The following is a 72,089-nucleotide window of genomic DNA, read 5'->3' on the forward strand; positions in this document are numbered from 1 at the left end:
AAATGATTAGAAGGGCTTTTATGTAATTTTATTAAAACAAAAGTTGAATTCAGTTGTATCCAATGTTCAACCGGATATCGAACACTATCACATATCAAACTTGCTCCTATCTTTAAATGTCTGAAAGAACATATAAGTAATTACAGCAAACCAAATTAGCTGTAGTGACTTGTACCTAATGCTCTAATTGTATTTCAAATACTCTCGCATTCCCAAAGTAGCTCCACACTTACGGTTGAATTCAAAGCCAAGTTTTGACCAAAACTCCTTCTTATATAATAGAAGGATAAGGATTCTTAGGCAAAATCTCATTAATTTTTAGCCTTTGCACTTTAATTGGATGCAATAATTCTCTCAGTTTGCAACAAACTTACACCTTTAGTTTCAATATCCCTTCTCTCTCTCTGTTATTTTGTTTTCAACTTGGAGATATTTTTTGGTTTTTCATGTTAATACTAAATAAACTTGTTCAATCCACCTAACACAAACGAAATCTACCAAGTTGTTATTTTTATTTGGACGAGCAAAATAACATTTTTAAGTAAATAAAGTAAGTCTTAAATGTTAGCTTTCTGGAAAAATAACAGTAAATTAGGAAAGTTATTTACATGTATGGATAATATTTTTAAACTATTTACAGTTAGACAATAAATGTGACTATGTGCATATCAATCATAAATTGAGTGCAGTTAAATTGCATTAACAAGTGTTTATGGAGCACCTGTTCGAAAATTCCTGTGGTCAACTATATAAATTGACAAACTTATTACTTAAAGGGAAATTTGCCAAATTGGTCCCTAACATTTTCATAAAAAATTTTTTAGTTGCAAACATTTAAAATCATCAAGAATAGTTCCTTGCATACAAATTATATGCCAGTGTAGTCCTAATGCTCATCTTTGTTCATTTCTCCAACTACAATTCGCATGCCTCTCTCACGTAGGTATAATTTCAATGGCAAAATTGGAAACACCTCTTGTTTCCAGTTGAGTTTTTCCCTCTTTCCTTTATACTTCTTGAATCAAATCCTAATTTCCTTACATCAAAACCTCAATCGAAGATGAAAAACTCAGCTGCAGCTAGATGACTATGTAATGGACGAAGAATAGCAAGAAAAAGTGCAGAAGAAGCTGACCTGTTGAAGAGTACAATGGATCCGAACAATGAGCAATGTCATTGTGGCAAGGAAACCAACTGGCACAGTCATCACCCCCAGATTTGCAAGTTTCCAAGAAGTTACAATGACAGGTTTCTTGGCACAATAATATCGCCCATTGTTCGGATTCATTGTACTCTTCAATAGGCCAACTTCTTCAGTGCTTTTTTCTTACTATTCTTCCTCCATTGCACGGTCATCTAGCTGCAGCTAAGTTATTTTTTGCTTCGATTGTGGTTTTGATGTGAGGCAATTAGGTTTTGATTTTAAAAAATATGAAGGAAAGAGGGTAAAATTCAAATGGAAACAAAAGGTGTTTTTGGTTTTGCCCTTGAAATTATGCCTACGTTAGAGAAGCATGCGATTTTTAGTCAAATAAATGAGTACAGATGAGCATTAGGACCAAACTGACACATAATTTGTATGCGAGAGACTATTCTGGATGATTTTAAATGTTAGGGACTAAAAAAGTTTTTTTAAAAATGTTAGGGACTAATGTGGCAAATTTTCCTTACTTAAACACCAAAAATGAAGCAATTTCAAATTAATTAATCAGGGAAAATAGATTAGTGGTGTGGCTCTGATTATCATTTTGGCGATCAAGTTCAGATAATTTTTCCTTCCCAGAAATACTCCAGTTATTGTTGACATTATCGATCTAGAACAGCTTTACCTTGGGAATCGATACATCACCTTCACCCCGGGAATTGATACCTCACCTTCTATGAAGGAATGGGCATGCCAGTATGGATGAGACATCTAAGTTTGACGGAAAAAATTCAAGCAGAAATAAGGCAAGTTTTGCTAGGAAAGAAGATAATTAAGGATACTGATATCCGGAAGGTGAACTACTCAAAAGGAAAATCCTAGGCTTCACCATCTAATCCAATTTCTGCCAAGCGCAAGCAGGGAAATCGTGAGATTAACGGGTACATGATACCCAAAAAGAGACTCTTAGCCATAGTTATTAAACCTAACCCGGATTAGAAAACAAATGGGTTACTAAAATAATACTTATAAATATAAAATGGCAACTTTAATATCCTTAAAATGCACAATAAAATGGTTGTAGATATTAATTATTATACTTAGAAATATGTATAAATGAACATATAAACATTAATTGAAGATTTACTTTCATTTTATCATACTTTTACAAAAGTAAGTTATGTAGTCAAATGTAAAACAAAATAAATGATCTCATTTAGTTTGAAGGAAATAGCATCATTTTTTAGTATTTTACTTTTGTTTAACAACAAATTAATTTTCTGACTGCTCAACTATTGTCACATGATGCATTTTTAGTTTGGAAGTTAAAAGGATTAATAGTATAACAAAAAGGTAGACAAGTTTATATAAAGGAACATTTAGTTATCGAATATAAACTTAACAACTCTGACTGAGGACATTATTGAATTACAGAGAATGTTTCGTATGTGCTCTTTTGAGCTAGCCAGGGGAAGTATTATATCTAAATGTAAAAGTTTAAGTTCTTATGCCTTAGGCATTACTGTGGATGAGGAATGGTATTTTCCTCAGTGCAATTGAGCACTAGTTGTAAAGTCTCTCGAGCCGTTGCTCGCTTTGTACAGTTTCCTTTAGTCAATGAAAATCTTATCGTTTCGTCAAAAAAAAAAAAAAGAATATAAACTTAACAAGTGGTAAAATCTTTTGTACATTTTAAAGGAGATCCAATTTTCAGACTTTGTTAAAACTACATCTATTTTGGCCCAAAAACAAATATCCGCATTTGTAGCAAAGAGAATAGAAAAGGTCAATCAAGTACCCTGTGGGTTCTTGGTTTGACCCAGAGGGTGAAACAAGTTTGATGAGTCCAATTCCATATATGGTCAAATTACGGCCAGACTTAGGAATGAGAGTGGATCGGGTATCTCGAATTCTCTTTTACCAAACCTTAGCCAGTATATTTAAGATTATTTACCAAATTCTATCAGATAATACTACAGATTTTAACTTCCATTCCATTATAAACCCACTCACTTTCAAGTTCAAATTATTTATCAGGTATCCTCAACTCATTAATTTGAATAATTCAAGAAAAGGTAATTAACTATTATCAAACTAAAATTAATACATATATAATGTTAAATCAACACATTATGTTAAATTTTAAATTTTGGTAGAGTAATACAACCTTCATGAGAGAAATTCATGTATGTATGTATGTACACATGTCGGGTTTCGAATTTTAGATTTTTAGAGTTCTCTTATCAAATTTTATCGGATTATCTATTGATTACCACTCATCAATATCAAAACCTAATAGATCACTCATCGGTCATCTAACTGGATTAATCATCAAGTTGAGTATTCGCAAGTATTGGATTTTATCCTATCCATTACTATCCCTAGCCTAACTTAGGTCATTGACCTGTTTGCCTCGGGCAAATGAATCATCTGTTTGGTAGGGCAGAATTTAATAACTATGCTCTACGGATGTACATAGATTAATGCACGTATATGTATGTGTGTGTGTGTGAATTTCTCCTTTCATAATTTGTGGATTAGTTTGTAATGTTACGGTTTGTAATTTTCATTATCGATGAGTTAGTTTGAATTGTAATTTATTTGTGTTCCTCCCACTATAGGAGGTCCGATAATCTTATTTTTTAAAAAATCACAAGTTTGCCGATTTACCTTGTTGACCATGTTATTGCTCTTCCAATGTAGCATTATAATGCATTGTATTATCATGCCTCAAATTTACTTGTTCTATTACTTATTTTACGATCTCATGTACTGCAATAACTTATAAATGAGGTTTTTTTTTTTAATTGTTTCTCCAAGGATTTATGTTTGCTAATACTTAAGTAGACCTAATTTAGTGATCCAATTATAAAAAATCTCATATTGTTAATGGCCCCATGAATTTTCTTCTTAGATTAACATACCTCACAAACACACTATTACTGTTATTGCATCATCAAACACTACTGTACCCATGTGGGTATTAAATACACTAAATGTTCGTCTTCAAATGATTTTGCAAACTCATGTCTTTCTAATTATTTTCATTCCATCCAACTGATTTGATTGGTTTAACCTCTAGAGTGTTCAAGAAGGGGAAAAAACAAAAAACAAAAAAAAAAATTTAAGAGCGTTTCTAGTGGTCCACGAGCCCTTTTTTATTTGGGTCCAGCCACTTGTATAAAGTAGTAAAATGCTATTCAAACCGCTAGTTCACAATGATGTGGATGATTTAAAAGAAAACAACAAATAAATGGTGTGGCCGAGGGAGATAGAATGGCCTTAACTAGAAAGAATTGTTTCATCAGCCAAGTATGGCTACCAAGAACCTTGTCCCCATATCATCACTAAGGCCACCAGACTTTTCCACCACCACCACTGGAAAACACCCAAAATTCAGCACATTTTCTCCAAGAAGAAAACCCTCCTCCATTTCTTTAGCCACCAGTTCACCGGAATCATCCCCAGAAATTCTTGAAAAGCCCGAAATCGAGCTAGAATTCATTGGGGTAACTACTAACTGCTGACTACACATAATTAAACCTTTTAGCCTTATTTTAATTTAACTTTTGTTAAATATGGTAGGTAGTTCTAGTATTTTTCTAATAAATAGTTGGTGTTATCTTTTGATGGGATTGTACTTTTGTAATTTGGTATCAGCCTAAAGCAGGTGCAGATGGGAAGTTCCCAGTGGAGAAAGCCAAAGCTATAAGTGGAGAGCAGCTGCTGAGGAATATCATGTTGGATAACAAGATTGAGCTCTATGCCACTTATGTAAGTTTTACTATATTTGATGGGAATTCTTCTGCAGGGTCTGTTGGTCCTTTCGTATATGTTGCTATTTCTTTGAAAAAAAAAATAGGTGAAAACCCATGACACAAAGAAGTTGAAGCCAACCACATATATATTTTGCAAAGGTTCATTATGAAAATTGATTATAGAGAAAAATTAGGAACAACCAAAGCTACTGTTTGGTATATTCTACGTTTTAATTTTTTCTTGATTATTAAAAATTCTGGGAATTTACAAGCACAAGTATATGAGAACATTACAAGAAAAGAAGAAATTAATTGTCCAAAATCGAAATCTAAAATTAGGTAAAATGATCAAATGAGAAGTGAAGCATAATCAAACGGATAGAAACAGCAAAAGAGTTTTCTGGACTCCATGCATTGTCAGTGTTGGACAGGTCTGTCATCCTGTTTAGACAAGAAAAGAAGATTGACTTTTTAAAAGCCAAAAGTGTTAATGGCGAATTTTTGGTATTGGTCAAAAGGCAGATATTTAGTAAACTCTTCAACACTTGAATAACATAGTGTAAATTTAAACAAGAAATAATAATAATAACATAGGGTAGCTTTTTTGTAATATGGTGTCACCTCTAAAAGGATTAGTGCATTTTTTTTTTCTTGATGTTATTTTGCCCTTGTACTACAAAAAGTAAATGAAATTTAGACAATCATCTGAATTTGGAAAACATAGTCATGGAAGTTGGGACTTCTAAATTTTGACTACTGATCCATGGACTTAAGTGAAATAAATGTTTGTATTAAGAAAAAACTAATAGGCGTAAGGAAATATGTAAGGTTTTTAATAGAAAGAGGAAATACTAAACTAACTGCTAGAGAAGAATTATTCTTGAATATGGGAGCTTAATCAAAATTAAGGCCCACATAACGTTACTAGCATTTTTCTCCAAAACACTATCTGAGGAAGGTTTTTGTTGAATTCAAAGCCTCAATTGATGACTTTTCCAAGCCAAAATTGTTGACTTTGAAATCTTTGGCCTAAGTTTCTAAATCCCACAGGTTAGTTTAACATTTGAGAGGTAGCTCTCAAACAAACCAATTCAATTACACCAAGCAAGAGCTAATAACTTGTTTCCTTCTCTCTCTTTCTAGTATTTCTTCTAGTGAAATATTAAGTTGTCGGTAGTGTCCGAGGATGTACGAAAATTAGCCGAATCTCGTTAAATTCTGGTGTTCTATCTTATTGTCTATTTAGTAGCTATATTTGTAGGTATATTTGTAGTGAATTATTGTGCAATTAATTGCATATATAGGTGATTCTGTCTACGAAATTGGTACTTAAGCAGGCCAGTGTGCCTCACCAAATATTTCCTGGGAATTACCATTTTGCAATTTTAGCTACAATAATTTACTCGTTATACCTTAATTTGGTAGAGCTTCCGCAACAATTAGTATCAAAGCTCGAGGTTTCTTAGTATGCTCTGTGGTTGCAGCATAGTCTGATCTTCCACATCAGAAAAGATTTCTTGGGCTATTGTTACACTACATTTAGGAGCTACTAAATATAATTTGTAGAGATGGCCGAAAGTAGATCTTTATCTACAATGCAAGCATCAACAAGCTCTTCATCGTCTATTATGGCAAGAAATGCTATGATGAATGGAAAATTAAATGTGGAGACATTTGATGGTACCGGTCATTTCGGTATGTGGCAAAGTGAGATTCTAGACGCGCTCTTTAATCAAGGTCTAGACATTGCCATCGAAAAATAGAACACCAGAATTTAACAAGGTTTGGCTAATTTGCCTACGTCCTCGGATACTACCGACAACTTAATATTTCACTAGAAGAAATATTACAAAGAGAGAGAAGGAAGCAAGTTATTAGCTCTTGCTTGGTGTAATTGAATTGGTTTGTTTGAGAGCTATTTATAGCTCTCAAACAACCTCTCAAATGTTAAACTAACCGATGTGGGATTTAGAAACTTAGGCCAAAGATTTCAAAGTCAACAATTTTGGCTTGGAAAAGTCATCAATTGAGGTTTTGAATTCAACAAATCTCCACCTTGGCATAATTTCTAATTCCACCAAAATACAAATCTTCGCCCTCAAAATTTGGTGGTGTCTTCAAATGCGTTGTCAAGCGCCAATCTTCAAGTTGTGCACAACATTTATCAAGTTCAAGCAATGTTAGAATTTGATAGTTGTCACAACCTTCGTAAGTATATCAGCAGGATTCTTCTTGGTTTGAATCTTTTGAAGTAGTATCGTACTATTTTCCAAAATCTTCCTCACAAAATGATACCGTACGTCGATATGCTTCATCATTGCATAATAAACCTGGTTCTTTGCTAAATGAATAGCACTCTGACTATCACAATGAACTTTGATAGACTTCTGTCTGAGGGGCAGGCTGTGAAATGGATTTTACGGTACATTTTGAACACCGTAGATGTTGAATTAGTATTTGAGCGGGATGAGAAGATTGGTCAAGGCGCAGTTGGATATTGTGATTCCGACTACGCAGGTGATCAAGATACACGTCGATCAACGATTGGGTATGTGTTTACACTTGCTAAGGCACCAGTCAGTTGGAGGTCTACCTTACAGTCAACGGTTGGTTTGTCTACTACAGAGGTGGAGTATATGGCAGTTACGGAGGCTGTTAAGGAAGCAATTTGGCTTCATGGGTTGCTTGATGAATTGGGAATCGGACAGAAGTCTATCAAAATTCATTGTGATAGTCAGAGTGCTATTCATTTAGCAAAGAACCAGGTTTATCATGCAAGGACGAAGCATATCGACGTACGGTATCATTTTGTGAGGAAGATTTTAGAAGATAGTACAATACTACTTCAAAAGATTCAACCAAGGAGAATCCTACTGATATGCTTACGAAGGTTGTGACAACTATCAAATTCCAACATTGCTTGAATTTAATAAAGATTGGTGCTTGACAACGCATTGAAGACACCACCGAATTTTGAGGGCAAAGATTTGTATTTTGGTGGAATTAGAAATTATGCCAAGATGGAGATTTGTTGAATTCAAAGCCTCAATTGATGACTTTTCCAAATCAAAATTGTTAACTTTGAAATCTTTGGCTTAAGTTTCTAAATCCCACATCGGTTAGTTTAACATTTGAGAGGTTGTTTGAGAGCTATAAATAGATCTCAAACAAACCAATTCAATTACACCAAACAAGAGCTAATAACTTGCTTCCTTCTCTCTCTTTGTAATATTTCTTCTAGTGAAATATTAAGTTGTCGGTAGTATCCGAGGACGTAGGCAAATTAGCCGAACCTCGTTAAATTCTGGTGTTCTATCTTATTGTCTATTTAGTAACTATATTTGTAGGTATATTTGTAGTGAGTTATTGTGCAATTAATTGCATATATAGGTGATTCTGTCTAGGAAATTGGTACTTAAGTAGGCCAGTGTGACTCACCAACTATTTCCTGGGAATTACCATTTTGCAATTTTAGGTACAATAATTTACTCGTTATACTTTAATTTGGTAGAGCTTCCGCAACAGTTTTGCATTCGGATAGACTACTCAAGAATAAAAATTTTCAAGTTCATGATGTTTAATATCAGGAATTGTGCTTTCTGGAAATACTTTCATCTGCAGAGCAGCTTATGGTCGATTAATAGATGTTGCAAGGACTCTAAAAGGGTTGTTATAGGGAAAGAAAAATGATCTCAAGAGAATTGGTTTTCAGTTCGACATTTCACTGAAGTTCTATATGGAAATTGTATGCAAATTAAGTCAGAATTATCTATATTTTAACTTGCTGCTGGAAATGAAATTAAGCAAGAAAATTAGACCTTACTAGTAGTATATTATTGAGGATATGAACCTCACAACTCTATATCAATTTCAATTACCTTTCCCTTCTTCAGCCTTTTTGTTCAGATTTCTTTTTGTTGTCCCTTTAACAACCTTTGCTTTTTCGTTAGGGAAAGCTGATGAATTGTGGGGGAGGTGGAAGTTGTGGAACCTGCATTGTTGAGGTATTGTTTATACTTTACCCTGTAACACCCTCAACTAGCTAGGATTCATACCTAGCTACTTCTTTCCTCTCTTCCAAGTTGAACCAGGCGTCAAAACTCAAGTTTCATAAATGCTACACAAATAGCTTGTTCATCTGTTGTCAATTGTCTGTCCTTACTTTTACATCTGGTTCTGTTGTTCATTAATCCTTTCTGAAAGATGTCGACAATGGAATCACTCGTTCTAATTGGAGATGAAAATTCTCTCTGTATTCTCTTGAAAGCTTGATTCTTCTCTCTCTTCATTTACCAATCACCTGTGTGGTAGAAGCTGCTCTTGTGTGGTTTCTAAAACAAATCTGACACATTAGGCATTCAACAAAATGCAGATTTTGGTTTCTATATCCAAGCTTATCCTTTGTTTTATGTTGCAGATAGTTGATGGAAAGGATCTATTGAGTGAGAGGACGAATACAGAATTTCGATATCTTAAAAAGGTCTGATTTATTGCTCTCCTGTCCAATGATTCGTCAAGTAATTTCTGTAGTAACATGTGTGTTAAAGTTATACAGGGTCATACATTTTATGTCGTCTAACCTAGCTTCAACTTCAACTTCTGTGTAGAGTAGTACACTTAATCAGTGGCTGTTATTCAGCATAGTTATACTATGACTTGTTTTGCTATAGAGTTCACAAGTCTAAATGGATTTGCTCATACTAATTCTTTGCCTGATAATTCATGTACGATCAGTCTTGCGTCTTTTGGCTATTACATACCACAGTAGCCGGAATACACTTCATTGCTGATTTCAAAATTTTGACTCTGGACTTGCCTGTTTTATCATCTCTTTAAAACCTTTATGCAATCTAATTGTACAGAAGCCAGAGTCTTGGAGGTTGGCTTGCCAAACAATTGTTGGAAATAAAGAGAACTCTGGAAAGGTATGAGAATTCTGTAAAGCCATTAGAATTTCCTTCTCTCACTTGTCATCTGCAGAATAAAACACAAAGGTTGAGGAGAAGCTTTCAGATTATTAGCACAGGGAAGCTTCAATAGGGCTCCTGTTTCTTGCACTCAAAGCAGTTCTCTAAAATGGACTTCACCCACAAAAATTTTTTTGTTGCAGGTAGTGGTCCAGAGATTGCCTCAGTGGAGAAAGTGATACAAGAAAATTAGACCACTAAGCACAGACAGCAGGGAATTCACCAAGAGGAGAAGAAAGAGGAGTGTCTTGTTTAGTGACTTGCAATCAGAACAATTTTGGAGATGCTTTGGTGGAAAACAACGGTAAAGGAATTAGTTAATTGTTCAACAGTGACCAATATTAGCAGGTTTCTATTGACAAGATGAAGTGCTTAAATTTGCTTTAATTGACTAATGAGGACTAAATAGAAAACAGAAGACCAGCCCTTCAATGTTTTACTAATAGAACAGCATTTTAGCAGATTCTTAAATGATACTACTAGTTTTTTTATAAAAAGAAAAAAAAAAAAACTTTTTACATGCTATCTAACCATTTTTTGAATCCCGTGTTCACTGTTTCTAATAAAATGCTAAGTAAAACTTTAAAAAACATTTGCCTGAATAGGCTGAATGGAGCCTTAGTTTTTTTTTTTTTAATTATATTATTTTTAATTATATTATTTTTAAAGTACCGACATGGTTTGCACTCAAAGAAAGAATTTGATGTCCAAAATTAGTTCTAAGAGTCAAATAGGTCAGCAAGTACTCGTTATCACAGCATTGTCTATGAAGCCTTGTTTGGATTGTGATTTTTCGTAGAAATTTTTTTTCATTTTTCGTGAATACGTTTCTCAATCATCTGTTAATCTCATATACATCAAATTATTACAGTTCATTTTTCTACAAAAGCTACTAAAATTGGCAATCCAAACGGGAAATTAATATCAATCCAAAAATAATAAAAAAATAACTCAAAAACTCTCAAATACAATTCACCATATATCTACAAAAAAAATAAAAATGAAATATCATTCCCAACTCTTTCTCTACCATCACTTCCTACCTCTTATCAGTTATCACCACCACTCCCCACCTTCCACCACAACTAACCATCCCTTGCCAAACCCGTTCCTCTACCACAAGTACTAAATTCAACAGCAGCCTAACCATCTTACCAAAAAAATAAGGGGATTATATGGAAAACACAAAAATTATAGGTACATAGAGTGGATATTTGTTTAAGCTATAAGGGGGATTAAGTGGATATTCTGATTCAATCACACATATTTTTTGAGCTTCTTTGGTTCAATTGCCAAAAGCGATGTTGCTTTTCAACAATTTTTTACTTTACATAAAATTAGAGAGGGTTATATGACTCTCTTGAAATCTGAAGAGGGTCTTGTGACATTATGCAAAACTATAAGGGTTTTATATGTAACTTACCCAATTATTTATGTGTCTCTTTCCGTCATTGTTGTGGAAAGCAACCATCAAATTAATGCATGTCCTCGTCCAGTCGTCCTATTACTTTTTTCTTTGGGTCTGAGTCAAGGGGATGTTTTCCCGTGTTAAGTAACATAATATATGTAAAATTGTTAAATGAACCAAATTGTTAATTAAATCGACCCGTTTGTGTTTGATAATAGTTCGTTCAAAATTTTATATGAGTCGAGTTCAAACAAATATTTTGACTCCATAAGTAATTGAATGAACATGAGCTCGTTCACAAATTCAAATGATTGTTATGAGTCTAATTGTCATTTCATAAAATTTATAGTCAATATCATATTCATAATTTCTAATTCCAGACTTGATTGTTCGTGAACATGGGCTAATTGTTCGCGAACGACTCGTTTATATTAAATGAGTCGAGTTCGAGCTCGAACTCAAACTAGGATATTGTTTAACAAATCAAACACGAACACAGATTTGGATCTAGAATATTATTGTTTAACGAATATAATTCAAACATGAGATATTTGTTTTGACTCAACTCTTTTGCAACTCTAAATAAATGTATATAGAGTATAGACCTGATTTTGATCCGCTATGAGAACCCTCTTAACTGCCAGATTTTCCATTGGCGGTAAGCATGGCAAGATCCATCTAATGTCAGTAAATCCATGCGTAGTTAGACCTGAGTTGTTGTCTAATTCGAATCGACTGGTACAATATTTGTGTAAAATTTGAATTTATAATTGTATAAAAATTATGATTATATCAAAACTATGTCCTTTGTACCAAATATTGTTAAGACTCATACAACCAGTTTAAAGTGGAGCTTGTGAGGGCCCAAGTCGTCTATAATGCAATGTAACGTACAGAGGACTTGAATTATTGTTGATACTTTCAGATGGAAGACATGTGTAAATAGTTATCGTGGCCTAGAAAAACAATTATCGTGAAGCAAAAAGTGTTTTAAAGTGACCAAGAAAAAGAATTTCTCAAAAAATTCTAAATAATAAAAAGATCTGAATTCTAATCAAGATCCAAATAGTATCAATACACACACCATAATAGTAAATACACGCATTATATTCGTATGTATAATTTTTAAAAATTTTGCATTTCGTACATTCAAAATATACTTCACAAAATGCTCATCTTTTTCAAACGATTGTGTGAAACACGTAATAAACTTTTAAAGTATCATACTTCATGAATCATACTCCAATTTTTGAAAACATTAAAGTTTTGTATAAGGATAATGACATCTTCAAGTTGTAAACAAAAGAGCAACGATGTAGATAATAATTTCTAAGAAAATTACATATAAAAAATACAACGATAATATTTTAGCTAATTCAATATTTCATACATAAGGATAAGAGTTAAAATTTCTATTAGTATAATGTAATTTACAAAAATCATAATCAATTTATCGAATTCCCCTACCATTTGCATATGAATTCAGTGTTGCCAAAATCATATTTTTACGTCGAACTTTTAATCATACTCTTTAAAATAAATTCGTATATTATGCACATATATAATATTTTGTATTATACTTGTTCCGCAAGTGACTAACTATGTACAAATTACAAATTACTATGTTCGTTGCCTCCAAAGTAAATCCAAGCCAAGCCACTTTCTATTTGGAATCTTTTAGGTCGATAGGATCTCGACTTCGATCATTGTCCCTTGTGAAATTTTTGATGGGGAGTAATTTGGCTGTTAAATCAATTCCTTTCACACGTTTCTCATCATAAAACGTGTGAAGCTTCGCACGACAAGTGGGATCCCACTTTAAGTCGCACTCCATCACAAAAAGGGATTGAAGAATAGAGACGCTGAACCATAAGTTTTTTTTTCTTTTCTTTTTTTCCGGACAACAATTGTTTTACTTAAAGTAAAAAAAGAAAGCTAAGAAAATGACAGAGAATTCACGAGGCGATTATGATACAATTTCCAAGTTTCTACGTTTAATGGTCGGCCATGTTAAGTCTAGGCCTTAAAGAACAAATTTAAAGATAAAATGAACATGCAAACATTATATCAGTAAATACATTAATAGTGGTGTTAACACATGGTAATGTGTTAATGTCTACATCTATTATATTTTATCCATGTATTGTACGACATAACTGCTACTTGAAACTAACACCCGAATCGAGCAATATTTATTTTTTATCTAAAAATGTGAGATTGATTGAATTTATATTTATTTTTTGTCATTAAAAAAAGTAAGATTTGACCTTTTTATGCATAAAAAATGATAATATACGAGTTACGTGGTGATTTCAAGTTAAAAAAATGATCAGAAACTTAAGGGAATCAAATTTGCTAATTTGAATTTATAAAAAACGTAAATTTAATATTTTAAAAGTAAAGGACAAAAAAATTCGTTAGACGAAATATGAGGACGGTGTAAACTATTTTATTTTAAATCAATTCCTTTCACAATTTTCTCATCATGAACCATGAGCGATGAATCCTGCATCCTCGCACAACGATTGGGACCCACTTTAAGTCGTACTCCACCATCACATTCAAGGATTGGAGAATAGAGACGCTGAACCATAAGTTTGTGTCCCTCCCATTTTCGACGAAAATTGTTTAACTAAAAGGAAAAAAAGCAAAAAAGAAGAAAATGACGGATGATTCACGAGGCAATTGTGATATCATTTCCAGGTTCTCCATTTAAAGGTCGGTCGTGTTGGGACTAGGTTGTCGATTGAACTAATACAACAGATGTAGGCCTTAAATAACAAATTTAAACATTAAACATTAAAAATTTATTTACTTACATTATCGATATATTTTTGAAGGTAGGTAGATATGTAAATACCTCGGTTTTTATCCAAAATCAACTCGAATCCAGAATGTTTTTTGTGATTTTTGGCCTAACCTCTGAAACAAGGCAAAAACTTTTCTGATTTACTTTCTTCCTCTTTTCTCCCAAAATTTTCTGCCCCAAGTTCTTGTTTATTACCTTTTTTTGGTTGTCTCCTTTCTCATGTGATTTTAAGAATGAATTTCAACTTCGAATGGCTTAGCTCTTTTTCCCCCTTATATAAACCTGATTCGTAAGGCAAAGTTGGTTGATGTTATAAAGACAGAAAAAGAGGGGGAAAAAAAAGGGGGTAGTCGGATCGTTGTATATTGAGTACATGAACACTATTCAGTTGGGATGTTTGCCATCAAGAATAAGAATGGAAGGCACAAAAGGGATACCAAAAGCCTTGAGAGAAGAGCTTCTTGATTCAATCAGCGTCGTGATGGATCGGGATGGCTGGTAGAGAGGCAGGGAAACATTTTGATTTCTAAGTATTAAATTCGCATTGACGATGCGATATTCTGGACCACTCGTTCTACGAATGGGATGTGATTATCGGCCGAGTCTACCCAAGTATTTGTCGTGAAACAAAAGCCTGCCGGTGGCTTGGGTGATGAAACCGATTTATCAAAAGTAGTTTTATAGTTGGTTCAATGGCTGCTCACCCTTAATCCAACAACTTAAATTCGTTTGTCGACATTTTTCCAATATATCATACCAACAAAAATTTCGTAATACCAAATGTAAACTATAGTCTAGTGATTTTGGTGAGGTTGGAGCGGTGGCAAAAACCATTACTCTCCTAGTTAGTTTTTGTTAGAATAATTAAACTAAACTATTTAGAAGTTTAATAGCTTTAGAATTGAATTTGTTGTCTAGTAATTTCGATTGGATTGTCTTAGGTGTGCAAAACCAGACATAAGGATTCATTTATTTCAATAAAATTTAGTTTTGCTACAGAGATGCTTATTCTCGATCCTCTCTTCCTTGTTCAAGCCTGGAATATTTAACAGCTTTGGGTTCGATTCCTGTTGCCTTCTTGCTTATTGATTTAGAGATTTTTGAGATGTCTTCCACCGCGTGTTGTTGTTTTCTGCTGCATACTTTTTTGTGCTAACAATTTTCTCTGACAAAATGTAAAAAGTTGCAATTATTGGTTGCTTCCCGGGATGAATTTAATTTCCAGGGACCACCTGCTTTCGACAAAAATAAATTATTGAGCCCTATCTGATGGTACCACATATTTTTTCTCGATTTTAAGATCGAGTGGTGCAAAATTCACTTGTCCAATGATCCCACGTACCTCTTCAGTTATTTTAATGTTTCTAAGCTTCTCAGAAGATTCCCAGTGTTCCAACTCAAAAACATTTTGCCTATCAAGTTTTTCACTTTTTAAGTTCCAAAGTTCCACTCCTCTGCTGCAACCTGCACTAATGGACCCTTTCAGGAGAAGATTAAATTCAAGGAAAGCAATCTTCCCTCAAGTCCTTCCTTACTTTATTCTCATTTTCATCATTTTGGTTTTAGCCATCATCAAAGATGGATTACACAACGAAAAATTCAATTCCCATTTATCCAAATTGGAGAATCAGTCTTCATCTGGTTCTAGCCACCTGACCAAAGCAGTTCATTACTACAACACAGTTTTCCAGCGTTTGATGGATGAAGGTTTCTTGTTACCAAGCTCTAAAGCTTTATGCATTGAAAGTATAAGTGGTCATGATGTAATGGCTCTAAGGAACATTGGAGTCATTGATGCATTTGGGATTTCTGAGGCAGCACTCAGAGCCTCAGAACATGGCTTAAACCATGATCCCTTTCATAACAATACCTTTGATTTCGAGTTTTTTGGCCATAGCAGTTGGTTTGATTGGTCGGTCCATCCTTCAGAAACAATTGCTCAGATTTGCAGGACACTGAAAGCAGGAGGATATTTGGTTGTTCACATTGCTGTTAATGATGAGTATACTTACAACTCTTTCATTAACTTGTTTACCTGTTTCACGTTAAAGGCTTCGCGCGACATCAAATTCAAGGAGTTTGCACTCCCTTCTTTGCATGAATTTGTTCTGAAGAAAGCAAACAAGCATTCTAGCCCTAGCCAGTTGGAATCATCAGATAAGTGCAAGGTCCCAAAGTACAAAAGAGACCTGATCAACGATCTTGAGCCATTGGTGATGGAAGAGCCACAAGACTCTTGGTCTTGGGATGGTCTGGGGAAAAACGCAGACGGTATCCAGTACCTTTCTTCCATGGTTGATTTAAGATATAAGGAGAGGCACATCTATGTGGATCTTGGAGCCAGAAACTACGATTCAAGTATCGGGAGTTGGTTCGAAAAGCAATATCCAAAGCAGAACAAGACTTTTGAAGTCTATGCATTTGAGGCTGATAAGTCTTTTTATGGAGAGTACGAAGGAAAGAAAGGGGTGAAGCTGATGCCTTATGCTGCATGGGTGAGGAATGAGACCTTGTCGTTTGAAATCGACCGAGAACCCGATAATGTAGGGCTGCAATGGGCAGAGATGGGCAGGATTCAACCGAAGCAGTTATCAACTGAGGACAGGGAGAACATAGACAAGGTGTATAGGGTTGAGGCTTTGGATCTTGCTGATTGGCTGATAAGAACTTTTTCAAAGAGGGATTTTGTGGTAATGAAAATGGATATTGAGGGTTCCGAATTTGATTTGATGAATAGATTGGTAGAAAGTGGTGCTTTTTGTTTGATTGATGAGTTGTTCTTGGAATGCCATTATGATCGTTGGATCAAATGCTGTTCCGGTGAGAAGACCAATAGGCACAAGAGGTCATATGCTCAATGCATGAATTTGTATGCCAAACTCAGAAAAGATGGATGCTTCGTGCACCAATGGTGGTAAACATGATTAGGCAACTCTCTGCTTAGGTATTTTTAGTTCCAAATCTCCCTCTTGCTTTTCCATCGGAAGGAAAAAAGCTTGTTTAGGATGTGTCAAATTTTATTTACCATAATAGTGGTGGTGATGTACCACGTTGTCTGCATGTCCACAAGTCATGTGGCATGATATTGAAGATGTACCAATTTACAACGTTCGTATAAATGTGGTGTGCCCCCCCCATATTTCCTATGGAGCTAGGTTTGGTCCCAGCCTTTGATTGGATTACATATTCTTCTCTTATAATTGGTTCACTCATTTACTTACTTATTTATTTATTTTTAGCTTTTTCTTTCCACACGGTCGTGTTATTTTTTTCTCGAGTTTTTATCAATTCAATACTCTTGAATTATTATACCTTGAGTCTCACTTTGGTCCTTAAAATTTTAGTTTGAAATGCTTTTACTCCTCGAAATTTTAAACTCATCCTACTTTAGTCCAATTTTTAGTAGGCTAGTTGCTACTCTTGATTACCTTACTGCTCAAATTAGAATATTAATTTCATTAACTGAGAGTGCCAGCAATTCCTTTTGGTTTTGTACATTTGGTTAACAACTGGACTAAAGTAGAAAGAATTTAAAACTTTAGGAGCAAAGTTTCCTAAATTTAGTTAGGAACTAAATTGAGAATTACAATATAATTCAAGAGAGCAAAGTGAAATTAAACTTTTTTTTTAACATAGCTTGGACAGAAAATCTAATTAGGACCCATGAATGAAATTTTTTATAGATTTTTTTGATAAAAAGTGAATTTCAATAACAAAATATCTAGAAATTGTCTAGCACAATGTGATTTACATCATATAAATCTGCACTAATGGTAGAATAAACATACAGTAGAAATAACAAATATGCAATTTAATAAATACAAAGATTTGAAAAATTATAAACAGATCTAAAAAATTATAAGAATTTTCAAAAAGCCTTCTAAGAAGATAAATCGCTGTGGCTCTCTTCTGTGCATATTATAATCGTTGGATCTGTTAATCAACTGTTTTAAACTCTAATAATGATGATGAGACCTGTCGAAATAGATCCAAGATCTAAAAAATTTTCATATATAAAACTAAATTTGAAATAAATTCAGATCTAACAACAAAATGAGAAAAGACTACACAAAAATCTCACTAGAAATTCCTAGAGTAATAGAAAATTCTCACTAGGAATCTTTAGGAGAAACAAAAAACTCTTGCTAAAAAATTTTAGGAGAGATTTTATTTAAAAAACAAAATAAAAAAGAAATCTATGGGATTGAGACTAGGTGGTTTCCTTTCCAAACAGGAAGTATCTTTTGAGAGCAGAAAAAGAAGTAGGAAGAAGTTAGAGAAGAGGAAGGATAGAGAGAAAAGGAGAGCAATTGTAAATTTCTCATAGAAAAAGATACACCAATTAAGTTAAATCTTCCAAGTGCAAGCTTAATTAATTGGCTTCTGAATTTCATTACCTCAAATAGAATTGTGAAGACCCACTAAAATTCCATCACAACAGCATTCTTGGAAAATTGCTTTAAAGAACAAAACATTGTGTGGACCAGGAAGACTTTTTTACATCAAAAGATGGAAGATGGAAACTCTTGTCGTTTCTATAATTCGTACTTAATTTTGGAAGCTTATCTTCACTTGAATACAAAAATTTGGATGGGAAATAATTAGGCAATAGCAAAACTTCTTCACCCGAAAAACCGCAATGAATAAAATGATGACACTTGACTACTTTCTATATAAACAGAAAGCCTTTGAATAATTGACTTTGTAGCCGAAAAACCACGTCAACACATTATTTGTCAAAATTTATTTGCTTATATTATCAACATATTTTTCAATCACTTTTTTTTTAATTTCAAATACATCATATCAAAAGTACTATATTATTTTTTTCAAAAAATTATCCTAAATAATCTGCTATCCAAACACATTATATCCTTTTCCTCCTTGCAGTAGGGCTTTGTGCACCAACCAATGGGAGTAAATATGATCAGGCAACTCTTTGCTTATAAATTTGAAGTTTCAAATCATGCAAGGAAAATGATGTTTTGTTCGTTATTAAGTAGCATCTTCCTCTTGCTTTTCCCCCAAAGGAAAAAGCTTGTCTAGGATGTGTTAAACTCATTTTGCAAAATATCGGTGATGTTGTCTGCATGCTTACTACTCATGTGGCTGTAGCTGATATGGAAGACGTTGTAGGTTGTCAACATAAACACAAATCAGTGTTTTAAAAGGCGAAAACATTGGATAGGGTGCTCTGCGTCCGCTCAGACGGGGCAAAAACCCCAGGGCGTGGGATGCAAACCCCACAAATTTTTATTTTTAACTATTTAAAAAATATAAAAATACAAAAATTATATATATATAAATATATATGTATGCATGTGTGTATATAATATTAAAGATACCAAAAAAATGATTAGATAAGATAAAGAAAAATTATAACCTTATGTTTGCATAAGAAAAGTAAAACTTGTTTGTGTACCTAAAGTAAAACCTGCTTGTATGATTAATGCCATACCATGAGTAGAAGTCCAACAAATCACTGTAAACTTTGATGATTATTTGTATAAAAGATTTGATATCATCTCGCAAATTAATGATCCAAGTTGCAAAAAAAAATTTTCAAGGCACTAGCTAATGATATATTGTAAGTTTTGACAATCAAAGCGAGTGCTTTCCCCTATTTCTTTAGAATATCCTCAATGTGGGGCACAAAGTTTTGAAATTTTACCTCCTTTGCATCATTAAATTCCAAACTAACATTCATGTTCGCCAACTTAAATTTGCAGGCTAACATAATTTGGTCCAAAATAAGCTCCAAATGTGACAAACACTACAGGCTCCTAACTCCCGTGCAGGGTTTTCCTCCTTAGTGTTAGTAATTAGGATTAGACCTTACATTTTCAATGACTTAGACCGACTCGTCATGTTCTGAAGAGGTTATGAAATGATTCATCCTTCGTAGATTTCAATGGAATCAGCACCTGTCTTGACTACAAAGCCACAAAAAAAATGTGAGACTTGCTTTCTATACTGTCGCAGTGGACAATGCTGAACATTGTTGTGAGAAAATGTCCCAAAAGTCTAAGTCTTTGGTCTTCTTTCTCATTTCCTATTAATGACCCTAAATTAGTTCAAATGAGTTTTGTGGAGTGGTTGAAGTATGGCTTTACAAAACTCCAAACTGTTCCCTTCCGCCAAATTACGTGGAGCTCCCTCTTTCCTTTCAACTGCTGGGGTCTTTGTACTGATAGGAACAAATCCTTATTCGACCCCCTTAATATGCCAAAAGACTTGGCCAACTTTTGTATTGGTGGAGCTGCAGAATTCCTTTTCCTGGGACCTAATGTTCTTAATTCAGTTAAGAGACACGAGCAGTGACGGAGCCAGGATTTTTTCCTTGGGGGGGCCAAAATTTTTTCGATCAAAATTATCTTAATATGTTATGTTCAAACTAATTTTCATTTATTTAAATATATGACATCTTAAAATATCAAATTTTAATTTAAATTATAAAGGCATGTCTATTTCATAAATATGTAGCATAGTCAGAACTAAAATTAAGATAAGAAATAACATTTGATTAAATATCTTATAACATCACAAACCACTTAAGTTGTACATTATGAGAAGATGCTCTTTCGATCAAAATTATCTTAATATGTTATGTTCAAACTAATTTTCATTTATTTAAATATATGACATCTTAAAATATCAAATTTTAATTTTAATTATAAAGGCATGTCTATTTCATAAATATGTAGCATAGTCAGAACTAAAATTAAGATAAGAAATAACATTTGATTAAATATCTTATAACATCACAAACCACTTAAGTTGTACATTATGAGAAGATGCTCCAATATGTCACCTGTGCAAAAACAAAAATATAACTATGTAATATAAATATAATTATTTTCAATTAAAAAAAAGATAAAAGTTATGTTAATATACCTTGAAATTTCATCCTTTTTTATTAAAAGTAAATTGAGATTTACGTTCTTTCATAGAACTAAATTCATCTATAATTGAATCGGTGCTAAATTTTGATCATCCTTTTTTTTTTATGTACATTGTTAGACAATCATTCAAGAAATTATCTTTTATCTTGTTTTGATTATATTCACAATTGAAAATGTACGTTCTACAGTTGCAGTTAATACAGAAAGAGTGAGAACAAATATAATCAATCTGCCAATAACAAGATGTATCACTCAATTTCTTGTCTTCACCAAGCTTTCAAGTAATTATTTGTATATTTGTATATGAGTCAACAAGAGGATAGATCGCTAATTTTAAATTTTTTATCAATTAGGCTAAGGTGTATATTTGTATATGGATCAATAAAGTAATTATTTTTATTTTAGCCCATTGATAATTATGAATTGAGTCTTTCATTATAATACATCAAATTGGGTCAATTTACTATGGATTATCAAATTATATGTTTAATTTTTTGAATGTTAAATAATTAGTACAATAAAAAATAAATAACTTTTTTTGAAGAAAAAATTAAATCAAAAGGTGGCTAATTCATATACACACACAGATATATATATATATATATATATATATATATATATATATATATATATATATATATATAAACTCTCATAATATAAACTAAAATTATAAAAAATTAGGGGGGCCAACTTTAACTTATACATATATTTACATATTATGAATTAAAATTTTCAAAACTCATGGCCCCCTCTGCCCCCCTTGGCTCCATCATTTCACAGGAGGAACTTATTGGTTGGGAACCACCTATGACACCCTTTGTCAAGTTAAACACAGATGGTTCTTCAACAGGAAGCCCTGGACCAGCAGGTGCAGGTGGGCTTTTTCCGCAACCACACAGGAGAGTGGGTAGTTGGATAGAGCAGATTTATTGGAATTGCAACCAACAAGATAGCTGACGCATGTGCCATCAGAGATTGCAGATTGTAGTCCAACAAAATTATTTGGATATCATCACTGAATCAGAATCAAAGGTTATTATTGATCAAATTACAGGCACTAATTCTGATAAGCATCACACTCTCCTTGAATTTGTGATTGCAGAGCTCTTGTCCAACAACTCACTCAAGTCCAGTTTAGACATACTCCGAGAGAAGCAAACCGGTGCGCTGACTGGATGGCAAAGCAAGGTCGATGGAAACATGAAGATTTTTTTTTGCATTTACAGCCACCATCTTTTGTTGGAAATTTATGTATTGAACACTTTTTTTTTGTTTTTTTTTTAAATGTAAATGGGAGATTTCAAATCCAAGACTTCTCACTTTTACTTCCTCTTTGATACCATCCGACACATTCCTTTCCAATGAACACATTAAATGAGAGATCTCGAATCTAAGACCTCTGATTAACACTTCCTCTTCCATAATATCCGATACATCCCACCTCCAAAACACATTATATATATATATATATGTGTGTATGTATAACGGGCTCACGGCTATAGTACTACCTCTCAGCTTGTAGTGAAAATGACGTTCACCCAACCTCAAATTATCAATTATATAGACGGTCGAACGAGTGGTGGAGCTACCATAAGGTACAGGCGCGCCAAAATGTCCAATTTTATAGACGAGATTTTGGAAATAGAAGAGGTTAAAAGCTAAAATACACATGAACAGCAATAAAGTTTCAGCCAGCCTTACTCCACTTCTGTGCAATCCTGAACTAATGAACCCTTTGACACAAAGAATGAATATAAAGAAAAGATCCTTCCCTCAAATGCTTCCTTACTGCATTCTCATTTTCCTCCTTTTATTAGTTTCGCCTATCATCAGAGATGGATTCTATAATGCAAAATCGGATCTCAACTTATCCAGATTGGAAAATCAGGCTCCTCCTTATTATGGACAGCCGACAAAATCTGTTGATTACTATTACATGATGTTCTAGAATTTGATGGCTGAAGGATACTTAATTTCCAGCCTCAAAAGCTTGATGCATCAACAGTATAGGTGGACTTAATGTAATTGCGCCAAGGAAAATAGGTGTCACTGATGCAATTGGAATTTCTGAGTCAGCAATTAGCTTTTCAGACAAAGAAACTCTTAACCATCCCGTGAAAAATAATGCATTTGATTTCGAGTTCTTTGATTACGACAGCTGGTTTGATTGGTCAATCCATCCTTTTGAAACAGCAGCACAGAATTGTAGGACCCTTAAAGTAGGAGGTTATTTGGTTGTCCGCATGGTGTCTAAAGACGAGTACAGTTTGAACTCTTTTATTAATTTGTTCACTTGTTGTGAATTAGTAGCTTCGTGTGACATCAGAGCCCTGGAATCCAAATCGCCTTCTCTGCGTGAAATGGTTCTGAAGAGAGAGAACAAGTTTTCTAGCCATACAGGATCATATAAGTGCATGATGCCACAGTACGGAAGAAAACTGATCAACAAGCTTGAGCCATTGGTAAATGGTAATGGAAAAACCACAGGACTCGTGGAATGCACTAGGTGGAAATGAGAACCGTATTCAGTACCTCTCTGCCATGGTTGATTTGAGCTTTAAGGATATGTACATCTATGTGGATCTTGGATCCCGAGACTATGGTTCAAATATAGAGAGTTGGTTCAGAAAGAAATAATCAGAAGCAGAACAAAACATTTGAGATCTACGCAGTTGAGGCTCATGAGTCTTTCCATGATGAGTAGAGCCAAAAAAAGGGGGTGACTTTTTCGCCTTATGCTGCATGGATAAGCAATGAGACATTGTTCTATGAAATTGATTGGGAACCCACAGATGTAGAGCAATGATGGGAACAGATGGATGGGATTCAACCAGAGCAATTGTCAAGTAAAACAGAAGGATTATGCTGACAAGCTGTACAAGGTTGACGCATTGGACCTTTCGGATTGCTTGATAAGTACAGTTTCAAAGAGGGATTTTGTGGTAACGAAAATGGATGTCGAGGGTACTTAGGTAGATTCGATGAAGAGCTTGGTTGAAACTGGTGCAGTGTGTTTGATTGAGAGAAATTTCTAATTTTGTGATGAATTTTAAAAAAATTCTACGAATGGATTCCGTCCGGGGGTCAGTAGAGCTCGCATTTCACGAATGCGAGGTTAGAATAGAGCTCGCATTCGCGGAATGCGAGCTCTACTTATTGAGCTTGCATTCCGCAAATGCGAGCTCTAATATACACTTGGCATAGTTGTATGCACGTCTATTTTTTTTTTTTTGGTATTTTACTTCCTTGCCTTAAGTTGCCTGCAGATGTTTGTATTACAAATATATGGTATACTAAATATATAGTATGCACATTAATTTCTTTGGATTGCTTAAGGGTATATTGTTAATAATAGGGGGTTTAACCATAAATTATAACAATTATGAAGTAATATATATTAGAAAATTAACACAATTATGAATTTTTTTTTTTGTAAAATTCAAATTTAATTAATAAGAAATGAAATAGGCAGTAAGCATTTACAAACAGAAAACAAAATCCTACAACAACTCTAGGACTCTACACCTTATTAAAAAAAAAAACTAGTTCTCTATACCTCAGAGAAGCTAAACAATCCTACAAATAAACTGCAAAATAAATCACAATAACGCAAATTATGTTAAGCTAATAAATACTACTGTGCAACAAAATTTTTGTCTTTGTCCCGCGTGAAACTACAAAGTCAAGAAATCTGCCTAAACATTTTGTTAGCATTTTTCCAAAAGCAGAAGATGGAAAATTGCCCATTTGTACTGGGGAGTTCGTGATCTTTTCCTCATTCTAGTCTACTTCGAAAAAGGAATACTCACATCTCAAACAACAGCCTGTTCATCTGCAGCGTCCCGCAGAATTCTAGAAAGTAGGTGGCAATATTAATTACATTTCAAAATTGACTGCTGCGATAACTAATTCGATGGCGCTCCTTAGTGGGAGCTCAGGTTACTTGAGCTGAGCTCGCATTCCGCGAATGCGAGCTCACTTGAGCTGACCTCGCATTCGCGAAATGCGAGCTCAGTCAACTCGCATTCCACGAATGCGAAGACCCCTTTTTGTAGAACAAGCTCCAAAAACCGCCCCTGTTGTAGAATTCTTTTTTTTTTCCATCATAAACTAAGAATTCACCCGTTTGATTGATGAGTTGCTTTTTGGAATGTCATTATGATATTTTCATAAAATGCTGCTCTGGTCAGAGGATTAACAGATACAAGATGACATATGCTCAGTGCTTAAACTTGTTTGTCAAACTTAGAAAAGATGGGTATATTGTGCATCAATGGTGGTGAGTGCAAATAGGCAATTAGTATTGTTGATGTTTATATTATTTTGTTTAGACAATTGAAGTTTCACAGAATAGGATGTCTTCATTTGTTATAGTTCCTTCCTAGTGCAATAACAGACTCCAATTCCTACATTTAAGGTTTCTAACAAAGCTGTTTGATTAATGCTAAAGAGAGTCGAAAAATTTTGGTAATAGATCAAGGCTTCTCAATGTCAAGTTCAAAAGCAATGTAATAGCCCTCAGGTGCAATGGAGTCTTTAGGTTATGAATATTGGTCCTATTGCTAAGTTCATCATTCTGAAATTGCAATTGAAATTTGCAGGACCCTAGTAAATTCATGATTACCGGACATCGGCTTGCCTACTCCTAGAGTTTGAACTTACTAGAATTATACTTGAATTTGTCCTTGCCAACAGCAATGAAGGATCATATGAACGCACGTTTCCTCAATACAGATAGAAAATTGACATAAAAACTTGAGCTTGTGGTGATGAATTTACGAACCAATAGTGCACTAAGGAAAAGGCGAATGATACCTCTCTGGAATGGTTGATTTATCCTTCAATTAGAGGTTTGTATTTGTCGATCTCAGTCTGTTAGAGCAAGACACTTGTACTCTCTGTATTCGATGCTGATGAGGAATTTCCATGAAAAGTGCAGAAGAAAGAAGGGGTGACTCATGATCTGTTGCCTTGTACTGCTTGGCTTTAGGATTAAGACCTTATGATTGTGATTTCGTGTATTCTCATATAAACTTGAAAATACACGACCATAGGATGATTTGAAACTGAATGAAAACTTAGAGCCTTCACATCCCATCTTTTTCAGCCCTTTAGTCAAGAAATGTTACAACCAGAAAACACACGACCATCAATATACATTGCTTTGCAATTTTTTTTTTGACAACCTGCACTATAGTACTACACTATATCAAACAAACACACATCAAGGAGTAGAACTTCCACTGTAAAAACTGGTACTGTAAATCAGTGCACCTTTCGAACATCATTGACCTTTATCATTTAAAAGAAAATAAAATCATTTAAAACGTTGCTGATATTTCGTCAAATGAATTGTTTTGTTCTTCACTTTTAAAATAGTAACTGTACGTTCCTTATAAAATTAAGTCAGTAAAATTTGGTTTCAACCTATGATTTCGATCACTTTTTAGCTTGAAATCAGTACGTGATGCACATTTAGTTATTTTATATAATGATACGAAGGATGAGCTTGTATGGTGTCCTGTTGCTTCAGGTCTTTTTTCAATTTCATCCGCTTTCAGCATTATGCGACAAAATAAACCAATAATGATTTCCAGGAGATACATTTGGAGCTCTTGAACTCCTCCAACAATTTCGGTTTTTATATGGAGGCTTCTAAATAATGTCATACCATTACCTGATGTTCTTGCAGGCTTGGGCTTTAATATGCCTTCAATATGTTCTTTTTGTATAAATTGTGAAATGCCACTGGCCATTTGGTCCAGTGGTCATCCCCTTCTTTGGGGATGCTGGAGGTCAGGGGTTCAACTCCTGCCTCTCACAATTTATCACTCTACGTGGCTGGTCTTTGCCCCCGTGGGGTAGCATGAGCGGTCCGCTCCCCCTCTTTAGGGTATGTCGACCTTCCTGACTTGTCCAGGGTTCGAGTCCCGCTGTTAACGTGTTTGGTGTGGAGTGGGGTCTCCTTTCCCGGGCCACAAGAGATTAGTCTGGTGAAATGGTGGATCATCTATATTTTCAACATGTTCTCTAGTAGAGGAAATCTGATCTTTTTTTGAGCATCTATTGGATATTCCGAGCACGTGTTATGCTGATATTCTTGTCCAAATGCAGGGTCTATGGATTAATGCTTCTAATTCTTTTACGATTGGTTGTCTTCTGCAGATTTTTCCATCGATCGTGTGTTGGGAAATTTGGAAAGCATGGAATCTCCAATTTGTTTGAAGGTGTTGTTATCCTAGCTAGTCTGCTTTGTCGTCAAATTATTGTTAAAGTTCAAACTATCTTGAAAGCTTGGCCTTTGGCTTATAAGAAGGAATACGGGATGTGAAGCTTCTTGCTACGGGTATGGTTCCTTTTCTTATCCCACAAATTCCTTGGCTAGCACCACTATTCTCTTTTTTCAAATTAAATGTGGATGGTTCTTCGCTTGGAAATCCTGGACATTCAGGTAGGGGTGGTATGCTCTGTGATCATTTTGGTTATGTGATCGCTGCTGCGTTTTCTACATTCTATGGTCATTGAACCAATTTGGAGGTGGAGGCAAGAGCCTTACTGGAAGGTCATGTTGTTTGCAATTTCGCTTGGTCACTCTAAAGTTTTGGTTGAAATGGACTCCAAGATTTTGTCTGATGTGGTTCAGAGGAAAGCTAAAGTGTCCATAGAGCATTGATAAAGTTATTTGCCAAATTTGAGTTACTTCTCAGAATGGACAATTTCATCTTGTTCATGGTTATAGAGAAGTCAATTCTGCTGCAGATGCATTTGCACGACTTGCCAGTACCAGCCAAGTGTCCACTTTTCATCATCCTCATGATTTGCCACGGATTGTAAAAGGAATAGTTAATCTTGATAGGATGCATTTTCCTTGTTTAAGAATTTCATGAGCTATGTATTCTTCTTTTAAAAAAAAAAAAAAAAGTATATGAACAAAATCCCTCTTTTAGATTGAGAAAAAAAAATTTTCATTTTTTTAATCTCAAAGGTACATTCAAATAAGCATTGAATTATCACAATTTGTGTAAATATGGTATATTTTGCGATCAATTGATTACTGATAACGAAGAATGAAAAATATTGCATCACAATTGAAAGAATGAGAATACGAATATGAAAAGCCAAGTGCATGAAAAATAAAGAAGAAAAGGGAAAAGAAGAAGCAAAAGTAAGAAACAGAAAGGAAAAAAGGGGAGAAAAACATACATAAAAGAGTGTAATAATAAGGGCATAAGTCTATAATAAAACTCAAAATTCAAGTAAGTGAGACTCAAATGCAGATCAATGAATTGAAAAAGCAACGTGAAATAAGACATACAAAGGCATAAGTGTAATGTATCCCAACATATTTTTTGCCTAAAATGTGCATCTCAATAATTTGGGACCATAAAGCATAATATTGTTGGTTTCATCCAATTTAATGTCGAATTTCATCATGGACAAATCATTCATTTAGTCAAGTCCTCTAGGATAGTGTCAATTTTACTTCAGATGATTCGTTCTGTGATACCATGAAAAAACAAGAAGGAAGAGATTAGGAGAAATATTTCTCAAAGGTTTACAATGATACACTAAACTATATTTATAGCCTTAAAATAAAATAATCTAATTAGTTATATTAAATCTAAATACTATTTAAATTTTGGAAACTAGTCCTATTCTAATTGATCTTTTCTTTGAAATTCAAATACAAATCAAATAACATCTACATACATCTCATTCCAACACATAAAGATCAAAACACTTGCTCTATCTTTTTTTTCTTTTTTCTTTTTTTTATCATAGCCAACAAACTTGAATAATGTCAATATAGTCCAGCATACAATAATCAAAACAGGCATTATAGCATAAAATTATATGATGTGCTGCCTCACAAGTTTTGAAAGAACAAAGTAGAGTAGGAAATTGTGAGTTGTGCCTTGTGCATAAAGCAAATTGCTGAACTCGGAGACAAATATAATCTTGAGCATTCCACAGAGAAATCCAATTTTTTTTTGACAAAATTCTTTGAATTTTCACTGATATGATCACTGATGCCAAAAAGATGCTCAAAACTGGCAGTGCCCATGATGGAAAACAGACCAGAGAGCTGCTTCAGGAAAATTGATCAATTGCAAGAATTCATTAAAAATTTCAGACTTTTACAAAAAAAAAAAAAAAAATCCTCAAAAGTTCTTCAGTTGAAAATTACGCATACAAATTACAACGGAGACCTACGGAAACATTTCTCAAAGAGACTACCAGAGAATTTCGTGAATATTTGTGTTGTAGCAAAGACCAATATGGGCCCGTAATGGACTCAGGTTGACAGAGACAGTTACAGACCAATACAATCCACTAGATTTGGTAAAATCTACAATTTAATAGATATCATATCACACGTTCACTGTTATGGCGGTGAACCTACAAAGAAAGATGGTAGGGTGGGCCCTTCCCAGCTGAATTGAGATCCTTTAACAAAGGCCCAAATAGTAGAACTGGTCTATTTTTAATTTTTTTTTGTCATACAGGGGTATTCCAGCATTTTTGCGGGACTAATCCCCCCGAAGTTGTACAGAGGCTCGTCCAAGGATGCACAGCAAGGTTCGAACGGGTGACTTACGAGATACTATCGCATGTGGTCACCAGTTGAGCTCTCTGCTGGGGGCTGTAGAACTGGTCTATTTGATAGATAGACTTAATGGAAATACCCATTGTTCCAGTACTATTGTTTAAGTAGTTACTATTTACTTTGGGGTAGGGATGGATTAGGTGGTAAGGTAAGAATAATTATAAGTAGGAGGTTTTGAATTTAAAAATTTTCACTTGCTAAAAAAAAAAGTAATTATTTACTTTGACTAATAAATTAAGGAAAATGATATTCACACTCTCAAGTTTTTTGGTGACTTATTATAGAGTCACTGGATTGGAATGAGAAAGGCTAAAAAAGGTATAGGCAACTTGTATTAAAGTAATATGTTAATTTAATCATAATTTGATTTGCAATATACGTAATATATCAAATCCAAATTGTTTTGATCTTTTGATTATTTCTTAAACAGTATAATTGTTATGCAAAATACATTATTAAAAACAGCTATTGGTTGATATCTAGTAAAATATTTATGGGGGCATTAATGGCTACTTCCAAATGGGATTGCTATTACACAAAGGATAGGAACTAAATTTATAAAATTAAAAGTTTGGTAGGAAATACTTATGCGATTGGATGGGGGCAAATATCAAATATGGTAAGGCAGTACAAAATCAGGTTTCATTTGGATAGGCATTTCCTGAATTTAAAAAACCCCCAAACACTACTCTACCTCCTCCACCAAGCCTACACCTCTATTCAATCCCACTCCAACATTCTATGCCACTCTACCCCTCTCCTTCCCCCCTCTCGACCACCACCAACCCCTCTCTCAAGTCCCTTCTACACCTTCTTCAATTTTTTTTTTGGAATCTTAGGAAAGAAGACGAAGAAAGATGAAGAAGATTTATACATGAAAAATTTTCAATGTCTAAACTTGTCATTTCTACCTCTTTTTTTTTTCCAACCCAAGATTGATATTTGCACATGAATTACTTGTGAGAACTTGATAGAGGTTATGTGAATAACAAATTTTTCCCTTTATATTTTGAACACGTGATGAGCCCATGATTTTTTTTCGACATAAATGTAACTAGAAATGCATTCACCGATTTTAAAAAAAAAAAGTATAGTTTTAAATTTAGATATCGAGTCGGGTACTTATCTAGTGCGTCTCCGATCATTCAAGTACCGTATGGCCGTGGGGTAGTTACAGTTCGATTTTTTGTCAGACTGTTCGGATTGAATTGGGTCATAAGTTTATTCTGCAGGTTAGATACCCAACTCGTGAACACCCGTTCATGAAATTACCAGTTTATTCCATGCCTCTTTTTTCTACTCCTAATAATTAACCCAAGTATCAGCATGAATCCCGGGTTACCACCTCAGATATCCACTTCTTTGGCTTAGCATTTTGCCCGTTAATCTAAACAACCACCCCCTTATCAATTTTACAGCTCTAATCTTCAGCTCATTTCTATTCAACTCGTCATTTATTTTCAACTCACCATAAATCTGCTCTTTATAAAATTTTAAGGCTGTTTTTGAAGCTTAAGTTCTTCAATTTCTGAAGTTCTTGCCGTAGACTATGTTGAGCTTTAAAATTTCATAGCTTAGGAAATGTGTGTATGTGTATATGTGATCAGTGTATAGAAGATTTATATATATATATATATATATATATATATATATATATATATATATATATATCTGTGTGTGCATTCTAAGAGGTGTTTTCACTTTTGACAATTCTTGAAACTTCCTACCCTCCATCATTTTTCTTATAAATTTGAATTATTTTATGTAGTTTAAATCTCTATAACCATTTTAAATGGATACTAAATACTTAGCATTCACTACTTCTTACAATTTATCTAAAATGAGTTGATTCAATAACCTAACAGACTACTTAAAATTGGAAATTTTGAAAAGCAAATGAGGAAAGATTCACCAATGAAATCCAAATGGGTCATACCTTTAAAAATAAACAAAGGACATTAAAGAAAGCCATTCAATCAGTTACCAAATAGAATGAAAAAAATATATGAATGGCTCACAATTGAACTAAATATGATTTATATGAAATAAGCATAACTTTAGTAGCTCTTTTAGCCTAGCTTATTCAAATTAAAATGAATAGGAAGAAAAATTAAATGCCCTGTCCATGTTAAAAGAAAATATAAAAATGAACTTAACTTAAAAACATAATCTATGAACTATACACTTAAAAAATAATACATAAATTATTATACCCATATCCATTTTCAAATATATTTTTTCACTTAATTAGTCTAGACATTGAGTGTAAGGAAAATCATTCTATTTTATTACTATATACATAAAATAATTAACAAATGCAAAAATTAGATATCTGTACCAGTTCTTAGATCTATATCAGTTTTTTTAGATCCACTAATAAAACCCAAATAGACCACATTTTTTATAATAAATAAAGGAGATTAAGGAAACCCATTTAATTTGTAACCTAATACAATAGAACTGAAATATAATTAGCTCACCTTTAAACGATATATGGTTCATATCAAATAAAAGTCGAACTTTAGTCCTTCTCTCTTCATTCAACATTTATAAATTTGAATAATTATGAAGGGCAAATAAATGTCATTTCTATGCTAAAAGAAAAGTTGATAATGAACTGAAATTGAAATATAACCTGTAAGCTATCCACATACAAAATTAATATATAAATTTTTGGTATGTTTTTGTCTCTTTTTCTTTCATTTTTCTTTCTTACATTGTTGTATTATATCATGCACTCAAAATATTTTTTTGGACTATGTCCAATATAATAATCTTATAATGAGGGCAATCTTTAAGGAGAACTAAATTTTTTCTTATATGAACTTAAATAGAAAAGAGTTCTTTTGGATGGATTTTCTAGCAGCATTGTTTTTTATTTTTTTAAAAAACATTTTTAAATAGCTATTTATGAAAAAATTGCAAAGATGGTGAATTTACACCCCAAAGATGATGAAAAAAATATTTTTGAATAGCTATTTTGTGAATTTACACCCCAAACTCGATTTTTATCATAAATCATGAAGGACCCAAATTAGTAACAAATTATAAACCCACAGAAAAATATTCAAGAACAACGAAATAAAGGCAAAGAGAAATTTTTCTCAAGTATTCACACAGCGCGGCAGCGTGGCTTTTCTTTTTTCACACTAACAGAAGCTTCTGACTCCGCCATGTACAATGACGCAGAGGCTATATCTAATACACTTCTTGTGCCTTGTACACTTGCACAATTACTAGTGCTATATCTTAATGGAACTAATCCCTTGTGACTCCGTCTATAAACTAACAATGCTACTAACATTATTAACTTATAAGCTAATGCCATATGGCCAGCAAATAAGTCTAACCAATAAACTTGGTTTAATATTCTACATAGCCTCCCTTAAACCAAGTTTTTCTGATTTGGACATGCCCAACATCTTCTTCAACTTGACAAAAGTCTCAGTCTTCAATGCCTTGGTAAAAATGTTAGCCACTTGCTCTTAAGTTCTGCAATAATCAACTTCAATCTCTCTTTCTCGAACCAACTCACGTATGAAGTGATATTTGATGTCAATATGCTTGTTACACCCATGGAGTACTAGATTCTTGGACAACTCGATTGCTGACTTACTATCACAATAAATTTTCATAGGATCAACCTGCTTGTGTTATAGAACACCAAGTATGCGACGTAACCATAAAGGTTGAGTAGCACTGTTAGCCGTTGCAATATATTCCGCCTCCGCTGTAAACAATGCAATCATCTGTTGCTTCTTCGAACTCTAGGAAAACACGTCAGAACGAATACAAAATGCATAACTTGAAGTACTCTTCCTCTCTACTGTATCACCTGCCCAATCACTATCTGTATAGCCAAACAATTCAACTGGATCATTTTTTGAATAAAAAATGCCTTCACTATGAGTACCTCCAATATATCTCAAAATTCTCTTAGCTGCCTACAAATGTGACTGACATGGATTTTCCATGAACCTGCTAATCAGACCAACAGCAAAATTGATATCTGGCCTTGTAGACGTCAAATATCTCAAACTCCCTATCAGACTTTCAAAGTAGGTGGGATTCACATATCCACCACCGCCTTCCTTGGTTAACCTCAATTTTTCTTCAACTAGTGTCATAATTGGCTTTGCTGTATCTATTTTGAATTTCTTTAAAATGTTATCTGCATATTTCTTTTGAGATATAAAAATCCCATTGTCAGGCTGAAAGACTTCAATTCCCAAAAAATATGACATGAGTCCCATATCTGTCATCTCAAACTGCTTAATCATAGCCTCCTTGAACTTTGCAACCATCTCTGAATTATTTTGTGTAAAAATTAAATCATCTACGTACAAGCACACAATAAGAATATCACAACGAGCAGAAGATTTAATACATAAAGTGTACTCTTATGGACACCTCTGAAAACCACGAGTTAGAAAATAGGAATCAATTCTTGTATACCACACTCTTGGGGCTTGTTTCAATCCATATAAGGCTTTCTTCAATCTATACACCTTATTTTTCTTATCTCTTCTGACAAATCCTGCTAGCTGCTCCACATACACTTCTTCATTAAGAACTCCATTCAAAAAAGCTGACTTAACATCCATTTGAAAATTTTTTCAGTTATTTTGAGCAGCTAGAGAAATTATCATACGGGCTATGTCAAACCTGGCAACTGGTGCAAACACTTCAAAATAGTCAATCCCGGGTTTCTGCTTGTATTCCTTCACCACTAGTTTCACCTTGTATTTATCAACTTCTCAATTGGGTTTAAATTTTGTCTTGTACATCCACTTCACTCCAATGGCTTTTTACCAATTGGAAGAGAAGTAAGTTTTCATGTGTCATTCTTCTCTATTGCATGAATTTCTTCCTCCATTGCTTTCACCCAACGATCATCATTGGCCGCTTCCTCATACACAACTGCGTCACAATTTGCAAACAAAGCAAAATTAACAATATCTTCGTCAGAAGGAATATCATCTGGTGTAATAACATAATCTTGCAGACGAGCTGGCATCCGTCGCTGACGCTAGGGACGTCTAGTTAACTCAGTTTGTGGACCCTGAGCAACTGGTGATGGTTAAATATCATAATTATCCTCCTCTTGCTAATAATTTAGAGTCACCCCTACTATCTCAAGATCTTCAGTAGACCAATTCCAAACACCTCTTTCGTCAAAAGTCACATCGTTATTCACTATCACCCTTTTTGTTATAGAATTATACAACCTATAAGCCCGAGAGAATTCACTATAACTAATAAATACACACTTCTCCCTCTTTTCATCAAGTTTCTTTCTAAATTGATCAGGAATATGGGAATAGGCAATACACCCAAAAACTCTGAGATGACCAACAAATGGTCTTCTACCACTCCAACTTCTTCAGGAGCTTTTCCAAAAACACTTTTGGTACGACACCTGTTTAACAGATAAATAGCACAAGAAACTGCCTCGGTCCAAAAAGATTTTGGCATATTTTTCACTTTTAATGTACACCTCACCATATCCATAGCTATCATATTCTTCCTCTCTGCTACTCCATTTTGTTGGGGAGTATACCTAGTAGTCAACTGATGTTGTATTCCATTTTTCTCAAGAAAATCATCACACACCATATATTCCTGACCCCTATATGTTCTCAAAATTTTAATTTGACATCCATTTTGCCTCTCAACAAATGTTTTAAAAATTTAAATGTGTAACGAGCATCAGATTTTTGTTTCAAAAACTACACCCAAACTTTTCTACTAAAATCATCAACAAAGGTAATAAAATACCTGCAACCACCAATAGAAGGAACCTCCACAATGCATAAATCTGAATGAATAATTTCTATTGGTCTTCTGGCCCTCTATGATTTGCCATTTTGAAAAGTATCCCTATGTTTGTTTTCCCAAAATGCACATATCACAGACTCTACCGGGATTTCTAATATTAGGCAATCCACCAACCATTCTTTTATTGGCCAAAAATTTCGAACTGTCAAAATTCAAATGACCAAATCCCATATGCCATAACTAATTATTGTCATCTATCATTGTACTCAAACAAGAAAAATTGGCACTACTCAAATTCAATGGAAATAAGCGATTTGAAGTCATTGGTACACTGGCAATCATTCCAATATTTTTATCAAAAATAGTAGAAATAGCATTCCGGATAGGAATATCACATTTTTTTCTCAGACAACTGGCCCATACTCAACAAATTTTGATGCAACCCATAAACATAGAAAACATCAGAAATAAAATCAGTAGACCCATTTTTCAGACTAATAGGAATTTTTTCCTTACCAATCACTGGTAAAACAGTGTTATTCCTGACGTGTGCGGGGTACACATATACAATTTGCTCATCCACAATCAAGTTTTACATTTATAAACTCCTAAATACCCCACACGCGATTTATCGCAAGTATACGAATCGTGAGCGAGTATAGGGTATTAAGCATCGATCCCACAGAGAATATTGCAATTACCGGTGGTTTTTGAACTCCTTTATTATCTAGACTACAATAAACATATAAATGTAATGAAAACTAACTCTAGAAAGCTCCTAGAGATATGGAATTCCTTACTACTCTTGCAAATGAAGTTACCGATTAAGTGAATGCTATTATCTTGGCTAGTTATGGCGTAATTTCCTAATGTACGTGAAACCTACTCTCGTAGTGAATAAACTATATTTATAGCTAAGCCACACCTACTCTCGTGGTTATGAATTAATTACAAGTTCATTTCTTCTATGAAATTATATGAAACAAGCCACTAAAGCCACATAGGTGCTCCTCTACTCTCGTGAGTGAACTCCCTAGGTTTATCACTTCCTTGAACTAATGTTAAATTCGAATTCTCATTGCAAACTTAACACCTTAAGATTATCACAATTAATGGCCGGTTAATCATGATTAGATAAGCAAAAGTGATAAATAACTTGCTCAAAATAATATCATTGCATAACCAAGTAAACATCACTAACAAGATACAGCAAGTTCAACCATAATTCTAGGCATAAACTTTAGCAAAACATGAAAATAAGATCCAAACTTGTATTATAGTTAAACATGAATTTAAATACAAAAGAGAAAGTGATAGGAGAGATGTCACCCTTGTCACATGAGTTTCAAACTCTCCATCTTTGCTCCTCCAATCATCATCCAAATATAACTATATGTACAAGAAGGAAAAACTACACTAACTACTCTATACTACCCTAACTAATGAACTAAGGAAACTCTAGTGAAAACTACATTTTGGTGAGTTTCTCTAGCCTTCCAAAGTTATGAAAATGGTCTCCAAAGGCTCCTATATATAGAGGAATTCAAGGTCAAGAAGAATTGTTAAAGTTGTCATTTTTGACTCTTGAATCTTCCATTAATTATCTTTCCAACTTTCTAACCTTTTCTTGATTAGATACAACTGAGATTGATAGTTGGAATTGAGTTGGAAAGTTGTGTGAAAGCAAGGTAAGTTGATGAGCAAGTTGCAGAAATCAGGCTACAAAACGCTACTTTATAATACGCGACTACAACCCACGTTTTCATTGAGTCACGTTTTCACTTCTGCACTATTTCAACTGCTATTTTCTCAATGATGGAGGCCGAACTAGCTCTTGTACAAAACATGAAAGTTGTAGCCCTTTGAGTTTTCCAATGCCTGAAGAATCATCCAATTTGGAGCTCTGTGGACCAAGATATGACCAAAATGCCAAAGACTGGTCAGAGATCTGTTCCAGCTTATGACCACAGAATTTGTGCTTCTGTATTCTGACTTTTTGACAATAAAGACAACTGAAATGGATTTCGATGTCTTCATACCAAATGTGGATCTATCTCTTAGCTTCAAAATGGTATAAAATCACTTCAATCCAATGCTTGTAGCTCAAGATATAGCCAAAATACCACAAGATGTCAAAGCTGTGAACCTTGCTTCCTTTTATTCTTGATTGCATTTCTTCTCTTGCACTTCATGTCTTCTTTTTATCACCTTAAACCATCATCAATCATCTAATTATATTCTCAATACACTCTATTTGATGATTGAATCCTTAAATCTACAAAAACATGAAATTTTCACCATAAAAATCCATAGAAATGCATTTTTTCCTACTTAAATCACAAAATGCATATTTTCACTAGAATCCTAGTTAATTAGCTGTAAAAATAGTTAAAACATACCAAAACTAACTAATGAAACACAATTAAAACACGTAAAATATCTGCTTGTCAAATACCTCCATACTTGAACCATTGCTTGTCCTCAAGTAATAAGAAATACAAACCAACAATGATCTAACATTTTGAAAATAAACATATGTGCATTATCAACTTCATTTCCTCAAAAACAAGGTAAATAACTATTATGCAATCAATCATTAATCCTCAAGTACTCATAATATCAAGTAAAGGAGAGCCAATTATACCGCCATCATAACAGATTCAAGTCAATTTCTCATCCTTACCCAATTTTACAAGCAAGTAACTCATATGGTCAATAAAATACTTCCTAAACTCATGATCATCTTCTTATTAAACTTAAAGAGGAATTTATTTATATAATATAGCTAAATATATACTTAAGTTATGAAAGTGTCTTTTGACACGAAGATCGATATTTTTAGATGAAAACCGCCGGTTACTCAACACTTCACATACTCAAGTTGCTTTGCATACACTCAATTCAAGTACCGTTTGACGTGAAAGTCGACATTTGTAGATGAAAACTCCCGGTTACTAAACACAAGAATCATTGGAGTAGAACAACTCTTATTCTTTTTTTTTCTTTTTTTTTTGTTTTCATTTTATTTTCTCTTTTTTTTAAGTAAATATAATAATTAGTCCCTCAAAAGAATAATCATGAGAAGAATATTGCAATTATTGACCATATTTATCACTTAACTTATAAAATCAAATAAAAAGAAGAAATTTCATTAAATTTGCAAAATATAAGCATAATTTTCTCCACTTTACAAGATATACTTTCCTATAAATGCACAAATTATAATCACATAATAGTCATTTCCAAGTTAAATTAGAAAAAAAGGTTTCAAGTCACATATATTTACCTCAAAAGCAGAAGGAATTTGAACTACTAATGGTATGGAACTTATTACCTCTTGGATAAAATTGAAAAAATTTGAAACTTTTTGGGGCAAATTTGCAATTTTGAAAAAATTTTGACCCAAGATAAAGCAAAAGTCCAATATTTACAACCAACAAGTCAATCACATACAATGCATATAATCTCAAATCTCTCCCCCACACTTAACACGTACATTGTCCTCAACGTGTAAAAGGGAAATCAAGATAAAGAAAGTAATACTCCCCTATTGTTATGATTGAAATGCCCGAAGATGAAGTTTCAAGATCCATTGTTTGGTATCTCCAACGCTTCATGAGTTCCATTGGATAATCATTAGTGATATAAACCTAAAAATTGAAAACGAGAAACAAAGGTGATAACAAAGGCATTCATAAACATATAACGGTGATCTGTAACTCCTATGCCTTTGTCTTAGTGATGTACCTATAGAAAATACACAATAAACTATGCAAGGTATAATAAAATACATGAGGCAAAGAAGAAGAATGTACAAGAATGTCGGGTTTTCAGCATTCGGACAAGAAGGGAAAACGCTACTCGACAAAACGCTCCTTCGAGCAGCGTTTTGTGTAAGGCGCGTTTTCTTGATTCTGGGGCAGAACTGAAAACGTGGCTTGATGGAGCGTTTTCAAGTCCGTTTTCTGTGCAAAAAGTGCAAAATTGAAAACGTGGCTCATGTAAAACGCGACTTGATGGAGTTTTTTCAAAATGTGGCTTAATGCCGCATTTTCAAAACGTGGCTTGATGGAGGGTTTTCAAGTCACGTTTTCTGTACAAAAATTACAGAATTGAAAACGTGGCTCAATGGAGCGTTTTCAATTCATCCACGTTTTCTATTGCAATTTTTTTGCAGAAATGCCAACTTTGAAAAATTACACATGTTACCCCAATTACTCAAAATGCATCATAGATCATTCTTTTACCAAAAGTATCATTGCACGCACATGTAAAATGATCAAAACATGCATTTTACCACTTTTTAACGGATCAAATACACCTTTAACATAAATCAAGGGGTTGAGTTCCTTGATTGAATTTCGCATTTTTCACCTTATTTGGTCACTTTTGCTTCTATTTTCAATACCTACAAATGAAAAACAATAAAATAACTCAACCACATAATTTAAATATAAAATCACATAAAATTAACATAAAGTACAAAAACATTGGGTTGCCTCCCAACAAGCGCTTTTGTTTATAGTCGTTGGCTTGACTATTTTGCCTCATTTCTCAAAGAGGCTTAGTTAATGAATAATCCACCATTAAAGGACGTAGTGGATCATTAAAAGGTGGCTTAATAACTAGAGCCACCTGTGCTAATGATATGAGAGGTGGAAATAACTTACCTAACTCAAGTGTTTCATAGATATTACTTTGAATGCGAATAACTTGAGAACTCACCAAAGGAACGTCCGCTTGACCTTCTTAGGCAATAATACCTTTAAAACCTATACTATCTATACATTCCTCAAGAGGGGTGAAAAATGAGTCATTAAAACTCATCTCTTGAGGGTCAAAGATAGTTTCAAAGGTACTATCATGTGAAATGGACATTTTCTCATTGAAACTCAAATTGGATTCATCATTTTGATCAAAACATAATCCATTTTCACTTGCAACAAACTCACCATTCATGTTAGGGTCAATTTGCATATTATTAAAAGAAATAACTTCACACAAAACATGCAATTGTTCTTGTATTTTACCAAAGTGAAAAGTTAATTTATCTAACCTTTCCTCAACCCTATCAAAACGATCGGAAGTCGCATTAGCTAGCTTTTCTACAGCTAACTCCCAATATGGCTTAGAATCGTTAGCTAATGGTTCACTTTCTAATTCCAAAGGTGAATGTGCATTAACTAACCTTTCTATTGCCAATTCCCAAGATGGCTTTGATTCATAATGGACACATTCGGGTGGATAATCATAAAAATATGGAGAATCACTATATGCATATCGATTATCCCAACCATAAGCATAAGAATTATCCCAATTAGCACCATATTGATCAAAACAAGGATTGTAATGCCCTAATTCATATAATAATCCATATTTTGTGCTTGTCTACATGTATTAGTAGCATGATAACTTCCACACAAGTACAAATCATATGATAAGAATTAAAAGTGTTAACATTCCTCTTTTGCTCAATTTCATGTATAATGGCATCCATTTGAATTTGTAACGTTATAACATCAAGTGTAGTCTTTAAGCACTTTAAACCATTTTCAAATGACATACCTTCGGTAATTTCTTGGTTACCTCTATCCAAGAATCTTTGCATGCAGTAACCATTCGTTGCCGATCTTCCATTTTTCAAGCATTTTCCGCTCATATATTCTACTCTCCTTGAGCCCCTAAACATGGTTTCAAAATAACTCAAAAACAAGTTTAGTCAAGAAGAATAAGTGACTCAACTCACAAACAAAAACAACAAGATACTAGACACAACAAAAACAACAAAAAGCAAGTAAAATTGTCTAAATTAATAAAATTGTTCTTAGTACCGATATTGACAAATCTTCCCCAGCAACGGCGCCAAAAACTTGATGTGTGCGGGGTACACATATATAATTTGCTCATCCACAATCAAATTTTAGATTTATAAACTCCTAAATACCCCACACGCGATTTATCGCAAGTATAAAATCGTGAGCGAGTATAGGGTATTAAGGGTCGATCCCACAGAGAAGATTACAATTATCGGTGGTTTTCGAACTCCTTTATTATCTAGACTACCATAAACATATAAATGTAATGAAACTAGCACTAGAAAGCTCCTAGAGATATGGAATTCCTTACTACTCTTGCAAATGAAGTTACCGGTTAAGTGAATGCTATTATCTTGGCTAGTTATGACATAATTTCCTAATTATGTGAAACCTACTCTCGTAGTGAATCAACTATACTTATAGCTAAGCCACACCTACTCTCGTGGTTATGAATTAACTACAAGTTCATTTCTTCTATGAAATTATATGAAACAAGTCACTAAAGCCACATAGGTGCTCCTTTACTCTCGTGAGTGAACTCCCTAGGTTTATCACTTTCTTGAACTAGTGTTAAATTCGAATTCTCATTGCAAATTTAACACCTTAAGATTATCACAATTAATGGCCGGTTAATCATGATTAGATAAGCAAAAGTGATAAATAACTTGCTCAAAATAATATCATCACATAATCAAGTAAACATCACTAACAAGATACAACAAGTTCAACCATAACTCTAGGCATAAACTTTAGCAAAACATGAAAATAAGATCCAAACTTATATTATAGTTAAACATGAATTTAAATACAAAAGAGAAAGTGAAAGGAGAGATGTCACCCTTGTCACATGAGCTTCAAACTCTCCATCTTTGCTCCTCCAATCTTCATCTAAATCCAACTATAAGTACAAGAAGGAAAAACTACACTAACTACTCTATACTACCATAACTAATGAACTAAGGAAACTCTAGTAAAAACTACATTTTTAGTGAGTTTCTCTAGCCTTCCAAAGTTATGAAAATGGTCTCCAAAGGCTCCTATATATAGAGGAATTCAAGGTCAAGAAGAGTTGTTAAAGTTGTGATTTTTGACTCTTGAATCTTCCATTAGTTGTCTTTCCAACTTTCCAACCTTTTCTTGATCAGATACAACCGAGATTGATAGTTGGAATTGAGTTGAAAAGTTGTGTGAAAGCAAGGCAGGTTGATGAGCAAGTTGCAAAAGTCAGGCTACAAAACGCAACTTGATAATACGCGAATACAACCCACTTTTTTATTGAGTGTTTTCACTTCTTCACTACTTCAACTGCTATTTTCTTGATGATGGAGGCCAAACTAGCTTTTGTACAAAACATGAAAGTTGTAGCTCTTTGAGTTAGCTTTCCAATGCCTAAAGAATCAACCAATTTGGAGCTCTGTGGACCAAGATATGACCAAAATACCAAAGACTGGTCAGAGATCTGTTCCAGCTTACAACCACAGAATTTGTGCTTCTATATTCTGATTTTTTGACAATAAAGACAACTGAACTGGATTTTGATGTTTTCATACCAAATGTAGATCTATCTATTAGCTTCAAAATGGTATAAAAATCACCTCAATCCAATGCTTTTAGCTCAAGATATAGCCAAAATACCACAAGGTGTCAAAGCTGTGAAACTTGCTTCCTTTTATTCTTGATTGCATTTCTTCTCTTGCACTTCATGTCTTCTTTTTATCACCTTAAACCATCATCAATCATCCAATTATCTTCTCAATACACTCCATTTGATGATTGAATCCTTAAACCTACAAAAACATGAAGTTTTCACCATAAAAATCCATAGAAATGCATTTTTTCACACTTAAACCATAAAATGCATATTTTCACTAGAATCCTAGTTAATTAGCTATAAAAGTAGTTAAAATACACCAAAACTAACTAATGAAACACACTTAAAACACGTAAAATATCTACTTATCAATTCCCAAATTTAACTTCACTACGGACAGATTCATCAAGCTCAACAAATAATTCTTTCTTGCCAGACATATGATTACTACAACCCGTATCCAAGTACCATTTATTTTTATCAACCACATCAATAGTATTACATGCTAATAATAAGTTTCAGATTTTTTATTATTATCTTGTACCTGAATGTCAACCACATTAACTTGAAAATTTCTATCTACATTTTCTCCAAATCTACATTCAAATTGTTTATGGCCCAATTTTTCACAATTATAACATTGAACTCTTTGTCCAAAATTATTCTGAAAATTATTTTGATTAAAATTATTTCCTCTGTTAAAATTACCACCTCTGCCTCTACCAGGACCACCTCTAAAATTGAAATTATTACCTCTACCGTATCCAGGATTTGATGTACTTCCTCGGCCTCAATTATTATTGCCATGGTCACTTCTGTTATTGTAACCACTTTTGCTCCTTTGACTGAATTTGCATTGCTCCCTGAGATTATTATTGCCTCTCAAATTCAACTACACCTGCAACGCCTTCTCTACTGTATCCTTCTCCGGGGTATCCTCCAATTTTTCATTAATTCTTTGTTCATGTAGAATTAATAACCCATGCAAATCTTCAATATTCAAATCGTCCAAATCTTTCGTTTCCTGAATTATATCTACCACATGATCGAATTTCATGGGTAGGGTATTAAGAACTTTCTCAACAAATATTCTGTCAAGAAGATTATACTGATTGAGTTTCATCTCGTTTTTAATATCTGACAAACGAGAAAAATAGGATTCAATGGATTCGGATTTCTCTATCATCACAAGTTCAAATTTCCTCTTCAACATGATCAAATTATTTTGTAGGACCTTGTCAATCCCTTTCTATTTTTTTCCAATATATCCCAAGCCTCTTTTGCCGTATCAGCCGTAGCAATTTTTCCAAAAACTGACATATCAATTGCTTGATGAATTTGTGCCAAAGCCAAATTTTCTTTCGCCTTATCATCCTCACTAGTATCTTAGGCAAGTGCAGATTCAATATATCGATGTGATTTACATGCCTTGAGATAGGTTACCATTTGTTTCTGCCAAAAATGAAACTCCACATTTGTTTTGAGTTTTTGGACAGAACAAATAATATTGGGGTTAGGGTTTGTCATACTTCAATCTACCGATTTTTTTTTTAATTCAAAATTGTGAGTTAAATCCAGCTTTGATAAACCAAAGAGAGGAAGAAGGGAACACATGCCTACGTCTCTGTCTTTCAGATCTACCTATCTAAAACACTGATTTTGCCTCTTTTGAACAACTAACAGAGCTTCTTCTTATCATCCATTGTTTTTTCTTTTCATCCTTTGATTGTTGGCAAAAAAATTTTGGGATTTACATTCGGCCAAAGTTCAAGAGACATGTGAGCTAAAATCAGGCCTACCACATGTTTGACAAAATGTCCAAGTGAAAAAGAAACTCTTCCTCCGTTATCCGCTCTTGAAGCTTCAACTGCCACAAGTGCTTCTCTATGGCCGGCGCGGCTACGACGTCCGATCCGCCCTTAGGGGTGGCAGGAAAACCTCCTGTGGTGAAGTCTTTTGCTGCTGCTTTAACAGGCAACGCAGCTGCTTCGTCATGCATTGACATTATTCCAGATTTTGGCCAGCTTTCAACCTTTCGTGGGGAGCCGGCACTTTTGATATCTCGCAAAGAAATTTTAACTCTTTCTGAACCATTTAAGAATTTTCTTGTGGGCAGGTTTGCGTATAGCAGGCCTCCTATGGAGCTTATCAGAAAATTTGTTGTTTCACTTGGATTGAAAGGGGATTGCCCAGTTGGTTTACTAGATAACAATCATGTGTTTTTTCAGCCATGTCTGGAAGAGGATTACATGCGTCTTTTTGTCCGAAGATCATGGTTCGTGCAGAATTTTCCCATGACCATCTCCAAATGGACTATCGATTTCAAGGCAAATCATGAAGCATCAATTGCTCCTATCTGGGTATCTTTTCCTGAGCTTCCTCTTCCGTTCTTTAATATGAAGTATTTGAATAAGATTGCATCGCTCTTTGGGAGGCCATTGAAGGTTGATGCTGCAACTTCAGATTTTCGTAGGCCATCCGTAGCTAGAGTGTTAATTGAGTTAGATGTATCGAAGGCGCCTACTCGACGTATTTGGATTGGTGATGACTCTAAGGGTGCATGGCAAAAAATTGATTATGAGTTTTGGCTAGAATTCTGCCATCATTGTGCAAAGATTGGGCATACTCAAGATCAATGTTTTAAAAAAAATCCTACTCTTCATCCTTCGAAGGCTGACAGAACAGTAAACGATCGTGAACTAGCACAGATTTATGCTCCAAAGAAGGTTAAGTTGGGTGTGACAGTCGAGGCTCATGTTCAGACAATTTCGGAGGCTGCCATTTTAGGGAATAATTCGCATTTTATTTTGGATACTATTAATCCTGATGATCTCCAACCGAATATTGGGCAAAGCCATAAGGGAGAAGCTGCAAAGTCTGCTATTGTCGCAGATCGGGTTGTGGAGCTGGAGCATAGAGCAGTTGGGGGGCTGCAGACTTCGACTTCGAATCCACTTCATGATGGGGAATTCACTGATCCAGAGTCTGAGGATGACCATTCCATTCAACTAGCAAATGGTGCATCCACAGAGGCTGCATCGAAAGAGAAGGCGATGGAGACTGGCGACTCCTCACAGCAAAGTACTGGAATTACGTCTGATGTGCCAAACGGTGTGCTCGCGAAGGTAGACCCAATTCATGATCCACGTGATGTTGTGTCAGTTGGAGACACACCCTTTGTGGGTACAAGTACAAGAACAGAAACGAAATCCTCTATGCCTCAAAAGCCACATATTAAAGATGTGCCACAATTTAAAGATGTGTTCGAAGAGGTTAAATGGGAGAAAATACATGGTAAGATCCCCCTCATGTATCAAAAGCCCTTTCGTCATTTAAGACCAATATGCAAGGATGACAAAAATGAAGAAAAAGAAGATGACTCACAACACGATAAAAACAGAGATCAAGACCAGAACCTAGTTCAAGAGCATTTTACCCAAGTTATTTCAAAGAAAGCGAGGAAGCAGCTCTCAAAAACAGGTAAAACAATGCAAACACGTCAAGATGTTAAACCAAATTCCCATGCTCACTCAAAATCCCACAATTGTGGGGCACCCTCATGTGGATGATTTCTTTTAATTCATCTGTTATGTGTTTAGAATAGCAGTTTTTTTTTCATATGTGCGTATTACCTTAACTGTCTCTTTTATTTTAACAGAGGTCAGGTTTGGCCCCCCTCCAATTCGCTGTACTCTTTCTCGATATAAATAAATTAAGGGATGGCATCCCGACCCCAATTTGGGGCTTTGCCCCAAAAAAAAAAAAAACTTCAATCTACCGTAACTCTGATACTACTCTTTAGTAACAAATTATAAATCCATAGAAAAATATTCAAGAACAACAAAATAGAGGCAAAGAGAAATTTTTCTCAACTATTCACATGACGCGGCAGCGTGGCTTTTCTTTTTTCACACTAATAGAAGCTTCTGATTCCATCATTTACAATGACGCAGAGGCTATATATCCATATCTAATACACTTCTTGTGCTTTGTGCACTTGCACAATTACTAGTGCTATACCTTAATGGAAGTAATCTCGTGTGACTCCATCTATAAACTAACAATGTTATTAACATTATTAACTAATAAGCTAATGCCATATGGCCAGCAAATATGTCTAACCAACAAACTTGGTTTAATATTCTACAAATCATGATTTCATCCTTGAATTTGGTCAAAAATATCTAGAAAGTGATACAATGGTTCGGAAAAAGGTTTAAGATGAGTTAAAATGTGAGATTAAGGAGGGCGATTTATAACTGAGAGAGTGGTTAGGCTGTAGGATTAAAAGGAGGGGGTGAGAGAAGGGATAGATAAGCAAGCATACGAGAATAGGTGGAAAGACGAGACACTTGAATATAAAATGGGAGATTTGGTGCTTGCAAGATGAAGGAAAGAAAGGATTGCTACCGTTTATGGGACAGAGAAATTTTGTTTTCCATACATATCCACACATATCATTAGCCATTGTTTATTTTCCGTCAATTGTCCTTTTTTTTTTTTTAAATCAAAAGCTTTTTGGACAATAATTTTTTTTATCGAAATATTACACAAGCCAAATATTTTGAGAACTAAAACTGCATATCTTACTTTATATATTAGTATCCATTTCCTCTACCAAAACAAAAATTTGAATGTCAAACATCTTGCAAATAGACAATGTGCTATTTGTTGGATAAATTAGGTCTTCCCTCTCTCCGATTTCTTGAAAAATCGTCTGAGTAACTGGCCTAGTCAGGGAAGGGCAATTCCAATACAGATGCGAGGGGAAATTCGCATGAATAGTAGATGGTGCACTCTTACCAGTTGCTTGATAGCATGTCATATTTTTTCTTGAAATTTGGTTTGTTGGCAGAGAGTTTCGTCTATTTATAAGGGGAAACTCTGTCAAAATTTTCTTAAAATAAATAAAATACTTATGTTAAAAAAAAAAAAAAGACAATGTGCTATTTGCTCACGCCATTTCTTTTCAAAGCCCGCAACATGTATGGTGTCATGCGCAATTTTCATATTTCACGCCCTTTTAAGCATGGCTCATTGTCCTGTACTGTGCACCACTTGCATCTACCCTTTGGTTAAAGAGCTCACCGCCAGTTATAATTCTGTTTGCTTGCAAACTTGCCTTCGGTTTTCTTTTTTTTGCCTTCGGTTGTTGTGTATGGTTTAGATTTAATGAATTACTGAGGCTTTCCCTCAAGTGTGAACATTCTGTTTTGATCAATACAAGATTAACTAGTTGCCTTTAAAAAAAATAATAAAAGTTGTTGCTGTTTGGATCCCCTGTTTTTGAAATGTTTTTTAAAAACTAGTTTTTCAAATACAATAAAAATTTTTAAAATGTACTCTAAAAGGTAATCTAAAAATTAATTTAAATTTTTTTAAAATTTTAAAAAATATCTCAAAATATATTCTAGAAACTCTTCTACTCTTAAATATTTCAAAATATTTTCTAAAAATATTCCAAATTATACTCTAAAAACTCTGCTACAGCAAAGTTTTTCCAAAACACCCCAAAAAACAGCTAATCGAATACAGTGAATATATATAATACAACAAGAAAATGAAGAAAAGTTGTTGCTTGCGGAAGCTGTCTTTCCGTTGTTGATCCTAGTCCACATGCTCTTGAGTCACGCTTCCGAATATACGCAAACTCAAAGATATTATAGTTGAACAACAAAGACTATTTGGTTACTGTAACCCCAAATAGAACAAGACAATGTTCGTTGAGGAATCCAGTCAACCGGCAATACCTTTGAGTTTGTCTATACTAATTACTAATATAAGTTTCATATTTGTATCTATTAATGCAACGTGTACTATGTAATGTAATTGTTAATGGGATTAATCTTGTATATCTAATAGTGTATGCGCCAACAAACATGGATGCATATTACATGTGTCAAAATGAAAGTTTAAATTCAACTAAATTGAGATTATGCACATTTATCCATACCACTAATATATACATTATCATAGTGTATATAAAATTAAGAGATTTTCTAATGGGCATGCATACTAACAATTATTACCCTACCTTATATTTATATATTTTCCTTATTTAATCTTACCTATCGTCCTTTGTTTTTTATTTTCTTTCCCTAATTAATTTTATAATTCCAAAAATATGACATCTGAAATATATCTTAACGAGTATCCACAGGGCACCCGATGGACAGATGCTGAAATTAATCCTAATTAATTAATTAATTAACATAAACTAAGAACTTGTAATATCTCACATTATCTCCTTGCAAAGGAAGAGTGATCAAAATGCACATCCAAAGATATTACTTACCTTCTAGATGACTAGTACTAGATTATGTTACATTACATGTGACATAAATAATTGCCAAATGAACTACTTGCTTAAATACTTGGTTTAAAAACTATTTTCAACGTGAACTATTCCCTTGCTTTCTTGAAGGCTGCTACAAAGAGTCTTTGATAACAACCAATTACAATATATTACTTACACCTGTTTTAGTATATTAATAGAGGCATATATGCATGGCAATTATATATACAGTACCGCACCCGGTTTGATTATGGCAGTTTGAAACAACTTATTACACAGTATCGTAATTGATGTTTTTCAGACTATATTAAAAAGTGGTGATTGAAATTCACCAGTTAACCGAATTTTGATGGCTGTCCACGACATAGAAAGTAGTACAGCAAAATTAATTATTAAGCTCCGGAAGGTCACAGTTATATGGCTCCCTTCAACTTGGTGCATTGAACCAGTCAGGCGGATATATGGACCAAGAAAGGACCTATGCTTGGGGGAAGATTTATGAGAGGTGGGATTTTTAGAAAAACGAGGACATTTATGCATATGTTTTTGGTACCAGATAACTTGTTGGACATATAATTATTTTAAAAGCAGTAACTAATTTCTTTTCGAGGATGTTTGTGCTGAAAAAGGAGAAACGTACATTATAACAAGTTTTAGAGCATATTATTTCCTTGTAACAATGGTAAAAATCTTATTTTCAGAGCAAAATGGCCTGAAGAAATCGATATGCCAATCACACTATTTTAGAAATACATAACAACTTGTAGTAGTTCTGAGCCAAACTGTTAGACAAAAACTTTATTTTCTAGGTGATATTCTGAAGTCGACTCTAGACTTTGTTATTGGATTGTTAGATTTTAATAGAAAGGAAAGACACGACAAGGTAAAATTTCATTAAAAAAACTCTTTATAGTGGAAGTTACCATCAGTAGTTGTTGCAATCAGAAACCTCGATTACGAATATTTGGATTTTATGTCACAAGTCAAGCAAGAATTTGTGCAGAATTGTCAAGTAGAAGTTCATTAGGAATTGTAAAAGTTGCATCTTTAAATAACAAAAAGGGAAAGCATTTAATGATTTTAGATGTGACACTTATTTTGTAACATCCGAAAAGTGAAAACATGACACTAATAATGTAAATCGTTGAGAAGGCATCATCCTAGTTGGGCTGTGGGAATCGTGGTTCAGCAACTGCAACGAGAGGTTTGGCCAGGACGCCAGCATCCTCGCACTCTGCTAAATCAATCTGGGAAAGACCTGATGGAATCTTCCAGCTAAAGCATTGAAGAAGTCTGGCCAGCAACATCACAGTGAGTGTAGAGCCCAAAAGGACTCCTGGACATCCACGCCTTCCGGTGCTGAAGGAAAACATATTTAATTCTGGATCGTTGAGATCCATTCTAGCATCATCCATGTCCTTCATGTGGCGCTCAGGCATGTACATCAGCGGATCCTCCCAGATTCGAGGATTACGGCTAAGTCCTGGACGGCTCAGGATAACATGGCTACCTTTCGGAATGAAGTAGCCACCAACAACGGTGTCCTGAGTGGATACATGAGGAACATTAAAGGGTGCAAACGGATGGAGCCGCAAGGACTCTTTTACGCAGGCCTTCACATATTTCAGCCTCGGAAGGTCAGATTCATGAACAAGCCTATCCTTCCCAACCACGGCATCTAGCTCTTCTGTGGCTTTTTGAAGAATTTCGGGTTGATTTAGCATCTCTGCTAATGCCCATTCCACAGCATTTGATGGATTGTCGACTGTCGCAAACATTAGTTCCTGTGGAGCATCATCGTAGAGTTAACGTGAAAACTAATACTAATCCTTTTTAACCAAATTCAGTAACCAACTGACCGTACAACAACACCATATTTCAAGTTTCATTTTGGTGGTGATTAAGACTCATTGAGATTCCATCCTTTTCTAAGTTCTGCTAATCAACAAATTTGGGCAAATTATTTTTTAATATTGTCAGAGCGTGGCTGATGGGCATTAGCACACATAAACCATATCACTAAAACCTGAGCGAACAATCATCTTATGTCACCTTTTGTACGTCATTTGACGTGGACATGGTTCAGCTGAATGTTTCCACAGCTTTGATTCTGCATGCTGGATTTTATGGTCACTACGATTGATTTTATTCTTCTGTTAGTCTATCCACGTTTGGCGGACACATGCTAGTAGAATCTCCAAATTGTTACTGTTTTTAACTGTTCAGGTTTTCAAGTAGAATTCCCCCCGCAACTATTCCACAACACATTTCCTTCACACACAAATTATACACACTCTTTTTTCTTTCTTGAACTATTAATATCTCCTACTCTTTTTTCTTTTTCTTTTTGAAAGAAAATCTGCATCTCAGCTTCCAAAAATTTCAATTTAATTATGGACTCTGATGGCATGATTTTTTTTTTTTAAGGTGTGAGACGAGCATTTATTTTTTCACCATTTTCATAGGGTCTTGAAATAAAAATGTGGCAGTTTAGTCCATAGTACAGAAGTGTTACGTATAACTTTTGAAATTAGAAAATAATTACTTATGTGAAAGGGCACTAGCTGATAAGGAGCTAAAGTTTGTTTAAGAAATTGTTTATGTAACCATGCAGCAGGATAGAGGATCCCTTACAGTAATTTGTGCTCTGATCTCCTCAGTTGTTAAGAGGGGTCTGCCGTTGCTATCTTTGAGCCTGATTAGGACATCCAGAAGGTCTTCTTCCTCATTTTTCACGCCACTCTCCCACATTTTAATCCTTTTTTCAATTTCGGGATCTTGGTGCTTTCGTACACATGCAACGGCCTCAGTAAGAATCTTTCGGTGGCCATCAAAATCAAAAATCTTCATCCAGGGCAGGTAATCTGATAAGCTGAATGCATACAAATAAGCAAGGATTTTGAATAGTGCATTGATATTTTCAACTTCCTCAGCACCTGGTCCTCCATCTTCCATTCCTTTCCCGAAGAATCTTATGTTGAAAATCATCTTTCTCATCACATTTCCGCAGTAGTGTTGCGTAACCAATCTTATGTCCACTAGCCCACCGGTGACATTGTACTTGCACTGATTGTAGACATAATTAACCAAATGATCTGCTTCCTCTGCCCGCTTGCATTGAAGCCATTGGTGTTTAGCAGGTGAGAGGACACTAGAAACGACCATTCGCTTCATTTTCTTGTACTGGTCGCCCATAGGTGAAAGGGCGGTTGTCAAGAATCCTTCACTACAAAGTTCTGCAGACATGAAAACAGGTCTGCTGGAGAAAATCGAGTCTTGTTTCTTGCAGAACTCGCGAGCGAGCTCAGGAGAAGTGACTGGAATGATATGAACACCGAAAGTGCGGATACATGCGATTTCGGTATTCAAATCATCCATGACTTTGCGTATCCATCGATTTGTTGGTCTGTTTTTCAGCATTTGGAAAATGCAACCAAAGAAAGGCAAGGATTTTGGGCCAGGAGGGAGAGGGAATCGACGAGGTTTGTTTTTCTTTAGACAAATAGTTAACCATTTGTCCATCATAAATATCACCAACAAAACCAAAGCCATGAATCCTGAGAAAAATGGGATCCATGACACTGAGGTAAATCCCAAGCTTGAATCAACACGAAGACCGGAAGTGTAATTCATGACTTGAGACCGTATGAAAAGGTTATCAGGCTGTGTAGGTTCGTTTATTCTTATTACACAGTCTAAGATGGAGTGTAGGCAAAGGCAATTCTTGTTGATGGTTTGTAAAGAGTTCGATCATGCGAGCTTTTTATAGGAGAAACTTGTTGCTAGCCAAATATTTATGATATTGCAGTAGTGTTGAACAAGTGTCACAAGGAACTTAGTCAGAAGTTGGATGTTAGGAATAGTACGTATTTGCCCATGTGGCATCTCTTTCAACTCAACAAACGTACAACAGCACTAAAGATTTTTTAAAATCCCTATAAACTCTCCATATTGGTATTACTTTCACTACTCATTGCAATAAAAAAAAACCCCTAGTTACAAACATTTGAAACCTATGTCTACAAATCATGTAAGAATTTGAGTAATATTAGGTAGACTGAGTTATATCAAAAATAGATTTTTGCTATTCTTCCTTTAATTTTTATTTTTTGGTTATTATTTGAATTGCCATTTAATTTAAACTAATTTAATAAACATGGCACACTTTAACCTAATTGAATTTTATTGTGGTAATATGAAGTGCTTTTAGAGATATCGAGGATTTTGAAAGAGAAGTTATGATACCGTTAGTATGATAATTACTTTACGATAAAAGATTATTATTTAGACTCCACTAGCAATTTTATCAAGAAAAGCTGCATGGAAGAGAATACCACATTGCCATTGTAAGTGCTTGAGATTGAGTTCACGTTTTATCCATTGGATGGTACATATACGATAAATACAAATTTTAATCGACCTGTCCACCAGTTACTTTGCAAGGGAATTTGGAAAGCATCTGTTGTATATTAGTCTGAGTCTGGAAAAACAATATTGCCCATAAGTAACTTTTCCAAACCAACACATCTACATCTGCACTAAACATTAGAATGCATACTATGTATAGATTAATTTCATCATCTTATATTCTCATACATTTTAACAAATAATCAATTAACCTTCAAATGAAATAGATTTCGTATAAAATTACTCAAGATATTTAATAGAGCCAGAAGAAAAACTTTGAAATTTTATTTTGGATTGTTACATTTTAGGAGCAATTTTTTTTTTCTAAAAACCCTAAAAATTCTTCATATTGCTACTACAATTATTAGTTATTACAATCACAAACTCTAGTTGCAAGCATTTTGAAATCTATATCCACAAGTCATGCACTTTGTGTAGTATTTGTTGGAATAAATAACATCAAAATTACATTAATTTCTCTTAATCTTTCTCTAATTTTTTAATTTTTGTTTATTTGTTTGTGTACCGTGAATCATTTGAAATTAATTTAAGAAATATGGCACTCTTTAGGCTAAAGGAAATTGCTCTATGAATACGAAGTGCTTTCAGAGATTTTTTGCATAAAAAGTTAAGATATCATTAGTAGAATACGTAATCTATCGGAAAAAAGATACTAATTTTTAAGTTTCTAACTATTGGACTATTTGTATGATCAAAACAAATTTTAATTCGCTTTTCTATCTTTTAGTTTATTGGGTTATTCAAAACATATCTGTGTTTATATTCAGTTTAACTCATATTCTATTTTATCTGTATATTCTAATTGTATCTATTTGAAACATAGAGCACCATATTGAAACGAACTCTAGACATTAGGGCTCAAAAATCCAAAGTTGACGCTAATTTAATTTTGACCATTAGCCACCATTGATTGTACCAGTAACTTGGGCACCATATTTTTTGGTCAAAGCATTGGGAATCAGTTTTTCGCATAGGTCAAATATTGACGATCAAAATTGCTTTTTTCTTTTGTATTATTCGTTCTCTCGACCAACGGGCAAAAAAAAAAAAAAAAGGAATGTCAATTTTTTTGCACGTGGATGCCATGCACAATTCATGCAGTGCCATGTGATGTGTAGGACATCCTTCATTCCTTCCATCTTTAGGTACGGTTCAATTTCATATCAATTTGACCACTAGCATCTATTCTTTTAGTTGCTTGCAAACTTAGGACGACTTAGATGTGATGCATTATTAAGCCTGTCCCAATCTTCCCCTCTAATACGGGCGGCCGGGTTTAGAGCGAATGAAACTCATCACTACCTCGTACGGGCGTTGAGACCATAGCATGTTACATGTGTTGTCACACAAGATAAGCATGCCGCCCGCTTGCTGGCCGGGCGAATCGAAGTTCTCTTCCGGTCAACTGTCTACAAAATAAAAAAGAAAGGCCAATAACTTTTAGTTGTGCGACAAGAAAAGGAAGCACATTGTTGTCTGCAGCAATGTTTTAAAACTCGAATCGTTAATTGAATCGGCGAAGTGTTCGGATCAAAGTTTAATCGGTCAGACTGATTCAACCCTGGTTCAATTAATTTTTTAAAAAATAATTTATATAAATATATATATGCACAAAATAAGACATGCAGTGGTCTAATTTAAAACTTTATATGATGAAAAGTTTAATATTTTTAAAGAACTTGGATTTTCAAAAATAAAGTTTTTAAATTATAAGTTGAAACAAATAAATTTCATCTCAATCTCAGTTATATGTACCTAAAAAATAATCTTAAATCCAACCCAAAAATACCATAATATTTTGAAATTATACAAAATTCACGTCTATGGGAATTAGACATTGTGAATTTAAATTTTAATTCACGTTTTTTGAATTTAGAGATTGCAACTTAAAAACAAAAGTTTGGAGTTTGGAAGAAATCAGGAGAATAAAAAATAGAGATGCAAACTTGATAAGAAGCAAAAAATGAGATGAAAGTGAGTGGTTGTGGCATTTAATAATTAGTTTTTAGGATTAAAGAAAACAATTATTTTTTATTTTTTTCAATTTAATAGACAAAAATAAAATTAAAAGATAGAAGAAAACATCAATAAATTAAAACTAAAGAGGTTTGATTAAAAGGGGGTAACAAAAGAAAAAAGGAGAAGGAGAGAGAAAGAGAGAGAGAGTTGAAGATTAGAAAGAAAAAGTTATGAGAGAATAAGACTTTGTAGGAAAAATAGAGGAAAGAAAGTTGAAAATTTAATATATATATATATATATATATATATATATATATATATATATATATAAATGTGGTACAAAGAAAGACTAATTGCATGTGATGGTGCAATGGTTACTATGTTGGTCTTCTATAACAAAAGTCTTGAGTTTAATCCTTGCTAGCTGCATTTTGCAAAACTTTAAAAAAATATTGAGGGAAAACTAAAAAATTGAAAATTAGCGGTTCAACCTGGTTACCGGGATTGACAGTTTTGACCAGTCTTAAGCGGTTATTTGACAATTTCAACTGTAACATAGAATCGGACTGGTATCATGACCGGTTCGTGGTTCCATCGGTCGAATCGGCCGGTCCGGTCCGATTCTCAAAACATTGTCCTGCATACGATGTCTACTGTTATTAATCCTAGTCCCGATGCTTTTCATTCATGCTTCAGAACATGTGCAAAGTCGAAGCTAGTATAATCTGCACCCCAAAAATAAATAAATAAATGGGTAAAAAATAAAAAAGCCCCCATGATAAGTCTAATACACAGAAAAACCCCCTATAGTTTTAAAATATACAACACGACACCTTATACTTTGAAATAAATTGTAAAGATGACGGAATCCATTAAACTTAACGGAAATGACTTATTGGAACCTAAAAATAATTTTTTATACCTAATTTTTATCAAATATACCTATTCTACCCCTTAACCCTCAATTCTCTTTATTTAGAGAATAAAACAAATGATTTTTTTGAGTTGTCTTTTGCTTAATTATATCAGGGCATTTTGGTCATTTCGTCCATTTCCGTTAAATTTAACGGATTCCGTCACCTTTACAATTTATTTCAAAGTATAAGGTGTCGTGTTGTATATTTTGAAATCATGGGGGGCTTTTCTGTGTATTAGCTTTACCACATGGGGTTTTTTTGTTTTTTACCCTAAATAAATAAATAAGAATAACAAAGGCAATATGTTAATTTAACTGATAGGGTGTTAATTGTTGGTTATTTTATTATTAATTTCCCCTTTGTCCTTGCCAAATATTATTTTAATTAGTAATATTTACTTATATTTGGTATTTGAACTTAATTTCAAGGACTGGAGCAAGAAATGCTAAAAAGAAGATTTTATTGAGAAAAATCCTCTACACGCTAGAGCCTCCAGTGGATATACAAACCTGGCCCACATTGCTAAGAAGAAACGGATCTCCCTTTTCCTTGTGGTGATGAAGCGGCGCCGACTAAGAGTCCTCTTATGAAGAGGAAATGAGAAAAGTGGAATTGAAGGGGCTTTCTTCTTGTACTTTGACTCTCAATTTCGGCGGGGACCACGGATAAGAAGCATAAGTCATTTGGACTCTTGGAAAGAAACGTACAGAGGCTTGTGAAATGGAATTGGACTCTCAATTCGTGTGGGGACCACGGAGAATAGGGAAGGCATTAGTCATTTGGCTTTAAAAGAGCAACAAACGTACACAGAAGCTTTTATCAATAGTTTTAGCTTAGTTTTTAGCATAGTTTAGTTTTATTCTTTCTTGGTTTCTCTTATGGCCTGGACCTCAATTAAATTACGTGGAGATTTTCTCATGAGGCGTGGCTAAGTTTCTCATCTAGTCGAGGAACAACGGAGGACTTGGTTCTACTAAATTTGTGAGATCGAATTAGTTTTTATTTATTTCCTATTATTTTCTGGTATTCGTCTATCTTCTGCTTTATGTTCATATGGTTATTTTATTATTCGATTATCCAGGGCCCGGATTCTAGATTAATTCAATAACCTGAAGCCAATTAGGGTAGTTAAATCCGTAATTGTTTAATTATTCTAAACTGGTGGCAACTGGCATGATTGGGTTTGTGTTAGGGAGATAGGCAGGCTAACTTAAAGAGACCCTCGTAGCGTGTTGATTGGTTAGAATTAGGCTCTTCTAATTATTCATGCAATTAGGGAATTGAACTTCTATGGTCGTACCTAGGGTTATTTCCTGATTAGAGAAATAGTCAACGGTCGTACCTTGGCTATCGATAAATTGAGGAAGAGTTGGTTGTTTATCGCGTGTATGACAACTATAACTAATTTATCAGATAGTAACTGGAATAATCCTTGCATCTGTGATCGAATTAAGTGAACCATCTCCGAAGTTGTCTCTTGACTAGAGTTCGTCCATTATTATTTTTATTGTGATAATTAGTTATTTGAGTTGTAGTTATTTTATTTTATTTTAATTTATTCCAAGTAATTTAGTTACTCTCATTTTCAAAAACCCCCCATATCTGGAACTTGAGAAGAAATTAAATTATCTCCAGTCCCTGTGGATTCGACCCTGCTTACCGCTATATACAGAATTTGTACCTTATTTGAGCAGGTATTTATTATTGCACAGGTTCGACGCCTGTCATTAACCCAAAAAAAAGGCCAATTTTTGTTAAGGTACCCATTTTTTAAAACAAGACATTTTGATTAATTTCTCTTTTTTGCATAGGGGATGTGTCTAGTTAAAAACAATTGGTGGGATTATATCAACGAAATGGCCTTTTTAGAAAAAAAAATGCAAAAGTTGAAAAAATAAAATAAAAATAAAAGTGTCTATTAGTATTTTAAACTTCTAATTTGAATTTGATTTGTCTCCAAGGTGAAATCCAAATAAGATAATTTTCATTTTTTCTCACTAAGATTTAGCTTAATGTTAGTTTACTTTTTCCTAAATATATGAAATAATCAAATTTGCCCTCTTTAGAAGTCTGGTTACATATTGATTACACAAAAATGTTAAATTGACAAAAAAAAATTCTGCTTTGTTTATTTTCCTTAAAATCTTTTTGTATTCCTATTAGATTAATGTGTATTTTGTATGTATTATTTTAGTTTTATTAGGCTTTCAGTCGAATGACAACGATGATGATGATACAAAATGCTTGTATTGAGATTGTTCGTTCAAAAATAAATTAGTTTTTGTTTATGTAAATCATTATAAAAATTGTATTATTATTTTTTGTTAGTCAACAATTAATAACTTAATCAAAACTATTAAAAAGGCTGTTATGTCTTGCTTTTTAAAACAAATGTCAAGAGGCAAAATAAAAAATATCATATTTACATTTGGTTTGGAGTAGAGGTTTAATTACAACCAAATTATGTTAACCAGTCCAAACCCGCCTACCAATAACTTGTTCTAGCCTGTCTATTAATTTTGAATAGGTCTAAATAGGTACCCAATTAAACCCATGTAATTGATGGGTAGTGGATTGATTCGACTCACCCATTTATACCTATTTAAAAATAATTATACATTTAAACTCAACTTTTAAAAGTGTTAGACAAATAAATTTGAATTTCTTATCAATCTAATAACAATAATATACTATTATTTTTTTTCAAACAACATGAAAAAATAAAAGAAAAAAGTAGAATTTTAAATTACTCATAAATGGGTAATTAGGTATACCCATACCTATTTATTAAATGGATTGATCCAATTACAAACCATTTATACTCATTATTCAATTATGACCCTCTCAACCCCGTCCGTTTCACGCATTTTGACACCTTTGGAGGGTCAATTCAGAACTAAAATGTATCAGTTGAGGGATCTAATAGATACTTTTAAAAGTTGAATAACCAAAGAAGATATTCATAAAAGTTGAGGAATTATTGGAGTCATTTATTCAACAAGAAATCAAAATAAAGTCATTTCTCCTGGTGGGAATTGTTTTGAGCCCCACATTGATACGAGAAAACTATTGAACATAACCACATCAATAGACAAGCGATGAATGGTCCGTCCCATATTAAGACAAGTGCAAAGTTGGCTCGATCAAAGGGGGATGAGTCCAAATTCACCTAATCCTTGCAGAAGTGAAAATTAAAAAAAAAATGAAGAAAAACATGTTTCGACTGTTACCACTTTCGAACGGCAAATTGTGTGGTTCGCAAGAATTGGCCACGTACATTGAACAACGATGGTTTTGTCAAAGTTTCGTCGGCGTCTTGTTTACTCAGTCAAGAGTAACACTACGGATGACTAGCCATGACTTGGATTTCATCACCATTTCTCGCGCGCCATCACCCTTATGATCATATGAAGAAGTAATCACGATATTCATGCAAGTACATTCACTCTCTTTGAAGTTCTTAGGACCATATATTATGGGAGAGGGAATCTCATTACTTTGGACCATATAAAAGTTCTAAGGGTTGCTTTGAGCTTTTGGTATGTGTGAGGTATTGAGTGTCGGCAATTCCCGTTGATGGCTTGTAAAGAGTGCAATTATGAGAGCTTTTATCGGAGAAATTTGTTGGTAGCATTAGGTATCTATGATTTTGCAGTACCTGCCACGTTGGACTTTTGGATACCATTACTTTTTTTTCACTTAGGATTATCCCAACTTTTTGGCCAGACTAATCCCCTAAAGTTATGTAGAGTCTTGCCTCAAAAATAAACATTTTATTTTTTTGTGGTTTGCAAAGATTAACCTTAGGTTTTTTTTTTTGGAAAAATCACCAATTTAGTCCCTAAACATTTTTACTAACGCCAATTTGGTCCCTTAAAATTTTTTACTATGACATTAGTCCTCAAAGTAAAATATTTACGCCAATTAAGGACATGCGTTGCAGCGCCGCTCCAAACTTGTCTCTTATTGAAGTAGACGGCGGTCCATTCAAGGGCTTTTTGGGCACTTCATGCCAAGATCATTTTAAGGCTTGGATAGAAAATAAAAATGCGTCCAACATATGCCGAAATTAGGAAAGCTTCTGAGAGAGTGTGTGTGAAACCGATTTAGGGCTTTTTGCTGATGACTGAAATCTGCATTAGTGCACCTGAATCAGATGATGGAAAGCGATTCAATAAAATCAAATCGCTAAAGATGGAACAATTGGGTGAGCAAAAGAGTGCTGGAGCTAAAACCAGTGAAATGGTAGCGGGAAAGTTTGGTAAGTCCAAACCTATTGTGAATCTGTTGTGATGATTTGGTTACATAATCGGTTGATTCTTTACTTATTGTGAATCAATTTTTTATCTTATGCACTATGTCCATTTTATGGGTAGTAAAGACCAGGTATTCGGGTGGTTGAATATAGGGTATGATATGGGATTGATGTTGTTTTGTTTTATTTTTCTTTAGCTCATGTGGTCCCTTTGTTAACAAAATTGCATTATATTGTTGCTTTCATGGTACTGGAAAGTTACTTTTTCCGATTTTTCTTTAGCTTATGTGGTCCTTTTGTTGGTAAAATTGCATTATATTGTTACTTTTATGGTACTGGAAATAGGGACAGAATAAAGGTTGAGCACGTGAAAAATAATTAATAAAAATGTTTTGTCTTTTTGTGAAAAAAAAAATAGAAACAGGACACAGATTGGATTATTTTACGCTGAAAATATTTCATGGTGGGGTATATTTTGGACCACCAGAAGAAAAGTATGTCGGGGGTAGTGTGGAATCTTTTGAGGGTGTTCTTACAAATGGAGTGAGTTTGAACAGTCTCTCTGCATTCTGTATTTTGCTTGGATGTGAAGGTAATGTAAAAATGTATTATAGAGTTCTAGGCAAAGAGAATGAATTTAAACTTTGCAAAATAGATAGTGAAGCTGATGTTGCAGATATGGCCGTCATAGGGAGCCAAATTGGTGATGTTGAACTATATTTGGTGCAAGAATTTCATATTAGGTTGTTGGAGAGTAAATTAGACAGGTGTAATGTTGGTGCGGCTGAGTCTAGTGTGTCAAAAGAAGATTGTTGTTATATTGTGACGGGCGTAGGGTATACATATAACATTAAACTCATCCTAATCAAGTTTTACATTTATAAACTCCTAAATACCCTACACGCGATTTATCACAAGTATACAAATCGTTAGCGAGTATAGGGTATTAAGAGTCGATCCCACAAGGAAGATTACAATTACCGGCACTACTAAAGCTTCTCTATTATTTAGACTATCAATGAATTATAACAAGTAAAACCTACTGAACTTATGCAAGAAAATAACAAATGAAAGCTCCTTAGGTTATGGTATCCCTGACTACTCATGCAATTGTCATTTTTGGATCATTGAGTACTACTATCTAGGCTAGTTATGGTGTAATTTCCTTAAACATGTAAAACCTACTTTCGTAGTGAATCAACTATACTCATAACTAATCCATACCTATTCTCATGGTTATGAAATTAGCTACAAGTTCATTTCTTCAATGAAATTACATGAAATAAATCACTAAAAACCACATAGGTACACCTCTACTTTCGTGAGTGTACTCCCTATATTTAACACTTCTTGAACTAGTGTTAAATCTCAATTTTTATTGCAGAAACAACACCTTAGATAATCACAATTAATGGTTCCAGATTAATCATGATTTAAAGAGTCAAAGTGCTAAATAACTTGCTCAAATCATAGCGCAATCAAATAACCAAATAATAAACACTAACAATTACAGAAAGTTCAATCAAATCCAAGGCATAAACTTTAGAGACACATATTGAACACAAAATCCAGAACTTGCATATCAACTAAACTTAGAATCCAATACAAAAGATAAAGAGTTGTAAAAGAGATAACCCTTGTCACATGAGCTTCAACTCCTCCTTCTTCATCTCCATTTCCATCCTAATCTAACTAATATACAAGAATGGAAGAGCTACACTATTCCAAACTAAACTATCCTACTACTCAGAAAGTGCAAGAGCTACATCTCTACACTCCAAGTTTCTCCCGTATGTCTCTCTATTCTTCCTTCAATCTTGCAAACTTTGGTTATATAAAGGTGAAAGTTGGTCAAGAAGTGAGGTTTACACCTCCCTTTTACAGTTGGAAATGTTTCTCACATGTCTAGCATCACATGTGACTTAGTAGAGGTGAAATTGAGTTTTCCGCGTAAAGAGCAGCCTTCTCTGACCACAATCCGGCCAGAAATCCAGCCATAAATCCGGCCAAGTTCCGGCCGGATTGCTACAGTGACATTTTGGTGCAATTTTGTTCAATTTCCAGCTCTGCTCCGATTTTACGTCAACTTCAACTGAACTTTTCTTGATGATAAAAGCTGATTTAGCTCTTGACCAAAACATAAAACTTGTAGCCCTTTGAGTTAGCTTTCCAATACATTAAGAATCAACTCATTTGGATCTGTGTAGGCTGTGAAATGACCGAAATGCCCTTAATTGTTCACTGCCCTGTTTCAGCTTCGACCAAATGAAATTGGCTACTGTAATTCGGCTTTTTGACTTTGAAAACCTTCAAACTGGATTCAGATGTCTTCACCAAAGTTGTAGATCTATCTCTTATCTTCAAATTGGTTCATGAATCATCTCAATCTGATTACTGTAACTCAAGTTATAGCCAAAATACGAATATGTGTCAAAACTGTCAAAATGCACAAAATCCAAGTAAAAAGTGATAAAAACCTCATTTAACCACTTAAAAGCATTTTTCACCAATTATAGGTAAAATGATTCATTTTCTTCCAATAATATAACCAAAGTGACTAAAAATAATATAAAATATCATTCAATTATTACGTAAATTAGTCACTTATCAAACTCCCCTACACTTAAATCATTGCTTGTCCTCAAGCAATCCACACATAATCAATTACAATAATTCAAGAGGTGAAACAATATATGCACTTTGTCAAATTTAATTCCTCAAAACTTGGAAAATAATCATTATACAATTGTTCAAATTACACTAAATACTCATAATATCAAGTAAAGGAAAGATAATTATACCCTAATTTAACAAGTTAAACTTAATCTCTCACCCTAATCTAATTTCACAAATAAGCAAATCACATAGTCAATTTATAGTTTTCCTCCTCCTATAATCATCTTTTTCTCAAAATTTTTAACTAAGAAGGATTTATTTACACTTGATTTTTTTTACTTAAATAGTGAAAGTGTTTTTTTACGCGAAAATCGAAACTTTTAGGTGAAGATTTCCGATTACTTAACATTTCACTTATTCAAGTTGCTATGCATACTCTTAATTCAAATACCTTTTAACGCGAATGTCGACATTTGTAGATGCCAACCCCCGGTTACTCGGTACGCGAATCATTGGAGTAGAATAATTTTTATTTACTTTCTTTTCTTTTCTTTTTCTCCTTTTTTTTCTTTTTCAGAAATAAAGGACAATAAATAGATATTCCCTCTTAGAAAATTATATAAAATTAATCAAAGGAGTATAACCTTTATCGACTATATCAATCGCTTACTTGCAAAATTAAGTAAAGAGAAGAAATCTCATTAAACATGTAAAATTATAGGCATAATTTTCCTCACTTTACCGAATATACTTTCTAAAATGTAAAAATCCTAACTGCATAATAACCATTTTCAAGTTAAATGAGAACTAAACCTTCCAAAATACATATAAAGTTTCAACAAATGGAAGAATTAGACACTTAAGATTGGAATATTTTGGCCCTTTTTGAATAAAAATGCAAAAATTTGAAGAATTTTTAGGCCATAGTGAAATATTGGAAAAGATTTTAGAAAAATTTTGACAGAGTTTTCCCTTATAAATGGACGAAACTCCCTTCCAACAAACCCAATTTCAATAAATTTATCCACATAACAAGTATTTCAATCATAATTCCAACATTTCTAAACATTTAAATCCACAAAATATCATCACATAGCAAGTAAATGTAAGTCCAGTATTTTCCTCCCCCACACTTAAACTTCACATTGTCCTCAATGTGAGAAAAAGAAAATAAATAAAGAGTAAAAGAAAAGACTGCTCAATTGAACTTGCGCAATCCGAATCCATATCCAAGTGATGAATTTCCAACCTTAAAAAGTCTGAAATCATTAGAACCACAACAGAGATGATCACTGGGATTAGTTCACACACAAGAAATAAGAAAAATTACTAAAAAGTAAAAAACACAAGCACTACGGAAAATAAAATAAAAGCCAGCGGCAATGTCAAGTGGTGACGAGTACTCCCTTAAGTAGTCGCTTGGTCAGGTGAAGAGGTTGGAGTCGAAGGATCTTCAATACCAAGCTTGGCCTCGATGCGACGAAGACGGTAGGAGTTCCGTTTGTTCTCTTGGCGACTTTTCTTCACCTCAGCCTCGACGCAAAGCAGCTTATCCATTATCTTCTTGAGAAACGACCGAGTGTCTTAAGGTGAGGATGGACGACGTGAGGAAGATGGCTCAGTTGAGACCGGTGGGGTAGTTGTCTCAACCCTTTGAGCTTCTTCAATTCGTTCAATTTCCGCTTCCTCCTCATGTCTAATGTCTCCTTGAGTCGAAGGACCACCTACGTCTTTACTCTTCAAAATAAACCTGCAAAAATTCAGTGTAAAGACATCCTTCTTCTTGAGACCTGTAGGTATAGTATTAGAAAAATCCACTCTAGCTCTTTGAAACTCGAAGGTCAAGAACCGAGGATATGGGAAAGCATGTTTGATGTCGTTACTGCGAACCACAGCCCACATGTGGTTGCTGATAATGCTTCCCAATGGAATGCCTTGGATGTTTCCTAAGTCATGCTCCATTTTATCCAAGAAATAGATATCACTTGTGCGCACTTCATTGGTTCCACTTGCCCTCGGAATAATGTTGGAGGCAAACAGGTAAATAAGAAGACGTTACGACTCCGAAAATGCTGATGTCAATACTGAGTATCGCCCGGTCTTCCGAGTAGCTTTGTACTCAACCTCCAAGCGTACAAATGCCTTTAGCATGTTCCAAGAGTCCAAATCACTAGGTTTGAAAGCTTTCTTCAAATCTACCTTATGCCCTACATCCGAAACATGAAGATAGCGCTCCAAATCAGAAGATAGCGCTCCAAATCAGCTCTATAGACTCGAACTTTTCTCCTTCGCACTGTACTGGTAATCACTTCCGTGTCGTAATGAAAAACCTTCTTGTCCTCTACATTTGCATAAAATTCTCGGACAACCTCCTCATAATAGAAGTTTGGGATGTTAAAGAAGTTTTTCCATTCCAATTTGGCAAAGGAAGCCTTGAGATGGTAGAACTCCTTAACATCCGGAGTGACATCTTTCTCCACCAATATCTTAGCTTCCCTCCTAGCATTGTACCAGGCTTCATTTTCGACGGAGGTGAAGCACGACTTATCATATGGGACTTCCTCCTCTTGTTCCCCTTATGCCTCTTGTTCCTCTTGTAGTTGAGTCTCCTCTTCGAATGATGGCTCGTTCTCAAGCACTGGACGTCTACTTGCTTTTCTTTTCATGCGCGGTAGTCTAGACGTCGAAACTTCTCCTCTCCTATTAGGGGGAGGAGATTTCACACCGGCTTTCTTAGTGCGAGCCATTGTACCTAAATTCAATAATTAAATATTCACTTCATTTAATAGGTACATTGCCAAGTAAAGATAATGAAAATCATTCACTTTTACCCATTTATCTTTAATTAGACAATCTTATCAACTTACTTATATAATAATTAACAATTGACATCATAAGTAAGAATTACACTTGACTCTCAACCACAAATGCTCCTTTCATTTTTCCCAAATTGAAGCATATAAGTCCCATTAGAGGAAGTAATTAAACAAATGCAATACTACTCCCAAATGACCTAAAAAATTGCTAAATTCACCAAATAATCACAAACCCATGAGTTAAACATCACCAATAATCATCAATAAGCACAATTTAAAGCACCAAACTTCACAAAATGAAAAAAATTTGAAATTGCCCAAAAATTAGAAAAAAGTGATAAATGACAAAATTTAAATGACAACATTTGGTGAAGATTTGTTACCTCAAACTTGTTTGTTGATGATTATGGATGCAAATGGTGAAGAAAGCCTAAAAAATTTCACTCCAATTCGGCCTCAAATGAAGAGTTAAAAAATGTGAAACCCTTGTTCTTGAGTTGCTCATATCCGAATTGAAACTTGTTTTTGAAAGAATTTAAACTATAGAATTAACTCTTAAGAGAAAGGGGAGTGTTTTGGTGTATTTAGTTTGGAGATTGGATGTTGAAAAGATGAATTTTAGGAGTAGTGTGTGCTTAAGGTGTGAGTGTGTGTGTGAATTGAAGAAGAAATGAAGGAGGAAATTGGGGAATCCTTGCGCGGATTCCCTTCTATTGCACAAAATGGCCCAGAATCCTGCCAGTTTCTGACCGGATATCCGGCCGGATTATCGGCCGAATTCTGGCCAGTGGCTAGAAAATTTTTTTTCCAATTCGCCTCTCAATCCGGCCGAAAATTGATCGGATTCATGGCCGGATTGCTACAGTACCTTTTTTAAAAAAAATTTCTGAATATCCGGCCTGAAAATGGCCAGATTTGCTGCAGAAATTTTCGATTTCTGCAGTTTTTCCTTCCATTTTCCATTCAACCAAGTTTTTAACTCACCCTATTTTCCACTTGTTTCATTTTCTTCAAGAAAAATTGCACTTTAAAGGTGAAAAATGTTTTTTTTCAACCAATTGTCTTTCGAAACATGAAATCATGCATTAATATAACCTTAGCATAAAGCACTTTAAATGCATAAATTGGATCAAATGAACAAGAAAACTCCCTTTTTGCTTCCTTATAAGCTCTTTTGCACTTGAAACAAATTGCATAAACCATTGCCATTGCCATCTATAAAACACACAAAAACACTAATTAAACACTTAAACTTACTAAAAATAAGAAATCGTTGGGTTGCCTCCCAACTAGCGCTTCTTTATAGTCATTAGCTTGACTATATCACTTCATTTTTCAAGGAGGCTTAGTTAACGAATAATCTACCATTTTTGGACGTGGTGGATCATTAAAAGGTGACTCGATCACATGAGTCACGTGTTCTAATGATGTAAGAAGTGGAAGTAGCTTACCTAACTCAAGTGAATCGTAGATATTACCTTAAACATACACCACTTGAGTACTCACCAAAGGAACATCTACATAGTTTTCTTGGGCTATAATACCTTTAGAACCTATACAATTAACACGTTTCTCAAGAGGGGTGAAAAATGAGTCGTTAAGGCTCACCTCTTGCTGTTCAATGTTAGCTCCAAAGGTACCATCCTGTGAAATGGACATTTCCTCATTGAAACACAAGTTAGATTCATCATTTTGATCAAAATTTAATCCATTGTCACATACAATATTCCCACCATTCATAATAGGGCCATTTTGCATATCATTAGAGAAAATAACTTCACACAATGCATATAATTGATCTTGTATTCTACCAAAGTGAGAAGTTAATTCATCTAACATTTCATCAACCCTATCAAAACGGTTGGAAGTTGCATTTGCTAGCTTTTCTATTGCTAAATCAAATTGATTAGAAAAATTTTCAACAGCTAGCTCCCAAGATGCATTAGAATCATTAGCTAATGGTTCACTTTCTAACTCCCAAGGCAGAGGTGCATTAGCTAACTTCTCTATTGCCAACTCCCAAGATGGTTTTGATTCATATTAGACACTTTCAGGTTGGTAATCATAAAAATATGGATAATCACTATAAGTACATTGATTATCCCAACCATAAGCAGGAGAATTGCTCCAATTAGCACTATATCGATCAAAACAGGGATTGTAATGCTCTAATTCATCATAATAATCCATATTTTGTACTTGCATACATGTATTAGTAGCATGATAACTTCTACACAAGTCACAAATCACATGATAAGAATTAAAAGTATTAACATTCCTCCCTTACTCAATTTCATGCATAATTGTGTCCATTTGAACTTGTAACATCATAACATCAAATTTAGTCATTAAGCACCTTAAACCATCTTCAAAAGATAAACATTCAGTAAATTCTTGGTTACCTCTGTTGAAAGAATTTTGCACTTGGTAACCATCCATTGCCAAACTTCCACTTCTCAAGCATTGTCCTCCAAATTGACTTACCATTCTCATCACCTAAAATTGCTTTTAGACAAGCTCAAAAGCAAAATTAGTAAGAAAAACAGGTAATGCAACACATACACACATAAAACACAAAAATTACAGAAAATCACATTCACACTATAACTAATGAAATGTCTAAACTAATAAAGTTGCTCTTCACACCGATATTGCCAAATCTTCCACGGCAACGGCGCCAAAAACTTGACGGGTGTAGGGTATACATATAACATTAAACTCATCCTAATCAAATTTTACATTTATAAACTCCTAAATACCCCACACACGATTTATCGCAAGTATACGAATCGTGAGCGAGTATAGGGTATTAAGGGTCGATCCCACAAGGAAGATTGCAATTACCGGCACTACTAAAGCTTCTCTATTATTTAAAATATCAATGAATTATAACAAGTAAAACCTACTGAACTTATGCAAGAAAATAACAAATGAAAGCTCCTTAGGTTATGGTATCTCAGACTACTCATGCAATTGCCATTTTTGGATCATTGAGTACTACTATCTAGGCTAGTTATGGTATAATTTCCTTAAACATGTGAAATCTACTTTCGTAGTGAATCAACTATACTCATAACTAATCCATACATATTTTCATTGTTATGAAATTAGCTACAAGTTCATTTCTTCAATGAAATTACATGAAATGAATCACTAAAAACCACATAGGTGTACCTCTACTTTCGTGAGTGTACTCCCTATGTTTAGCACTTCTTGAACTAGTGTTAAATCTCAATTTTTATTGCAGAAACAACACCTTAGATAATCATAATCAATGGTACCAGATTAATCATGATTTAAAGAGCCAAAGTACTAAATAATTTGCTCAAATCATAGCAATCAAATAACCAAATAATAAACACTAACAATTATAGAAAGTTCAACCAAACCCAAGGCATAAAATTTAGAGACACATATTGAACACAAAATCCAGAACTTGCATATCAACTAAACTTAGAATCCAATACAAAAGATAAAGAGTTGGAAAAAAGATAACCCTTGTCACATGAGCTTCAACTCCTCCTTCTTCATCTCTATTTTCATCCTAATCTAGTTAATATACAAGAATGGAAGAGCTACACTATTTTAAACTAAACTATCCTACTACTCAGAAAGTGCAAGAGCTACATCTCTGCACTCCAAGTTTCTCCCGTCTGTCTCTCTATTCTTCCTTTAATCTTGCAAGCTTTGGCTATATAAAGGTGAAAGTTGGTCAAGAAGTGAGGTTTACACCTCCTTTTTACAGTTGGGAATGTTTCTCACATGTCTAGCATCACATGTGATTTAGTGGAGGTGAAATTGAGTTTTTTACGTAAAGAGCAGCCTTCTCTGACCACAATCCGGCCACAAATTCGGCCAAGTTCCGGCCGGATTGCTACAGTGACATTTTGGTGCACTTTTGTTCAATTTCCAGCTCTGCTCCGATTTTGCATCAACTTCAACTGAACTTTTCTTGATGATAAAAGTTGATTTAGTTCTTGACCAAAACATAAAACTTGTAGCCCTTTGAGTTACTTTCCAATGCATCAATAATCACCTCATTTGGATCTGTGTAGGCTGAGAAATGACCGAAATACCCTTAACTGCTCACTGCCCTATTTCAGCTTCAACCAAATGAAATTGGCTACTGTAATTCGACTTTTTGACTTTGAAAACCTTCAAACTGGATTCGGATATTTTCACCATAGTTGTAGATCTATCTCTTATTTTCAAATTGATTTACGAATCATCTCAATCCGATCACTGTAGCTCAAGTTATAGCCAAAATACGAAAATGTGTCAAAATTGTCAAAATGCACAAAATCCAAGTAAAAAGTGATAAAAATCTCATTTAACCACTTAAAAGCATTTTTCACCAATTATAGCCAAAATGATTCATTTTCTTCCAATAATATAACCAAAGTGACTAAAAATAATATAAAATATCATTCAATTATTACGTAAATTAGTCACTTATCATATTGACATAACCTTTGATGACTGCACTACCTTTGAAGATACTACAATGCCAATTGAAGTTATTGAGGAAGAAGATGACTGCATTGTTGATGATGATGCAGAATTATAGTCTACTGATGCTGAAAGTTTTCATGATAGTGATTATGACTTTAGCAAAGATGAAGATGATGTGATTTTCCAAAAAGCTGTTGCTAGTACTGAAAAAGAGGTAAAAACTGATCAGAAAATAGGAAAAACACTTGCTGGTGGAGAGACTCAAGGTAATAAAAATAATGCCACAAAACCAACTGATGATGCAATAGGAAAAACAGCAGCATGCAAACAAGAAAGTAGCAAAAATGGGGCTGATCAGAAAATATGAGAAACACTTGCTGATGGAGAGACTCAAGGTAGTCAAAATAATGCCACAAAATCAACTGTTGATGCACTAGGAAAAACAGCAGCATGCAAACAAGAAAGTAGCAAAAATAGGGCTGACGAGGATGACTTGAATCTATATGGTGGAGATCCCATTGTAGTGCATGAAGAATCTGCCACAATCAACACTAAGGATCTAAATAGCTACTGTAAGTTCTCGGATGAGGACAGTTTAAGAATGAGGAAGCCAAGATATATCAGGTTTAGGCTTGAAATTGACATGGCAGAACCAAAATTTTATGTTGGGTTGTTATTCGATGATAAACAAATCTTCAAGAGAGCAGTTGATTACTATGGTGTGAAATGGGGAAAAGTTTTTCAATGAAAAAAGAATGATATTAGAAGAATGAGGGCTAATTGCAAGACTGCAAATTACAGCTGGTTCATTTATGCTTCTAAAGAGGCTAATAGTGATGCATTTGTCATACGAACCATATGACCACCTTGTCATTGTGGTAGGACATTTTATCACAAATGGGCCAATTCAGGTTTCTTAAGTAGACATTACATGGAATTCCTTAGGTTGAATAAGAAGGTGACAGTTGCACAATTCATGGAAAAAGTTTACCTTGAACTCAATGTCAACATCATTAAGCACCAGGCAAGCAAGACTTTCATGAAGGCCAAGTTGTTGATTCATGGTAGTTACAAAAATCAATACAGAAAACTGTGGGACTATTGTGAAGAACTGCTTACATGTAATCCCAGGACAACAGTGTATATGGAGACCATACTTGACGAAAGCAGTGGTAAGGATAGATTTTTAAGATTGTATATATGCTTTAAAGTGTTGAAAAGAGGGTTCAAAGTTGGTTGTAGACGTGTGATTGGGGTGGATGGTTGTCACTTGAGGGGTCCACACCCCGGAATATTGTTAACAGCAGTTGGTATTAATGCAAATGACTGCATTTATCCTGTTGCTTATGCCGTGGTGGAGGTCGAAAATAAAAATTCTTGGAAGTGGTTCATAGAATTCTTGAAGTATGATTTGTCAATTTCTGAACAGAAGAGCTGGACTATCATTAGTGATAGGCAAAAGGTAACATTCTACTGCTTATGCTTGCTGTCTTTTTTTTTGTCCTATTTCAATGATTCGTCTTTTGCTTATTGGTCTACACTTGCAGGGTTTAAGATCTGCTATTGAAGA

General features: G+C 34.2%; 5 protein-coding genes across 6 annotated transcripts in view; 3 read left to right on the forward strand and 2 right to left on the reverse strand.

The window, feature by feature from the left end:
* The first annotated feature begins 4,392 nt into the window (after positions 1-4,392).
* LOC113702828 (photosynthetic NDH subunit of subcomplex B 3, chloroplastic-like) lies at positions 4,393-10,340 on the forward strand. Of its 2 annotated transcripts, XM_072062145.1 has the most exons (6): positions 4,397-4,653; positions 4,805-4,918; positions 8,853-8,906; positions 9,320-9,382; positions 9,765-9,827; positions 10,013-10,340. In XM_072062145.1, exons 1-6 carry the CDS (start codon positions 4,459-4,461, stop codon positions 10,046-10,048), a joined length of 525 nt encoding a protein of 174 aa, XP_071918246.1. In that variant the 5' UTR covers positions 4,397-4,458; the 3' UTR covers positions 10,049-10,340. The 2 variants fall into 2 exon arrangements, with proteins under 2 accessions (XP_071918247.1, XP_071918246.1); XM_072062146.1 differs by lacking the exon at positions 8,853-8,906 and having other exon boundaries at positions 4,393-4,653.
* A 5,218-nt stretch (positions 10,341-15,558) lies between these two features.
* LOC113704825 (uncharacterized) lies at positions 15,559-17,004 on the forward strand. The gene has a single exon (XM_027226698.1). It carries the CDS (start codon positions 15,559-15,561, stop codon positions 17,002-17,004), a length of 1,446 nt encoding a protein of 481 aa, XP_027082499.1.
* A 16,359-nt stretch (positions 17,005-33,363) lies between these two features.
* LOC113704826 (uncharacterized mitochondrial protein AtMg00810-like) lies at positions 33,364-33,900 on the reverse strand. Its single transcript, XM_027226699.1, has 2 exons — positions 33,558-33,900; positions 33,364-33,446 (listed from the first exon to the last, which is right to left on the reverse strand). Exons 1-2 carry the CDS (start codon positions 33,898-33,900, stop codon positions 33,364-33,366), a joined length of 426 nt encoding a protein of 141 aa, XP_027082500.1.
* Positions 33,901-50,232: 16,332 nt separating this feature from the next.
* Positions 50,233-52,709, reverse strand: LOC113703112 (tryptophan N-monooxygenase CYP79A68-like). The gene is made up of 2 exons (XM_027224368.2): positions 51,711-52,709; positions 50,233-50,860 (listed from the first exon to the last, which is right to left on the reverse strand). The coding sequence occupies exons 1-2, from the start codon at positions 52,707-52,709 to the stop codon at positions 50,237-50,239; spliced, it is 1,623 nt and encodes a 540-aa protein (XP_027080169.1). The 3' UTR covers positions 50,233-50,236.
* Positions 52,710-71,450: 18,741 nt separating this feature from the next.
* LOC140012796 (uncharacterized) overlaps positions 71,451-72,089 on the forward strand; it is a 1,021-nt gene continuing 382 nt past the window's right edge. Inside the window, exons 1-2 of the mRNA XM_072061106.1 lie at positions 71,451-71,981; positions 72,067-72,089. The exon at positions 72,067-72,089 is cut by the window's right edge and continues 382 nt beyond it. Of these exons, the coding sequence (XP_071917207.1) occupies positions 71,451-71,981; positions 72,067-72,089 (554 nt within the window). The remainder of the gene's footprint in view (positions 71,982-72,066) is intronic.

This window comes from Coffea arabica, chromosome 8e, assembly GCF_036785885.1.
Source record: "Coffea arabica cultivar ET-39 chromosome 8e, Coffea Arabica ET-39 HiFi, whole genome shotgun sequence".
Taxonomy (NCBI): domain Eukaryota; kingdom Viridiplantae; phylum Streptophyta; class Magnoliopsida; order Gentianales; family Rubiaceae; genus Coffea; species Coffea arabica.

What these genes read in the sequence shown, in the direction of transcription:
- LOC113702828 (XM_072062145.1), top strand. Translation starts at nt 4,459, where the DNA reads ATGGCTACCAAGAACCTTGTCCCCATATCATCACTAAGGCCACCAGAC. An exon ending in TCGAGCTAGAATTCATTGGG is followed by an intron (nt 4,654 to 4,804) that starts GTAACTACTAAC and finishes ATTTGGTATCAG; the next exon opens with CCTAAAGCAGGTGCAGATGG. An exon ending in AATTTCGATATCTTAAAAAG is followed by an intron (nt 9,383 to 9,764) that starts GTCTGATTTATT and finishes CTAATTGTACAG; the next exon opens with AAGCCAGAGTCTTGGAGGTT.
- LOC113704825 (XM_027226698.1), top strand. Translation starts at nt 15,559, where the DNA reads ATGGACCCTTTCAGGAGAAGATTAAATTCAAGGAAAGCAATCTTCCCT.
- LOC113704826 (XM_027226699.1), bottom strand. Translation starts at nt 33,900, where the DNA reads ATGGTTGCAAAGTTCAAGGAGGCTATGATTAAGCAGTTTGAGATGACA. An exon ending in CAGGTTCATGGAAAATCCAT is followed by an intron (nt 33,447 to 33,557) that starts GTCAGTCACATT and finishes TTGGCTATACAG; the next exon opens with ATAGTGATTGGGCAGGTGAT.
- LOC113703112 (XM_027224368.2), bottom strand. Translation starts at nt 52,709, where the DNA reads ATGAATTACACTTCCGGTCTTCGTGTTGATTCAAGCTTGGGATTTACC. An exon ending in AGATCAGAGCACAAATTACT is followed by an intron (nt 50,861 to 51,710) that starts GTAAGGGATCCT and finishes GATGCTCCACAG; the next exon opens with GAACTAATGTTTGCGACAGT.